The 72,089-nt window shown below is 44.0% G+C and overlaps 3 protein-coding genes and 1 non-coding gene across 6 annotated transcripts; 1 reads left to right on the top strand and 3 right to left on the bottom strand.

The window, feature by feature from the left end:
- Positions 1-12,159: 12,159 nt before the first annotated feature.
- Positions 12,160-26,665, bottom strand: LOC136518809 (probable metal-nicotianamine transporter YSL3). 3 transcript variants are annotated; one of them, XM_066512498.1, is made up of 7 exons: positions 26,293-26,665; positions 25,840-26,006; positions 23,532-23,629; positions 23,317-23,451; positions 20,820-21,006; positions 12,714-13,427; positions 12,401-12,636 (listed from the first exon to the last, which is right to left on the bottom strand). In XM_066512498.1, the coding sequence occupies exons 1-7, from the start codon at positions 26,621-26,623 to the stop codon at positions 12,538-12,540; spliced, it is 1,731 nt and encodes a 576-aa protein (XP_066368595.1). In that variant the 5' UTR covers positions 26,624-26,665; the 3' UTR covers positions 12,401-12,537. The 3 variants fall into 3 exon arrangements, with proteins under 3 accessions (XP_066368594.1, XP_066368595.1, XP_066368596.1); XM_066512499.1 differs by having other exon boundaries at positions 12,497-12,636; positions 12,710-13,427; XM_066512497.1 differs by having other exon boundaries at positions 12,160-13,427.
- A 4,374-nt stretch (positions 26,666-31,039) lies between these two features.
- LOC136518891 (uncharacterized) lies at positions 31,040-33,064 on the bottom strand. The gene is made up of 3 exons (XM_066512586.1): positions 32,774-33,064; positions 32,316-32,666; positions 31,040-32,099 (listed from the first exon to the last, which is right to left on the bottom strand). Exons 1-3 carry the CDS (start codon positions 33,062-33,064, stop codon positions 31,302-31,304), a joined length of 1,440 nt encoding a protein of 479 aa, XP_066368683.1. The 3' UTR covers positions 31,040-31,301.
- Positions 33,065-58,047: 24,983 nt separating this feature from the next.
- On the top strand, positions 58,048-58,578 carry LOC136515612 (uncharacterized). The gene has a single exon (XM_066509149.1). It carries the CDS (start codon positions 58,048-58,050, stop codon positions 58,576-58,578), a length of 531 nt encoding a protein of 176 aa, XP_066365246.1.
- An 11,039-nt stretch (positions 58,579-69,617) lies between these two features.
- LOC136519188 (small nucleolar RNA R71) lies at positions 69,618-69,726 on the bottom strand. Its single transcript, XR_010774749.1, has one exon. It is a non-coding gene; the product is annotated as a small nucleolar RNA R71 (small nucleolar RNA).
- Between the last annotated feature and the right edge of the window lie 2,363 nt (positions 69,727-72,089).

The raw sequence follows: 72,089 nt of genomic DNA on the forward strand, positions 1-72,089 counted from the left end.
CTTGCTAGAAAAGCATTCGAAGTCTTCTAGTTCTGAGAAGACTGGATTGGCTGATGTGATGCTCATAGATTCATCAGCACGGACCAGCTCAACATCATCTCCATGCCATTGGATCAAACATTGATGCATGGTTGATGGTACACAATAGTTCGCATGAATCAAGTCACGACCAAGGAGCAAACTATATGACCCTTTTTCCATCGATGACAAAGAATGTGGTGAGCAGAGTCTTACTCCTGACTCTTAGTTCGACGTTTATTGCCCCCCGGGTCTTAGATGCATTACCTCCAAAATCTTTAAGCATCATGTCAGTCTCCATCAGATCTCCTGGTCCTCTGCCAAGTTTGTGAAAAGTGGTGTAAGGCATAAGATTGATAGAAGCACCTCCATCCACTAACATCTTGTTCATCGGCTTTGCATCAACAAGACCTTTCATATATAAAGCTTTTAAGTGCCGATGCTTGATGGGTTTGTCAAATATTGCTTCTTGTACAACCGTTAACTTGGCAACTATCTCCTCATATTCCGATTCATCAAAATCCAAATAAACTTCATGATCTACCGGAGCTCTAAACTCTGATGGCAACAGAAAAGCCATTTAGATATTAGATGATGGTTGCTTTCTATCGGTTGTTTGTTTAGTACGCCACACTTGAGGTTTACTGGATGCCTGAGCCTATTCCGTCTCTTTATTCCTTAGGCGATGCACCCTCCTCTTCTGGCTTCTTGTTAAACCTCCTAGACACCATTGGCCTTCCTACCAAACATATTTTCTTTCGTTGCCTTCTTCTTCATAATCAGCCTAGTCCTGGTCAACAACTCTTTTTCCCAGCCGATTATGAACACTTCCATTTTTTAAGCATCGATCCATGTTATTATGATGATATGCATCTTGAGTATGGATAGATCGGTGGTTGGTTTGAGATTGTCTAAACTCCCAATATTGATTGCTGTATTCTGGACAGTCATGTCTGGTAGGCAACTTCAAACCTTCATTCCAGCAATGTCTAAAGAAAGGACAATTCTAATAGAATTTGTCTTGTTTCCTTTCATACCTCTCTTATTTCAGTTAATGTTGGTATGCTTGATCCTTTAACCAACGCTGATAATTCTTTTCCTTCTGCCACTGCCACTTATTCAACAGGATCTGAGATGTAACTCGTGGCATTGTCGCCCCATCTTTTGATGTCTCCCCCTGCTCGTATCGGCTCTTTTGCTTGGTGTGACATCTTCTAATTTCTCTGTACTCGTCAACCGATATTTGCATCTTGGGATCGACTGTTCCAGCTTCTCTTAATTTGGCTGATGTTAGGACCTTAGTCTTTCCTTTGAGTAGCCCAGCATCAACCATGTTTTGATCTCCTAGGAAAGGATTATCATCAACTTTCATTTTCCAAGGCGTACCAAATTTTAGCCTCCCTTACTGAATAGCCCTCTGTATATGCTGCCGGAAAATTCTGCATTCATTAGTGGAATGAGAAGTAGCATTATGGAACTTAGAAAACTTCTTATTCTTCAACTAATTAGGGGCAACATAACATGACCATCGGGCAACTTGATTTGCCCCTTCTCAAGTAAGAAATCGAAGTGCTTGTCTAATTTTATGACATCAAAGTCATAGCTCTCCTCGACTCCTCTTTCCCAAGGATTTGGCACCATTACTATTTTGTTGCCCCAATTCCATTTAGTCGTAGCAACCTCTTCTTCATCTTCATAGCCGTCATTAACTGAGTATGGATTATAAGCTTCGGCCACTATGGTACTCTTCTGGAATCGAGTATCTCTGCACATACTCTGGAATTAGCTATTGAGTGCTACCACTCGTTGAGTCAATTGACCCAAGTTGTCAAATTCTTGTCCCAGCAGCTTTTCTTTCCATATTGGTACATTCCTTGAATGGCTAAAGCAGCTAGTTGATCATCAGCTAAGTTTAAGGAGAAGCACAAGTTCCTGTTTTTTTGGAACATCTGAAGAAATTCAGTGTCCGATTCATTAGTCTTTTGTCTTATAGTTGTCAAATCGGTAATCTTCTTTTCTCCAGTCCTAGTGTAAAAATATGTATGAAACTTCTTCTCTAGGTCAGCCCAGTTGGCAATGGAATTGACTAGTAGTGATGACAACCAAGTGAAGGCTAGCCCTGATAAGGACAAGGAGAAGAAATGAACTCGATGGGCATCCTCAACTGATGCTTCGCCCAATTCTGTAAGATACCGACTGACATGTTCTATCGTGCTTGTACTGTCTTGGCTAATGAACTTGGCGAACTCTGGGAGCTTGTAATTTGTGGGAAGAGCAATCAAATCATACCATTTTGGATATGGACGTTTGTACGAAAAGGTCAGCCCCTTGGCTTCAGACCAAACTAATTTTTCATCATCTTGGTCACCCTCAGCAGCAACTCATTAGCATTTGAATTTGGATTTCTCTGTACCTACTGACCCATCTATGGATTGAAATCCCGTGTGGCTTGATATCCTGGATTTGGCATCATGTGAAGGATGTTATAATCTGTGCCATAGTGATACCCTAATGGAATCTTGATCTGCTGGGTTCTTTGCTAGCTTGCTGCTTGAAGTCTCTGATTATAGACATAAGGGTCTATATCTCTACGGATCCTTTGAATTGATGGTGTTATTTTTTGAGCCAACGATGGTATGTGGCCTAATGTGCCAAAATTGATCACCTGGTTTTGACTTTGCCCTGCCGGCTATTGCACATGCTGTACTGATGGTCTAGGATTGTACTGTATTTGATTCGTAGTAGTACCTTAAGCTTGTTCAGATGGACCCTGAACTACCTGGACATCACCATTATCAGCTGGTGCTGCTTCTTGATGGTTGGTACCGACTTGTTTAGTCCCTTGGGTCAATGAATCTAGAATGTTGTAATAAGTCGGCCCAACTTGACCAACTGGAAACCTATGAATCATTTCTTTCATGGCGTTGTGGAATGTGTCCAAGAAAGCTTCTTTTTGGCTTGATATGGCAACATGAACAGATATATCTACAACTTCCATAAAGAAACGCATGTCTTTAGCTTCAGTTGTATCTATCTGCCTGTGTAATAGAACTCTTGGTAGTGGAAATTTTTGAACAATTGTGTTGTCACATGTTTTGGTGTAGGACAATAAACACTTATTCTGAAACTCTTTTGTAGCTTTGCTGATGACACCTTTATCTCCATCAGGTAGATCTTCATAATGTATCATAAGGATGTCATTGTTGTTATGAACCACCATGACGATTGTGGGGTCCCACCAGACATGCCAGAAACGTGTGTCGACACGGAATTTTATCCCGTGCCGAGGACACCCAAGCAAACCGGAAGGGTCCGCTCGATGGAGCTAGAGATCTGCCTAGCTTCAGCGCAAGGGTGGTCAATCCTACGCACTCCTCCCGAGACGTGCTAGTTAATTTGACCCTGTAATTGATAAGGAGAGAAAGTTTATCAATAATTAAGGATAGAACATGCCGGTGTTGCCTGATAGTCCCGAATGTGCGGCTTTGAGAGCCAATATGAAAGGAGATCAAATAAACTGTCAATTCCAGCATATTTATAAGAATAAATTGGTTCAAGCTCATAGGGTTGTGTAAGAGGAATCCGTTATCTTTCAGGATGAATATCATTCTTTAAACAAATGTTGGTCACTGGCAAAAGGATATCAATAGTAATTAATTCATGCTAAGCCAATGACTGCGATTAACCAAACCCCTTTTTATATAAAAGAAATAGCTCATCATCATTCAACCATTTAATAGAGATAAATCTAATGAACATATTAGACCTCATCTATCGCTATGACCAGTGGGGCATGAGGCAGAATCATGCAGGCCGTAGAAACAACAATAGACTCGACGACCCTAACTTATTACTGATATTAGTGGGGCATGAGGCAAAATCATGTAGGCCGTAATACAATAATAAGATCATGGGGCTAACACATCTTTCAACCTATCGCTACTTCAATAATCTCGTGATATGAACTATTTGTCAAAGCACTCGATATCGGCTAAAACAGTCGATTTAGGCATAGCGCACAGTTAAGATCATGCCTTCTCAGAAATAGATCTACAAAATAACGATCCCCACTCTATGGTGCTAACAATGGGGTGTGAGGCAAAATCACACAGGCCGTGATAACGGGCCATGAAATGGTTTTTGCCAGCAAATAGATCTACTTAAGATCAAACACGTCTTAACCGCATGCTATGCACGATTAAGATTGATATAAAATAGTCGATAAAATATAACTCATCGTTTAAAGTGCAGATTAGATCAAATTTAGAATAACAAACGATGGGTTAAATAAGATATAAGGCCAATCTTGATCAATCTCAATTGGGCGAAGTGATATTGCTGTAATTGAATAAATAATGGAAGCAATAAGCAATATCTATAACTTAATGAATCTATCCGATGGAATGCCACCCTTAGATAGAGCCGATAAATTGACCTTGATCTAGTTCAAGCAGTAGAGGTCGACCGGATCGATGCAGCCGCACTTGAACTAGACAAGAGTCGATAACTAACTTATACCAGAGTTGCAGTGGAGGTCGACCGGATCGATGTAGCCGTACGAACAGACGTATAAGCCATGACGGTACTTACAGACAAGCAATGGAGGTCGACCGGATCGATGCAGTCGTACTTGCTGAAGAACTCATCGAGATCTACTCTACTCCTACTCCTAAGGGGTGGCCAGAGCCGAAAAAATAAATAACTAGCATTTGATTGATTGTGTGTCCTTTACAATAGCTGGGGGTTGGTATTTATACCCAGAGCCTAAAAACGAATCCTACTATAGCACGACTCAGTACAATCTTTGGTATAAAGAAAACATTCCTATTTTAAGACAACTTAGACTCTAATCTTCCCCTTTTATAGAGTCCGATATGTATCTTCTCGATGCCAATCATATCTCGTCATCGCCATCTGCCGACGTCATTCAGAGAGAACCGACTCCAGTGTCGCATTCGACCCGGCAGATATCAATCCTTACTCAATCGAACCCTTGATTGGCACAATCTTGGAAGCCTGCGAGTTCTCACGCTCTTCTCCTAAATTTTGGTGTAAACACATGCCCCCAATTTTAGGATAAAATGATTTTATCCCAAAAATCTAGTTCATTGGCTTACCATGCCACAACTATACTATCCTGAGATATGCGCATGACTCCTGACTTTCTGGCCCGAGTTTCATATAACATCCCAACAGTATCTTTTGCAACCCACTCAGCCTATTCACTTTCTCCTTCTTCCTCAAGCCAACTTTAATAGCCGACGCCGTCGTCGCTAGGGCCCCAAACCCTAGCAAACCATCTGTTCTAACTAGCGCTCCTGGAAGCCAGCAGCAGAAAACACAGTTGTATATGCTAAACTGATATGCTCGGCTATAGTCTTGCAAAGGAGACCAATACATATAACAGAGGTGGTGAAGAGCTTGGGCGTGTGCTCAGTGGCATTAGAAGAAGATCGACGGCATCGTGCGGCCAGGGAAGATGCATGTCGACGGAGTGGCCACGGTGAGAGGAGGAGAAAAATCTAATTTACTACATGAGGGATTTCCCAAACTAGGGGATCCTCTTACGATAGTTTTGATGTGCTTTGCCTAAGGGGTTGGTACATATTTATTGAGAGAAAAACTCCCCACATCTACATCAACTAGCAATATGGTACTAACTGATGTTGCACGTTCCACATTTACTAATGGGCCTAAATAATCATTAAAGCCCATTAGTAAATAAATGCATGGGCCGTTATGATTTATTAGGATTATTGCATATGGGCTTTGAGGGTTTGGAAAAATAAGAGATTTATTATTTTTGGAATTAATTAATTTCGTGGATAAAATAATTCCAGAAAAGTCTAGAATTATTATTTAAGCCGCGAAAAATACTCCGAAAGCTCTACAAATTCGGGAAAAATTCTTAGAGACATTATGGAACATGAGAAACCCAAATAAAGTATTTGGAGCCCATGATAAGATAATTTGGAGTATCTAAAAATTAAATTATGCTCACAGACAAGTCGGAACAAGTTCCAGAAAAAGCTGAAAAAATTCTCGAGAAGTTTTGAGAGATAGGTTAATGAATGAGAAACTCAAAGGAATGATTTAGAGCAGATGAAGAGGATCTTAGAAAATTCCGAACAAAAAGATTTGGATCCAGAAAGCAGGAATTTGATTATAGAAAAAGAGACGAGCCGGAGATAGATAAACGACTTACTAAACGCGTTTTGAAAATTTTACTCACTCATTACACCAAGTCACGCAACAAGCAAACATCATATCAAGCAAAACCCATCAAATTAATTTGGAAAAGATTCAAAATTCATTTTTTTCTATAACTAAATTTGCACTACCTTAATCTAAACTTGAGAAATTTTATATCAACATTGAAATTATTTATTTTATTTAGTGTTTTCTACGCAAACCCAAAATCAAAAATTTTGGGGTGTGACAGGCTCGACGAGTAGGTGATTCGAGCGACGAAACGAGTGCCACGTCGGCTAGATGAAGGCCATCGTGACATCAGCTTGGTCGGGAGCGAGGTGGGGAAGCAGCGCCCCAGCCAGCAGCGACAGGGTGATGACAGCAGCCTGTTGGGGTCGGCCATGGCCAACCCATGGCCAGATAGGCCAACCGGGCTCGGTTCCATGGTGCACAGAACACGGCCAGCCACGCGACGCTGAGCGGCCACGCGAGGTGACCGTGCGCACGGGCCAAGCACATGACGTGCACGAATTTTGAAGCGAAGCAAAAACTACTAACGATCACAAGTGAGGCCTAGATAATTCCCCTATCCTACAGTCAACATTACCAGCGACCTAGCAAATCCATCGCCATGGCCAGAGAGCAACCGGAGAGGGGGATAGTTGGATGCCAACCTGAGCTCGTCGCGCTGGACACCAGTTCATGAACAGAGCGTCAACAATGTGGTTTATAGCGAGTTCCAATGAAGTTTAGAAAATTTTTACGAGAGCCATGTGACACCCAACATAACAACCACCTATGCCATGCTCAAGTACTCACTCTGATGCAATCAACTATACCAAAGCATGCAGCTAGTATTGAAACATTTTAGCTAGAATTTAAATGTCAAGATAGCATTGTCTTACTACTTTTCTCATACTTAGAAAAGTTAAGGTTCAATTCGAACTAACAACCATTAACACTTTTGTTACAAATTTTAAAAGGCCTAAACCCTATTAACCGCTACCAACAAGTATTTCAGGCAATAGTCCATACCTTATACTAACCCATAGGAGAAAAATATTTAAGCATCATTTAACTATTTTGCTCAATATAATTCGCCAAAAATGGTATTTTACATAATAGTTCAAGTGTTTGCCGACTTAATGAAAAGAGCTTATCTTAACGTCAAATTTGATTTTTGAGCTCCCAAGAGCACTAGTTAACACTATTTATTTTGATTTCTTTTTTCAACCACAAAAGTGAGTCACATAGAATTGTTTATCATTTCACGTGTGTTATAAATTTTTAAAACCCAAAATCTTGTTTGGCTAATTCTTCTCGGACCTAAATCTCGGCGCTAAGTAAGCTTGTAACACCATGGGTGTTGCAGTTACTATGGAATAGCATACTCTATTTGTTCTATTTTTAGTAATGTCTCCAGGTGAATACTAGAATACATAGCTTATCTAAGTTAGAAATAGAGAATCTTAGTAGTTATCTTTACACTCTTGTTTATCCTCAACCTTTTGCTATCCCTGACTAAGTTCGACTTAGTTAAACTCACACACGTTTCCTTGAGTTTGATATTCTGGAATACTTCTGATAAAAAGCTATAGTTGTATCCGTGCGCTTATGGATTAATCTGTTTGGGCATCTAAAATATACCAACACGAGTGCCATGATATTCTAATATGGTGTGTTGTAGACCTTGTGACCGGCTACCTCCGTGAACTCGGGTTCTAGGTTGCGAGATATTGAGTCTCGCATCTGTCCCCGATTACGACTAGCATTGCTTCGACTGCGCTCATGGTCATGATGCTCCCGATCAGCTTCATTCGGTAGCCGTCTGCGATGGACTTGATCCTCATTGTTCTAGAGATATGCCCTATAATGGGCGAGGGCTTCCTTGTGGTGCTCTGCTCGGGCACGTCGAGCAGCTTTGTTCTTATTTTTCTTCTACCAAGCGTTCTTGTCTTCCGCAGTCTCCCCAGCTGGTGCAAGATCATCATCAAATATCTCGCTTGGCGTTTCATCATCTGGGTTAACAACTGGATGCTGTGGAGGAATTGGAGGAGGTCGCCGCATCAAGAAAAACTCACGAGTATGGCCATGACGCTTGGAGTCACCAGTGCTGGACTCCACAGTTGTAGCACTGGAGAGAATCTCGGTTGAACCTTCTTCTTCCATGGCCGGAAGCGGGTGATCGAACTACAAGGATAGCTGAGCAATCGCACCGACTACCCAAGATGATGGATTCTGAAGGGGCCAATGAACAATGCTGCCCTTGGACGTAGCAGTGAAAACTAATCCTTCTTGGGCTCCCCTCAGTGGAATCTGTTGGCCTTGACGAAACGTGCCACTGATCAACTCTTGGTAGGTGAGGGCAGAGTTCTTCAGACCAAACGGGACACAGGTCTGAGGCATATCCGAGTAGGACACAAACTGCCTCCGAGTCATGATGGAGTCGAAGATTGAAAAATTCTAGATTTCTTCGACGAGATCCACCAACGAGTTCTGGAATTCCACCGATGAAGCTTGATCTGCATGCACTACCAGAAATGCCTAAGTTGCCGAGTGTCAGGTGCTTTGCCGAGTATTCTTTTTCGGGCACTCGGCAAAGACGCCTATGCCGAGTGTTTTTTTTTTTGACACTCGGTAAAAAGGCTATTTGCTGAGTGTTTTTTTAACACTCGACAAAGAGTCTCTTTGCCGAGTGTTTTTTTTTTGACATTCGGTAAAGAGCTTCTTTGCCGAGTGTTTTTTTGACACTCGGCAAAGAGCTTCTTTGCCGAGTGTTATTTTTTTTACACTCGGCAAAAAAAAATTCAAAGCACATTTTGAAGCAGTAAATTAATTCAAATAAAAAAGTTTTCAACTACAAAGTTGTATAACTCATCAAGATGTACAATGTTTGTTTTGGTCTTTTCTTCATACGACAAAGTGAAAATAAATTTGTTCACAAATCTAACATATCTCTCTTGTAGTTTATGAAACTACAAGAGAGATATATAAGATTTGTGAACAATGTTAGAACGACCATGTCGGATGAACAGATGATCAAACAACCAAAATAAACTTTGTAGATCTCGAAAAGTTATGAAACATTTTAGTTGACAACTTTTTGATTTGAAAACATCTTGTCATGCAAAACTGTGTTTGAATTTCAAAATTTTAAAATTCAAATTTTGTAAACGACCTCGGATGGAAAAACTTCCTAAACTAAAAGTGTAGATCTCGAAAAGTTATGAAACTTTGTAGTTTACAACTTTTTTATTTGAAAACATCTTGTCATGCAAAACTATGTTTGAATTTCTAAATTTTAAAATTCAAATTTTGTAAACGACCTCGGATGAAAAAACTTCCTAAACTAAAAGTGTAGATCTCAAAAAGTTATGAAACTTTGTAGTTTACAACTTTTTTATTTGAATTCGTTTAGGGCCTCAAACATGCAATTTACACTCGATTTAGTATAATATATTGGGAACTAAAACGGAATCCATTCACAAGTGATAGTGTGGTGTAGTGGTAGAGGAGGTACGTGCACAGCGGGAGGTCTCGGGTTCGAATCGCGTCGGCCATGTAGCCATGAAATTCACGCGAAAAATGTCGTAGATGGGTAGGCGCTGGCCGGTGGGGGCCTCCATTGATAAAAAAAAATTCATTTTTTTTGGTAAAAATTCCTATTTTTTCGGGGTTTTTTTCGGTTTCAACTTTGCCGAGTGTCGGGCACTCGGCAAAGGCTTTGCCGAGTGCCCGATAAAAGACACTCGGCAAAGTTGGCTTTGCCGTCACTTTTTTTGGCGAGTGCTGTTCGCCGAGTGTTACACTCGGCGAACCATTTGCCGAGTGTTTTATGCCTTTTACCGAGTGTTTCGGGCACTCGGCAAACTCAAGGAGTCCGGTAGTGATGGGCCTTGATGAGGTGGCTTTAAAGCTTGCCGTTGTCATCCGCCATGCAGACCTAGGACCCAAAGAGGAAAACAGAACCTGGCGAGAAATTCATGTTGATATCGTGGTCCGCCGAGCTCTGGATTGCAAATTCGCTGAAAGACCCTATCGGGCGCGCCAGCTGTTGGTGTTTGATGATCGGCAACACATCACGGGACTACCTGGGATGATGATTGAAGGGCTTCGACAAACATAGAACTTGACAGGAAACGCGAAGACAACGATTTATACTGGTTTGAGCCCTTATTGTCGAGTAATAGCCTTTACGTCCACGGCGACGTGATGCCTTTTGCATTGGATTATTGTGTATGAGATGTTGTACAAGGGGTATCGCCTTGCCTCTCTTTATATAAGTCAGAGCGCAAGGTGCATATTCTAGTCCTAGACAGTTACAATAGAAGAGTCCTGATCTTATTACTAACTTTCCTAAAGTCTGACTAGATCGGTTCTTGATAACTTGGAGTACATGCCACCCTGATATGTGTCTTCAAGCAAGCTTTAGATTGGTCTAGGCCCACTCTTGGTAGTCGACCCGGTAGGGAACCTATAGGATCTTGGTCTATCATTTATACCCGACCTTCCTCGGAATATAAGGGGAAGGTCGGATCCCAAAGACACGGGCTGAGAAATCTGAGTTCAGTCGAACACCGAGCAACCGAGAGGGACAACAGTGTTCCTCCCACGGCAACCTAGCAAGAGAGAAGAGCCTTTCCCTTACTCACTGGGGAAGAAACCTCATCGCTGACAAGTTGTAGGATAGCATCAAGTGATCCCCTAGCAAACTCTCATTCTCCTTCGTTGTAACCCCTCGATTTGGATGCTCTTGAATACGAAGAACTACTCACTGTTGGACGTAGGGCCTCGATTACCTGAACCAGGATATGTCACTATGTCTTCTCTTGTGTTCTTTAGTACCCAAGCCACCGAAGACCCACACTTCTGACATTCGATGAACAACGATGCTTTCCATGGTAATGAACCCGTGACAACTAGTCTCATTAGAAGTAAGTGTAAGAAAGGAAGTCACTCTCAGGAGCATAGGAGCTACACCAGGATAATTAATCACTTAAATTTGCAAGGGTGACAACTTGACCTAATTTCCTCGGTGTGACTAAGGACCAACCCCAATTTGAGATAATTAACTTGATGATCAACTTTGGTAATCTCTACTCAAGCGAGTGGTAAGGTCACCGTGAGTGTAGGATCTCAATTAAGTGATGTAGCTCGTGGAGTAGCTAAGAACTGTTCATTGGGATAGCAAGTTTGAGTAACCACCCGTACATGCCACATATTGCAAACGGGGGTGATCAACTAATTACTCGGTGGTGACTCATTTATCGCGCGGATTCGGCGTGAAGAGTAACATGTTGTAGATGCGATGGCATTACATTGGTACTCGGTCAAACCGTTTGTGCATATGAGAACCACGTTGAGGAAAGGATGGAACCATGAGGCAACGCCTATCTGGGCATGGGTATGGAGGTGCGTCCTTGGTGTCTGTGTGGGTATAGTTGTACACCTCTGCAGAGTTTATTTCAAAGCCTGAAGTCCTTCGGGACAGAATCTTTTTGGTTGTTCTTACTTCTAGACTCATTGTAGCGATAATGATGATGATACTTGATTATGAGATGAAATATAATTTTGATCACCTTAATTATTTTCTTATGTTTTCCTGAGCACCAAAATACATAATTAAACCAATTAACTCTATTTAAAGAAATGCAAATTTTAGAGTGTTACAGGTCCTCCTCCTCTCATTGGCTTGTACTTGAAGGAGTGACGTCCTAATCAATGTCCATCGGCAAAGGTACATACTTTCATAATAGTACTAGGCACATTCAGCCGTCGGTGGTCTCTATCAGCAAATACCTAGAAGGATGTTGTCCTTAAGCAAACTATGCCAGTTAAAAATGATCATGTAGATAGAGTGTTGCAGAATAATTATACATAGAGCTATTATGTGCAAACTTCTTGGTTTGCGCTCAAATGATAATATCATATACTTTTACATATCTACTATGTGCAACTTTTTTTTAAATATGCAAAAATTATCATTTTACTTGAAAATTTGAGCTACATAATATAAAAAATAATTCAGCGACCTTTACAATAACTTCCACTAATCCCTACAAATACATATGTGCTTATGTTCTTCATGGCACTCCTTGTGTCCCCAACGTATTTAAGAAGGCATCTGCCATCTCCGCTGGTTTTCCACTTGCTAGGAATCTCATGCAGATTGGAGGTTCCACATTGAAGAAGCCTAATATTGATGATGGTAGATACCATATTCCATCTCCACATACTAAGCCTGCTGCAACTGCTGATGACAATAATTCTGCACTTTGTCGATTTACCTTGGTCCAGATTATTAACAATATTGAACCTAGAGCAAAATCAATGGTGAAGGTAGGTCCAACGAGGAACGGTAGTGCTATTGCTGTCATACAAGGGATGTAATGTTGCACTTTCCAACCTTTTCTCTGAGACACCAATCTAATTGTTTCGAGAGCTATTGTTATGAAGATGGTGATGAAACAAAACGTGAAACAATGTTTAGGTAGCTCACTTACTCCTCCGGTACTAAGTAGGGAAATGGCACGATACACTGCTGCGGAGGGGCATGGGTATATTGAATTCTTTGTGCCAAGGGGGGCAGATTTTTTTGCATGTGCTTTAAAGAAAAGATAGATGAGTGGGTTGATAATAGAAGCAATTAGTACACCATAAATATGCCCTGCAACTACAACTCTTGGAGAAGTTAGTGTCATATAACCTGTCTTGAGGTCTTGCATTGCTTGACAAGAAACATTAAGAGAAATCAATGCCAGACCGCAAGCAGCAAGGCTGGCAATAACTGCACCAGGTTTAGCGATCCATGCTGCTATAATGAAAAGTACAACCTTGCAATAAGTTGGTGAAACTGTCCAATCTGTGAGTCCTGTCACATATGTATTGCTGAAGAAGAACACTGGAAAAATGGTGATGAATAATGTGGCTACGTGATAGAACTTAATTTGATGGAAGACCCAAGGGTAAATAACTGAACAAATTATCCCAAATGCAATGTATCCAACCACTCCTCCAATAATAGGGATATGATTACCAAGAAAAATCTCAAGCCTTTTACGATCATCATAGTTAAGACTGGGGTGTTTCAAGATATACTTAGACATCCCTGAATCATTTTCTTGCCTTTTGTTGTAGAAGTCAATTAACAATACAGTCATGAGTGTAATGAAGTTATAAATTCCCTCGGTGACGACCATAGTTAAGCCCATGAAAACCTACCATGAAAAGAGTCAGTCTTGCTTTGCCATGAAATTATTACCAAATGAATCGTGACATTATTAATACAATTGGATACAATGTATAATGTGTGTATTCACAAATACCACATTATACAATTGTTAACATCTATCTTGCTTTTACCTAGCTTAAACTAGATAAGTCTAGGTTTGATATATATGTAACCATGTGAAATGTACGAAAAAATGTACTCCATTTCTCAGTTTCTGTTTACCTTATTATCATAGTCCTACTACAAGTTTTCTTTTGATTGCTTCAGTTTCTTGTTGAAAAAATAGTGTTGATTGAGTAAATCTAGGAAATATGCAGTCTGTCTAGAACTACGTATACATGTGTGTAAATGAAGTTATTTGGAGTAATTTCTCAATTTGACATAGTAAAAAAACTCCTAGCAAAATGTACTTTCTGACCATACTGAGCACCATCTATACTTCTTGCCAAACTGAGACCCTTAATCCAAATGTACTCACTTTCATTTTTTGTGAAGGTCCAGAGTAACTAAAAAACATATGTATCGATCCAAGCTACTGAACTCGACAACCACAAGACTTAAAGGGGGGTTTGGTGAGCATAATAAGAAATTAGTGTGAATCCCAACGTTGCATTATTCTAGTTTCTAGGAATCATTTTTCATTGAATATTGAATTGTTTGGCGTAGATGTTTTTATTTATTCTAGGATTACTTGGAATTATAGATCTATTTGTTTAGATTTAGCATGGAAACATGCATGAAAACAACCATTCTATGTCTTAAACATGTTGGGACTGCCACTTGAGGCCCACCATGAGCATCGAACAAGATAATTCCAGCAATAAATAATTAACAATGATCTCTAGTTCACTTGTGATAAATATGTTAGTTTCTATATGGACTCCTCATCAGCTAGCAATGACAGCTCAACATCGTTGAACTTGCAAATTGAGATAATGATTCCATGGCCATGGTAGCTCCTGCTAGAGATGAAGATTTATTTCTAGGGTTTTCCATTCCATGAAAGGATGGTTAGGTTCTTTGGGGAGGAACTTGTCCACCCAGGTTGAAGACCACAACTTGGCATAGTGCTCATATTTTCATAGATTTATTGCAAGATTTATCAATGCTATTCTTTTGATAGGTTGGTAAAGTGCTCATCAACGGTGATGCGCGTATGGTGATTTCATGAACATTGAGATTTTCTAGCTTAGTCGTCCAAAGGTGATCATAGAGGTAGGGTTGGCACAGGTGAGTGTACATTTGCATAGGGATATGTGTCTGTATTGTTTAATTCACCAAAAAACAAGGGTTAATACTATGATGAAACATAAAAAGGAAAACAATGCATTGATTGAGTTCATTGAAAACTGATAGATTGCTTTAAAAGATAGCAAGGACAAACTGACAGAGCTGGGACTAGTAGAAAAAAGGTTATTGATGAGGACAACTGCATCTGAATCACAACTGAGAGAATATATTGCTTTAAAAGATAGCAAGGACAAACTGACACAGCTGGGACTAGTAGAAAAAAGTTATTGATGAGGACAACTGCATCTGAATCACAACTGAGAGAATACAGGGCTTATATAAAAGTGCTTCAAATTTTTTCCACAAATTAGTCTAGTTCTGGGCTACCACATATATAAGGCCTTCAATTCAGTTGACTATATGTGGCCCTTCATATCACATTTTCCATGGCATATGATTCTTCGTAGAAAAACTATCGAATGTGATTAGCTCTCCACTGTAACTACTTGGATGACTGAACATAGAATTCCAACGAACAAATCTTTCTTAACTAGGCACAAAGGAAGGGGATCAATTACCACTACTACGAATCAATTTTAGTAGACTTTGGCTTTTATTTTCAAAAGTGGACCTTCTGATCTACAACCTCAGGAAATCTTGGGCACAATAGCCAAATTCCACCTTTAAAAAAACAATTTCTATAGGCAGTAAATTTAAGAGGCCTACCTCTGCAAATAGGCCCATTTTAGAGGTTGCCTTCTTAAGAAGCCCACCGCTAGGATAGAGGCCATGCCCATTTACTAAACCCTAAATATACAACTCTCTCCCTAGGCCTGTTTGTCAATCACTCCCGAGTATCTCTCAGTTAGTATCCTCTCCCCACTAATATATTCTCACCTCAATGTCTCTTCTATCTCCCTCATCCTATATGGTCCCACGAGGAAGCACATTGTTTCATCCCTCCTTGTCCCCAGATTTGAACAACCTTGCAATAGAAGCATTTCTAATTTTGATCCACCTAAACCAGTTTGTATGTGCTGGAACAAGGGATTGGTGGTGTACATGAATGTGTACTACTTTAGAGGTAGGATAAAGTTGGCATCTCTGCATTGACACCTTCAGGCAACCACTAGTGCACTGCAACATGGAGCTAGGCTTCATGTACATCCTATGTGAGGTGTTCAAGGACTACCTCCACAACAATGTGCCACACTACACAACCAATATGCATTGCCTACTAATCCACAGCTACAACTACTTCAGTAATGAGATCACACAGTTCCACATTACTGTTTGCATACCCATGTACATCCCCAACGTCCACTATTGAGTATGGTGGTCACCCTTGTTCCAAGGTGATAGTGACATTGTTGTTTTTTGTTCTTTCCAAAATCATAAGGTGGGGAAACTACTTCAGAGTCGGCCAGATCCACCATCTTAGGAAATGCTTCATTTTCACTAACTATTAATTAGAGGATGTGATACTTTTTGGTCATTCTATAAAATAATTTTGTAGTAGTGCACCAAGTGTTGTTCATCCTAGTGTTGGAAGCACTCAATAGGAGTTTGTGTAAACCCATATCAGGAGCAAGGATAACCATAACCACTTAATTTTTTCTATATATTGGTGATTGGTTACTTTAGGTATGGTGGCCTATGGGGACATTGAGGGTTTGGGAAAACCACATGACTGACAACATATAATAGAAAGTTCATAGTTTCTCCCATATAAGCAGATTCTAGACATAAGGTGTTACAGATGGTATCATAGCATGAACCCTTGATCCATGTGCCTATGGAGGGGTATACCAAGGGGTGGTCTTGGACATCTGCTGCGTATTGTGGTGAGCTACCAAGGGCGTCAAGCCTTAACGGGGGTGAATGTAATACCGTTATAATCCTTGTCGTTCAAAGAATAGCACCTTCAAGTTAACCCTTTTATACGAAGCGAGGACGAACGTGTAAGAGAGGTGCTACCCATATTCAGGCCCGTTCCACATGTGGAGCTACGCCATATAAACAGATTTTAGACATGGGGTGTTACAGGTTGTGTGCCATTACCCTTTGCTAGTGTAGCCTATGCAAGTTGATAGGATTTTCTATAGGCTGCAAAACTTTTTGTGTCTGGGTAAGTAGAATAACTATATAAACTTTATGTGCACATTGCTAGTTATTTTATTAGTTTGTCTAGTATTAGTTCACCTCCTCTCCCTCTCAGGCCAGACCTTCATATGTTTGCTAGGGCCATCATTCCGTTTAGCTATAGCGACTAAGCTGCCACAATCCACCACCAAATATCAACAAACACCCTTGGCCCACACTTCTTCCTAGCAAGAAGATAGTGTGCTTTAAATTTTGTATCTATTATTTGCTTTCTTTGGTCATTTTGTCATCAATCACCAAAAAGGGAAAGATTGTAAGGAAAATGGACCCATGGTCCAATGGACCCATGGTCCATTTAGTTTAGATTTTGTTGTTTGATAATCAACATGACCATTTGGACTAGCATCATTTGCTAGTGTTTTTTGATATAGTTCAAAAGGTGTAAAGTGGACTTGGACTTAGGCCACCTTGTGATTCAGATGAATAGCTCAAGAAAGACATTAGAAGAAGTGATGAAGACCTATAATTATATGCAAGAGTCCAAGACATAAGATGGAACCAAACCAGATGCAAACATCATGAAGAACCAAGTCAGATAAGGGTATTAAAGGGCGTTGAACCCTCAAGGGCACCAGGCCATAATTAAGATAGAGCAAACCCTAGCATAGGCGTCCAGAAGGCATCATAATGAGCAAGAGCAGGGCATCGAACCATACATCAAATGATCACAGCAGCAATCGCGTCGGACCGACCAGGAGCAGGCAGTGTTGTACCAAATATGTTGGGTCTAACAGCATCTAGAGAGAAGAATTGGGCATCAGACTGCTCCGATGGTGGACACCAGACCATACACCATGAAGATCTCCAACAGTCGGCAATGGCTACTAGTTCAATGGCTAGTCGTGGAACAGAGGCGTCAGACTATTCGATGACCATCACCAGATGGTCCGATGAGTGCGCATAATCTCTGTACATGTTCCAAAGGCTATGTCTCAACTTGGCGGCTATAAATATGACCCCAACTGGCCATTTGATAGTGTGAGGAGCTCATAGAAGACTTGCAAGGTATCTCTAGTAGTTCTAGCCACAAAAGTGCTTAGTCATATACTTAGTGATTAGCACAGGTGCTTTGCAAAGTGCTTAGGTTAGTTAGACCACTGCTTTAGCACTTGCTCTAGGTTTAGGCCTAATGTTTATTGCTGTTTACATACCTCTTGTTATTAGGTGCTTGCACACACCGTTGTTGTACACCGGAGGGCTTGTAGTCTTGCGAGACCACACCAACCGTGTTTGTGGTGTGGCTGTCACCGTATAATAGAGGGAACAAGGCCTGCGGCGGTTTTGCCAGAAGCTTGATAGTGAAGATGGTGGCGAGCGGTACCGAAGCGGCCATCTCGGGGGGGCCACTTGCGTGTGGGGAAGTCCCAGCTATCTACGTAGTTACCCAACCAAGAGCTTTTCCCTTGCGAGGGCATCCTTGAAAGGGGACCAATGGGGGCTAGGAGGGAAGTGAGAGTTTCTCGATACCTCGGTAAAAATACCGGAGTCATCGATGCGAGTTTGCTTCTCTATCACCCTTTTACTTTTCGTATTTATATTATGCATCTTGGTTGTGTGATTAGTTTCCTTGCTTAGTTATAGGCTAGTCGATAGGATTGGAACCTAGGGTGCATAGTTCTTTTGAGATAGAGATAGCAACACACCCAGCAAAGTCGTTGCGCATCTAGATTGATTATGTATTGCATAGGTTTTGACTAGGTTGAAATTAGAGGCCTTAGTAAGAAGTAGTTTTTAATTTGCCTAGTTCTCACCTCTTAGGCATCATGATCCCTTCAGGTGACATATGAACATGTCACATGAAGTGAAACTCACTTTGCCCACTTTTACATATTTATCACATCTAATATTATTTACTTCGGCATTTGCTCTATTGTATGCTATTTTTAGGGAAATTTTGTTGTGGGACATCGAACAAATGTTGTACTTGCTGGTGGACACCGCCAACTTGGAAATATGCCCAATACCATTATGAAATTGGGTTTCTTTGCCACCAGACACTACAACCATTAAAATATTAATTTTCACAGTTTGGGAATGAGAAAGGGCAGTGAAAAGACCATATTGCCCCTACGATCATCTTCCTCCTCCCGACTATAGCTGGTGAGGTCCATCCATGTCCTCCAATCGCTGGCGGGAAGGAATCGTTCTGGCCAACTCCAGCACCGGCACCACCTGGTTCGTCAAGTGCATGGTGATTGGAGGTTGAGGTTCATGTTCGTCTATGTCGCGAGCGTGAGCAACCATATGCACTAGTGAGAGGAGGTGAGCATGTGGCGAGGAAGTACTCAAGCGATTGAGCGAGGCGAGCATTGGGGCCGCCGAGGAAAGACACAGAGTGGGACATCGAAAGGGAGCCCTTAAGCGTGTCGATGTCAGCTAGAAGGGACCAGAGGTCGTTGATGACGCTAATGAAATCCTAGAAGTGTGCATGGCAGAGCTCCCCGATCTCAGCCTCGCAGTCCTACGCCATGCCTTAGAGCGAGTGAGTAGGGGCTTGGGGCGGTCGCAACCGAAGGCGTAGCGCATAAAGGGCTCAGGTCCTTCCCGGCCATGATGGCGGTAGAGAGCTGCACAAGCTTCGCCTCGGATAACGATGCTAGGGCGGCGGAGGTGAGGGCGCAACTGGTGGATGACGCGGTGGCGGGGAGATCTTGATGGGGTGGCGATGCTGGAGTTGGGCAGAGCGAACCTGCCTGCCAGCGATGGGGATGATATGGATGGACCTCACCAGTTGGAGTCAGGAGGAGGAAGATGACCACAGGGGCAATATGGTCTTTTCCCTATCCTTTTTCACTCCCAAACTGCAAAAATTAATACTTTAATCGCTGCAGTGTCTGGTGGCAAAGAAACATGATTTCACAATGGTACTGGGCATATTTTCGAGTTGGCGGTGTCCACCAGCAAATACCACATTTGTCCGATGTCTCACAACAAAATTTCCCTATATTTTATCCTCCGAGCATATTAACTTCTATAATTTTATATTTAAATGTTCGTAACCATTAGCATGCTCATGTCAACTGTAGTTACAACAGTACTATTGTTTATTTGGCAATCAACCTTAGTTGGCCCTTTATTGATTTTATTACCTAAATACTTGTTGATTGAAAATTAGTAGAGTATAAAATTAAAAGTCTCATGACCCTTGTCTTTGAAGTCTGCCATTTTGCGCTTGTATGTTGCCACTCATTAGCATATGATACATATGGTCCTTTAATACACTAGACAAACTAACATTACTTGTGTTAAGCAGGCCCTATAACAAAGATATTATCAATGTGCCCAAAAGAAAAGTACCTAATTTTCAATTATTTCTTTGATAGAATAGTTGACATGACCAAAAAAGTGAAAAAGATGTCTGATTTAGTAAAGATTTTGATATTATTTTTGTGTATAGTCATTTAGGTGATTTAAAGAAAATATTATGTTTGGACTAGAAGGAATGAAGTCATCAATTATTTGTATTGAAATCAAATTGCAGGTATGTTAATGCTCATAATTTGAGCAATTATGAGCATCAAACACAAAGAAAAGCTACATCTAGGAAAAGGTAATGAAATTTTAAAATTAGATTATTAGAAATTGCACCACTATGCTACAATTATTGCATAATCTGATTAAAATTTGATATATTAACCCCAGTGTTGTGGAGTTGTGGATGCATAACTCCACCTAGAATAATTAATGAAAGAAAGAATGGCCACTTATGTCATTACTGCCTAGCAAAGGCTTGAATTTACCTGCCCTTGTATAAAAACAAATGAACTATATATGGTTGTGTGGTAGTTCAGATGATGTTATATATAGAACATTAGTGTTTCTTAGAATTAGGATTTTTAACCGTGGACTATGGAGATATTGTTACAAAATAGTTACATAGAAAATTGGGACCGGTATAGTTTGATAGACAACTGAGCCTTGTGTGTTTGATGAACAAAGCATTCTTTAAAATAAACTAATATTTATATGCATTATTCAAGGGTACCTTGTATCCGTTAATTCCATTCAAAGATGATCGACTTTCAGTGTAATACCATTGCCCACGTTTACTTTGAAGGTAAGGATATATGATTCCTCCGGAAATGAAGCCCCCAAAAAGCAACCCAAAGTTTACAACACGTGGAACAATCATACCAAGACCAACCCATGACGCAGAGAAATCAAAATAGAACCTGTAAATATAAAACACATGTTAGTACTTTTTTAGAATGTTCTTGTAAATGCTTATGCTACATTGATGATGAAAGGAAACCTTTTTGTGCTCTCATATGTAGTCATTTCCATGTTTGTTTCCTCACAGCCCAGGGGTGTATATATCTTATATATCTAGCCCAACATAAGTTTACATGTATATATATGTTGTAGTTAACCAATCCACTGGAGATGGAATGTAAAGTGAGTATGTCAGACGTGTGGTGTATGTGAACATATGACTACTCTCTCCATCCCATCCCATAACAAATAAGTTTGTAAGGTTTAAAATTTGTCACGAAAAAATTAACATTCTATACAAATATGGAAGATTATTGTCTCCTAATGCGGAAGCTAATTATGGGTGTGTGTAGACGATAACTACCAAATTCAAGAGACATCTTATGGGAAAGGACAAGAGATGAGGGTACATGCGTCTTTCGCCAATGTCCTTAATCTATTTAAAATTGTTTAGAAACCTATTTTCTATGGGACGGAGGGAGTACTATTTATATGTCTATGGAAGTAATACAATGGTATATTAAAGCCTTTATCTTTCTATGTTTTAAAATAGTTTGCTTTGGAATATCATAGGATGTGTGTATCAGCATACTCAAAGTGATAATATGTAAGTGAACATTGGAAAGCGGTCATGTATTAATGGTAGAACCAACTACACATTCGTGTGGAAAGGAATTAGAAAAAAAGTGTAGCTTTTATTATAATAATGCATTTCTACGGCATGTCATTGGTAGGGATGAAAATAATCACAAACAGTTGTATTTACTGTACAAAAATAATTCCCTGTTGATCAGAAACTCACTATGTTTGCATTTAGTAAAGATATTAATAAAGTGATAAAAAGAAATTAGAAAAATCAAAAGTTAAATACGGTAATGACCAGAAATGGCCATAAAAGATATTACTATTATGGAAATGAGCCCCAGTAAATGGAATATTTCATTCTCGCTTTGATCGCCTAGTCATTGGATAGGTCAAAAGACGTATTAAATTATAATTGATTTCATACCCAATTCAACCCAAGGTACCAACTGTTGGTACCTCTAATGTTATGATCAATGGTATATCTTCAATGATACTCTCCCAAACTTTTATCTCCAGAATTGATTGTATTGATGTAAACATTTAAATCATTGGCAAATGTGAAATAATGTGATTGACTCTTGATGAATGGTTGGTGAATCCAGATCACTAGTGTAAGTTTATTTGGTTGATTTATTCTCTTTTATTTTATAATCATCACAATGTGCCCGTGTTGGACCAACTACCCATTATTAACCTATCAAGAAGCAATATACAAATGTTTCTTCTTAGTGTTAAATCGTATATGTAGAACCAGGCTTTGTGGTAAATTTGTTATTATGGACACGGACCTTTGCCTCAATCTTGAATGAACCCAAGACAATATATACAATAAGAAACAAACAAAATTCTGCCCTTGATATTTCATGGATTAAAAATCCAACTTTAACCAGTGGGCACTATTCAAACATTGTGCCCCTATTCAAACAATGCCTTTCTATATCATAAAAGGACTTTTCATATTATAAAAATTCATATTTACTCTTGTAGAAATTCTGTAGCTACTTTTTCTTGTGGGTTCAAATTTTTAATCTAAATACTTAAAAAATAAGGAAATTCAGAAGCACATTTGATGCGAATGAATTTCATTATAGCTATTTTGTTATTGTAGAGTTAGAAAATAATATACCCACAAAACTTTCATAGAAAATAATACTGGAAGAAATGCTACAAAATTGAAGTAACGCCATGTTTAAAATATTGTTGCTTGTTTGAAGAATTAATGATTTGTCCCAGTAAATTGATAATATAAGGCTGTATGTGGGAAAGAATGATCATATATTTTAGGACAGATTAAGAGAGAACAAAAAAGATGCATGTGTTCTCATTTTATTTACTAATTAGACACTATCATTGATTAACGGTGATTGGTTAATGGCAAGTAACATTATAATACCTACTAAATTTATGCAACTATTTAATGCAAAAACTATTTTGTCCTGTCCCTTATATTTTAGTACATTTTTGAATGCTTGAATGCGCTATATTACAAGACTAAGAGAGTACTCATCTATATATTCATAGAAGGAAAGCCCCGAGGCAAAGGCGCAGAGTTTTCCAAAAAATTATGGTCTATGGTTATCTTTCTATGGCGCACAGTTTCTGAATAAAATGACAATTCTTTGTGATATTATGCACGCGATCACAAATAAAAATTGTGGAGGAAATAATCTGAATAAATTCCCCACCTATGCTTATAAAGTTCTAGCCCAAATGTTGGGAAGACCTGAAATCCGCAACTATCACCTCCAGTATAGAACCATTGGAATACAGACCAAAAAATGCTTCCGAGAAATGCTTTCAGTAAAGCACGTACCTGCAACCTGAACTAATGTTAGTGCAAATATCCTAAAGAACATATAAATTATGTCACTTACATTTTCAGTTAAAGGCTAAACTTTACTTTGCTACATATGCCCCTTGAGGGGTATGGAAACAATTTATAAGGTGAGCCACAACTGAGCCTGTTGGAAATAGCAGTCTGTAATCAAGGATCATGACCTACAGTGAGAACAAAAACAGTAAGTGGAGTGTCATTATGTCCACAAGTAAAAACCTAATTTTCAAACTTCCATTATTACAAATAAATAAATATTGTTATTAAAGATGCTTAAATGCTGATAATAATATTTGGTTGATAAATTATCATGTTCTTCTATGTTTGCTAGGATTCTTATATTGGCTACATTCATAAGCCTCTACAAATATGGACCATATAAGGCCCATGATTTGATGATACTATTGACGGCTACACTTACATTTAACTGGCAGTTAGTAACTTCAGGAGGCTGATCATCAAACGCTAAACGCTAAGCAGCTAGACGTAACCTCATGTCTGGTTTGTTACCTCAGGTAGTTGATGATGATATAATTAGTTTACAGTATTCTGATGACAGTTCACTGTTTTTAGAGGATGACATTGAAAAGGAAAAGAATCCAAAATGGTTACTTATTTGTTATGAGCATATGACTGGTATGAAAATCAATTATGACAAAGTGATTTGCTTACTAATTGGCTTTGAAGAGAGGATAGGGCAAATGAGTTTGCTAAAACTTTTGCTGCAAGAGAGGGAGTTTCCCAATAAAATATTTAGGTGTCCCCTTACATTTCTCATAATTGAAAATAGAAGATTTGCAACCTGTGATTGATAGGGTGATTAGAAGAATTGCTGGTTGGAAGGGTAGGTTGCTGTCTTATGTAGGCAGGCTGACCCTCCTTAAGGCTTGTTTGGCTAGCACTGCCATTTACTTGCTGTCTATCATTAAGTTTCCTAGATGGGCAATTGAGATGATTAACTCTCAGATACCTCATTTATTTTGGAATAACAATGAAGATAAACATAGGTATCCTTTGGTCAATTAGCAGCTATTAGCTCAAAAGAAAGAGGTAGAGGGCTTTGGGACCCTGATAAGAAGTCTAAACCTTTCACTTTTGAGCTCTTTGATTTTTAGCTATGATTTAAACTCTAATTCCATTTGGACAAAAACTGTGGACCATAAATACAGGATGAATAATCCTAATATATTTTGATGCCCAGATTCTTTTACTTCACCTTTTTGGAAAGGGGTTTTGTGGGCTGCAAAGGCTGCGTTGATGGGTATTATATGGAAGGTGGGTAATGGTAGGAGGATTCGTTTCTAGGAGGATCACTGGATTGATAACTCTAGCTTAGCTATTCAATTTTGGCCTTTGTATGTGACCAATGTGCAAAAGGAAAATCCATTAGTGAGGTTTTGGGATGGGGAGGCTTTAAAACTTTCTTTCATAGGACTGTGTCAGAAAGACTGATGCATTTATGGTATGAGCTTTTCGAGGTGGTAGAGAGTATTAGTCTCCTGAATGAACAGGATCAGATTATCTGGGGCTTTAGCTCCAATGGAAAATTTTCGGTCCGATCTCTATAAGCTGTGATTAATCATAGAGGTGTTATGCCTGTTTATGTGCATGCTGTTTGGAAGCTCCAAATTCCTCCTAGAATGCAGATCTTTTTGTGGTCATTAGCTAATAACAGGTTGCTATCTAGAGATAATTTTCCAAAGCGTAGAGAGGTCATGGATCAGTCTTGTTTGTTCTGTAAGGAAAAGGAGACAATTATTCTTTGATTGCTGTGTAGCTAAGAGAGTTTGGACTACTGTTTTTGAGGTGTTACATCTAAATGAGGGCTGTGATTTTGAGCTTATTGTTTCTTGTTGGATTGTGAATAAGAAGCATGCAAACTTTAATACTATTAGTTCTTCAATGCTTTGGTGTTTCTGGAAATTATGTAACAAAATGTGTTTTTCAGGGCGAGTTTTGTACCACCGGGGAGAAAAGCTTACTTCGATGGATTGTTAGGATGCTAAGAAGACAGATGCCAATGTTAATTCAAGCTGATATCAGGAGTTGGATGTTATCGTTTGTGCAACATCTGGAGAAGTACGTAGATCAACCACCAAGAATCAAACTGGAAGGCCTCAGAGACGATTCAGGAACTCAGTGGGGGAGGAGATAGATGGACTCTCGGCTTGTAGGGAGCTCCACCGCTGTGTGTCATTCCATGGTTGAAGCTGTATGTTTGAGTTGCAATTTATGAATCTGTAATGCGATCAGCTTAAGCTATGCCGGGAATTCCTAAACGCTTGGACAATTTTAACGTTGTAATGGTACGCTTTATGTCAATGAAGCGGGGGGATAGATAGCAGCGATCTGTGAATAGTGGAGGATAAATTACCTTAACCATGGGTATCATTGCCATTATTCCCACCATACTAGTGAAGAAAATTAATAGCCCATATCTTCCCATCGGTACGTCCTCAACAATGTCTTCTTTGTCTGGATTCTCACTGAGAGATTTTGCTAACTCAGAAGTCATTGCGACAAGGTACGTTGCAAAACCACCTAATAGAAAGAGGGTAAATTAAAATTTGATCACTTAATTTGAATGCCAAAAATAATTGGTATGCAATGCATGGAAACAAGTAGACAAAAAAACAGCATACATACTACGATTCTTAACGTGACACGGTTGATTATTACATACTAATCTACGTATGGAATATTTTTTACGACACACACACACACACACACACACACACACACACACACACACACACACACACACACATATATATATATATATATAATGGAGACCTCTATAATGTTACAACGTTATATATATACTTACTTGCGACTGCCACGTTAACACATGTGATGACACTGGTCTGGAGGAAGACATTCTCCTGCCGGGTGAATGGGGCCGCAGCTATACCGCAGCGCCGCAGCAGGGACACGAGGCCCCTGAGGGTGGCGAAGCAGAGGATATTTGAAGGCATGTTGAATGCTCCTACAAGCCCGACGATCATGTAGATCCGTAGTGACACCATAGAGAATATGAACGCATACACCACCGCGACGGCCATGGATCGCAGTGTCACCAGCCCCCAGAACCCAGGATATGGCTGACCCTCGAATGCCCTCTCCACAGAGGGTGCCGACTCTCCAATTGTGGCATCCATGATGGGGCCTGACTGCTTGCTCGAGCCGTCGAGTGCAAGCTCCCCCTTGTGATATCACTAGTGTTTTTTTATTACTGATAGAGGAATATAAGTTAGTTTCTTAAGGAGGGGATGCATGAGGTTGGGAGAGTCGAGAGGTCGAGAGGTAGTATAGCCAGGCCGAGAGTAAAAATAGAATTCCTAGCAGACGCTGAGGTTGGAGGCAGAGGATACCTGGTTTTGCAAACACAGAGCAGAGTGACCACAAGAGGAAGAGGTCAAATACAGAGCAGAGTGACCAGAGGCTGATAAATTAGATGTCCCCCTTTTTTATTTTAATTAGAATAAACAGAGAGCTTTATTAAGCCTGTGTTACAGCCATCCTGATGATAAATTAAATGCTCCAAACACCTATGGATCACTGGTAGTCCAGTAATTGAGGAGTAAATTCCTGGACTGTAATCGGAAATTAGCCTAATCCCTTGAGTGTGTCACTGTTTGAAATTTTCATTTCCTACCACCAGTACACGATTGATTTTCACTTATTATTGCTATTTTTAATTGGCGGTTCATAATGTATAGGCGCCACTAGAAATTAAACTGTGAATCCAGGGTATGAACCGCCAGTGTAAATTTATTTATACCGGCTATTTTTCTTAAGTTTACTACTAGTAAAAATACATGATTTCTACTAGCGGTAGCCTAAGAAAATAGCCAATAAAATGCATTTATACCGTCGGTTTTCCTAACCTAGCGCCACTACAAATAATTTAAAATTAATTATTTGAGCTTTTCAAATGATCTTGGATGGAGAAATGGTTTGAACAAAAGTTGTTGGATTCGAAATGATCTACAACTTTATGGTTGACAGCTTTTTCATTTAAAATCATTTCGGGCATAGAAATTATATTTTATGATTAATGATTTTTAAATTCATATTTTTTTAATTTCTCAAATGATCTCGGATGGGAAAACGATCAAAAGAAAGATTGTAGATCTCGATGATATCTAAAACTTTATAGTTGAAACCTTTTCATTTGAATCTGTTTAGGGCTTTAAACTCCATTTCAAAATTTAGGAGAGTGAATACTAAGGGAATATTTCTGCTATTTAGTCACAAGTGACTTCGGGGTGCAGTGGTAAGGGTTGCAACATGCCAGGCTTGAGGTGCTGAGTTTGTTTCTTGGAGGTGGCATATCCATGCATTTCTCATGAACTCGTGAAAATGCTTAGAATCATATGAGCCTTCATGCACAATTTTTTTTTGCTATTTTTAGCCCGATTTGCAATTTTAGAAAAGCATTTATAGTGGCGGTGTAAATCGATTTACAGTAGTGGTTTTTGTAAGAAAACCACTTGTGTAAATATTTGTAGTGGCACTTCTCTAAAAAACACCTTTGAAGTTCATGATTTTTACTGGCCTTTCACTGGTGGTTGGTCAGTGAAAATAGGTTTAGAACCTCCAGCACTAATGTTCTATGTACTAGTGTAACATGCCCTTTTTGCCTAACGGTGATTGACTGACAAACAAAATGTCTATTCTGTCCTTATCTTCTTGATTATCCCTCCTCGAATCAGACTTGATTGTCTTTTGTCCGTCCGGTGTGCAAGCATGCGAATCATGTGACTGAGGTTGCGCTACACGACTACTACGTCGTGTGTCGTTGAAGCACCGTGGTGATTGTTGGGGGCAGGCGTCCCTCTTCATAACCCCTGCTTGCCCTCCGCCGTGTCTGTATTCCGTTCTATAATTATTCAGTGAGATGGTGTGTTTGCACACTTCGCGATGCACCTTGCTTTTGGGCTCTGGAGTCCCACGGCGTTCGGAAGAGCACAAAAGCGATAGCACTCGGCGTTACGCCAGTAGCGACCATCATAGGCATGGTAGTATTCGCTGTCCCGTGAACTTGTGCCCCATTTCGCTGTGCTGTGTAAGCGCTCATCGTCATATGCAGGTGGTATCCAGGTTTGGTCACGCCTGCAAGCAAAGTCATGGCGACGATGAGGACGCCCTGGGCCAAATTGGGGCAGAAGCGAAGAAGCCGATTCAAGGGTTAAAGGTGCCACCAGCCGTAAAGACCGATGACGGCCCAGTCCAAGTCGAACCTATCCCTTGTTTTGCTTCTGCTTGCTGCCTCCGCCCTTCTCAGTGTTGGCGATGAAGTCGCCCTTCTGCTTGCAGTCCTTCTTCAGTTCTTCTTGGGTGAGGAAGGCCCTGCTTTGTCATCAGGGCACGACTTGTACTTGCTGAGGTCGATGTTGACGGCGTCTTCGCCGCCGGCGTACTCGTGGGCGAGTCAAACATCTTCCTGGTGGTGATGTTATTTTTCCTGCTGACGTTGCGGATGAGATCCTTGTCGTTTACGCCTGTTATGAAGGCGTTGATGATATTGGTCTCAGGGACTTGGTGAAGCTGATTCTTGGGCTGGTTGAAGCAACTGACGTAGTCGCGCAAGTTTTCGTTCGGCTCACGCTTGCAACCCGAGAGTTTCCATGCCGAGCCGGGCTTTGCGTAAGTCCCCTCAAAGTGGTCATGAAATTCACGCTCGAGGTCGCTCCATCAGCTGATGAAGCCTTCCCCCAGGTGGTTTAGCCAGGTCCTAGCTGAGTCCACGAGGAAGAGCGGTAGGTGTTTTATCATGAAGTCTGGATCTGATGCAAACGCAGCTTTCATGGCTAGCCGGTAGTTTACGAGCCAGGTCTCTGGGTTAGTCTGTCCGTCGTACTTCTCGACATGGCTTGGAGGACGAAACTTCTTGGGCGTAGGTGCCGCCTGAATTCTGCTCCCGAAGCGACCGAACCAACCCAATCCGAGGAGTAGTCTGTCCCCGGGGGCGTCCTATCCTGCGTGTACCTCGTGTTTCTCCCGGCCGGTGAGCGGTCATGCTTGTTATCCCGGTAGGAGCTATGCCCGTTGCTGCCACCATGCTCGCGGTTGCGGGCTTTTGCTCTCGCACCTTCGTGCGTCGATGGTGGGCAAACATCTCTGCCACTGCCCACTTGATCGTGGACGGAGTGCTGGTGATACTCTCGTGGCTGGTGTCCGCCACTGCACTTTCTTGGTGGGTTTTGAGCCCTCGGTTGCTGACGTCCGGAGCTTCTGACATCCTTCTTCTAATGATGGCTGTGGTATATCCGCTGCTTCTCGTAGGGCCTCGGCCAAGTTTTGGCCGGCTCTCAATCGAGGGCGGCCTTCTCCAACGCACTCAAAATAGCTGGCCAATGGGGTATTTATAAGCCCCCAAAGAAACTAGCCATTGGGCAAAGGCAGTTGCTGTGTGCATACTCACCGAACTAATCCGGTGGATGTCCCGACCTAGTTGTTAACTAGCTGTTAGACACTTCGGCAATGCATGGTCCGATGTCCATCACTGTACTAATCTTGTGGCTGTTTTTCGCCCCTGGAACCTTACCCGTGGCGAACGCTTTTCCTGTGCTTGTTCACGATGAATACCGGACTAATCCGATGACTGTTACTGGCATGTTGACGCTTGGTCCGGTGCTGGCATCTTCTGAGCCCCGGACTAACCCGGTGATACTATGAAACCCTAGCTTGCATCCCTGTTGACGGCTTTGTTCGGTGGTGCCCTCTGATGGGCACCGGACTAATCAGGCGCTGCTGAAACAGCATCAGTACGATCTTGTTTCTTCACGGTCTTCGCGTCCAGGTCACTTCCACCTTGTATCTTGGACTTCTAGCACAACTTATAGGTCTTCAACATGTCTTCTAGTGTCTTGCTTAAAGTGTTGATCATCTGGATATCACAACTTTGTCTAAGTCCACATCCACCTGCTTGTATTCTTTTGAACTATATCTTGTATACTAGCAAACAATATTAATCCAAATTCTCATGTTATCCATCAGACATTAAAATCAAACTTAGTGGCCCAAAGGGTCGATTTTCCTTACAACCTTTTTTACTATTTGTGACTATTTCAACCACCGGCTAATTATTATCATACTTTCTAGAGGAATCGTCATAAATCAATGATTTATTACTGTGTGTTGTCGTAGGAAACACGTCGTGGAAGGGTATATTTGTTGTAGTGCACTTGCTCCTGAATAGTTGAATAGTATGAAAGCTCTTATAATTGTGCCATTTGTAATAATGACTTGAATCTAATTAACCCTAAATTTATAAGTTGACGCATCATATATAGTTGCTTCGTCATTGTTTGAAATGGGCTTAAAGGATTGAGGTTTAATTTTTACCGACATTATTAACTGCCTAAGTTGTAGTGTCTCAATCTGCTACTTATTAGTGTGTGTCGATTACGCTTGGAGAAAATGTGTCTCAATCTTACATCGTGGCAGACAGAGACAAATAACAAATTACAAAAGTAACAATTTACTTATGGTTGGTTGTGCAAGAGTGTTGCCTGAAATCATCTTAAAATCTAAACATTTGAAATGATCTAAAAAATTCGGGCACTTGAGATATAGAAGAAGTGAAACAATAATTGTTACCGTACAACATATGACTTCTTGCAAATTAAGCAAAATAGTAGAACTCCAGTGGAGAAAAAGTCCACGGGTTCTATATATCTCCTACTGTGCACTATGCAGAGCAAGATGAAACTATAGGTCCAAGACTACAGGTGTTCTCGCCAGCTGGCAGACGGGGCGCGCAACACAAGCACGCCTCCGCAACTACGCAACATGTACATGCACAACAGCACAAGTCCATAGTAACAGTAATTACTCGGCGGCGGCGGTGTCGACGGTTTCGACAGCCACAACCTTGGCGGTCCCGAACCAGGCTAGCCCTGTCGCCGCCGGAACAAGAGCCTTTCTCGCCGTGGCCGGACGGACACGGCCATCACTGTTCTTGTCCTTGACGTCAAGTGCGGCTGGGTCGCAAGTACCAACGACGGCACTCTTAGCAGCAGGAACGGTACCAACAGCGTCGTCTTTCTTGCAGCTGTGATCAAGGGCAGCGCAATGCTCCTTCTCGACTGGTTTAGAACTGCAAGGTACCAGGTCTCTCGGAGGCAAGAAGCACTCCGTGGACAGGCCCATGATGTTGAAGTCGACCTCCTCGATGCTCCACGTTTCCTCCATGCACGTGCACGTCCTCTTGCCGAGCACGTGGGCCTCGGAGCCGCCGTCGTCTTGGTCGTTGGCGCTGCTGCCGAAACGGGACAGCGAAACGACGGTGCGGCCGGCGTGCGCAACGTTGATGCCGTCGACGGCGCGGTAGTCGCCGATTGCCGACTCCATTGAGGTCTCCCAGTATGCGGTCTCGGCCGACGACCCGCCCTGCATGCGTATGCGCAGCAGGTGGCTGTCCTCGAGGCGGACCAGTAGCCCCGTCCTCTGGCTGAAGTATCCCCACACGGCGTGCCTGACGACCTCGACGTCGGCGCTGCTCCGGGAGCGTAGAGCTAAGGGGTCGGCGTCGACGCGGAGCACGAAGCAGTCGTCGCCGTCGATGCTCTTCTCGCCGACCCACGTGGCTGTCGAGAAGAGGTTTGCCGTTGATTTCGGATCAAGACCCTGCGTGCATCACATGCCATCGACGAGTTAATTACGGTGTACTCGTAGTCGTGGGAGAGAGAAAAGGCACATGGACGCACGTTCGAGTTGAACGCGAATCTTCTGTGCGCAGTGCGTATTGAAACTACGGTACATTACTCTACATTTGATAGCGAGGATTATGAATTTATGATTTCGATGCAAGATGCCACGAAAAATGATGCAATTGATAGATACCTGGACGCATCGACGGAGAGGTCTCGGGGATCCCCGTGAAGCGTGGGCCTGCTGCCAGGTCGTCTGGCGCCAGGCGACTTTGCCGTCGCTCCCGGCGCTCATCTTGGTGCCGCCGGCCACTACCATTTCCACGCACCACATCTCCGGCCTCTTCTGCCACACCACGAAGCCACCGGCAATCTCGCCGCCGCCGTGGACCAAGCCCATACCAGCCTTGGCTAATTTCTGCCCCTTGGTTGTCCTCATCAGTACCTTCCCCACCGCGTACATGCTCGTCGCCGCGCTCAGCGCCGGCTCGCCTCCAGACGCCGCGACGTACTGCTCCACGATGTACTTCGCCTTCGACACCTCCTGGAAAAATCAAAATGTTTCTTATTAGCCACCACGATCAGGATCAACATGTTGATATATTCAACGGAACCGATCGTCCAATTTGGTAGCTAATTAACATTACATACAAGGGGCTCCTCCTTGATGTCCTCTCCGGCCATGGCTTTCCTCGCCTCCACGGGCTGCGGAACCAGCGGCGCACCGATCACCCCGAGCATGAGCTGCACATCCGCCTGCGAAGGCGGCGCGCCATATTGTCGGTGGCGTTGATCCATGCGCGACTGCACCCATGCCTTTACCGTGCGTCGCCGGCGCTGGCCGTGGCCAGACGACGGCTCCTGGTGGAGCTCCGGGACAGGCACCTCGAGCACTGTGTCGAGGCCATCCTCCCGGTCGAGGTTGGCGCACATCTTCCGCATGGTGAACTACACTGAATCAACAATCTCCTAGCTAGCCGCACTGCGCACGACTTGTGACTGGTTAATGGAACAATGGAAGAGGGAGCTGTGCTGTCCAGGAGAATGAGCCCTGCTGGCGATCATATATATGGATGGATGGCCAGACCGTGGATGTGGCTCCACGTTCTCACCCCTTTCGTTCGTTTGGCCGGTTTCCACCCAATCACATTATTTTATGGTTTATTAAGATAGCCCATTTTGCCAGGGACCAACAGTATTTGTTTTATAACAAAACAAAACATCAAATGATAATGGCCTAGTGCGTGTGATGGACCCGCAATGATTCGCAAGCATTCTGAACTCCAAATAACATGCCGATGTTTCAATGTTTCTTCGTGGAGGCAACTTGTAGGGTCAAATGGTGGAACGGCGCTGGGACATTCAGCGTGACAGATGGATCGACGTGCTGCAAAACGACAACCCGACAGCGACGAAAAATGTAGCGGCGAATCTGCACTCATGTGCACCGGCAACAACAATTCAATGTACCTTCCCGAAATGATTTTGATTTCATTGTTAGCTAGCCCGACAATGAAATAAAACGGGAGATTGCGAAGGATCGGCGCTGATTTGGGAACCCAACAATGTGTTTGATTCCTTATTGTCTAGGAGTATAAGGATAATCCATATATATATGATCTGATCACAAATTGTTTTGGTCCATGCTCCATGGTGGTCGTCGATATAACCGACCTGCATTACATGCGTTTAAATCTTGGTGGATCATATACATCAGCATATTCTATTTCCATAACAGCAAAGCGCCCATTATTAATCCAGCTCGAACATAACCTGATCAGGTATTAAACAAGGTATTAGTACTCCCTCCCTCTGTCCCTGTATAAATAAATTTCTAGAGTTATTTTAAGTCAAACTTTTTAAACTTTGACTGAGTTTCTTGAAAAAAATGTTAAGACTTATGGTATCAAATTAGTATCATTAGATTTATTATACAATATATTTTCATGAGGTACTCATTTTATGACCTAGATGTAGTTACTCTATTCTATAAAGTTAGTCAAACTTAAAAAGTTTGACTGGGACGGATTCTAGAAATTGATTTATTTGGAGACGTTCGGAGTGCTGATAAGCCATCAATGTTACAATGCTGGTGCACGTCTGTGAGGCTAGGACTGATGATGTTTATTTGTATAAGATAAGAATCTCTGCAATGGATGGCGCAGCAACGATTTTAAATACCGACTCTAAAAATTGATCTTGAGGCTTAATTATATGGCTCATTAGTATGGATAGTTTGGGTGAAAGGTTAGACTATGGTTCGCATGTACTCCCTCACCCTATAATACAATGTACTCCAATAATTTTAAGACAACTTAAAGTGACACTCAAATGATATATGTACCCATCACTACTCGAAACTGGCAATTTGCCGAGTGCCTGCGGCACTTGGCAAAGTCCGAAATACACTCGGTAAAGGCTTTGCCGAGTGCTGCACTCGGCAAAGAGCAGTCGGCAAAGAATCTGTCGGCAAAGGTTTCATTGCCGAGTGCCACATATCGGGCACTCGGTAAAGTTTTTGCCGAGTGTCACGTCAGCACTCGGCAAAAAAAAACCGACGTCAACTCTGACGGCCTCTTTGCCGAGTGCCACCTCAGCGGTACTCGGCAAAGAATTTTTTCTTTTTTTTAAAAAAAAAATTCTTTGCCGAGTGCCATACTCTTGCACTCGGCAAAGAAATTTTTTCTTTTTTTAAAAAAAAAATCTTTGCCGAGTGCCATGGCTCTGGCACTCGACAAAGCTAGGAAAATTAGGTCTTTGCTTCCCAGCTTTACCGAGTGCCATGGTCACGGCACTCGGCAAAGCCCTCTTTGCCGAGTGTGGCACAAGGCAAAGAGAGAAAAAATGCTATTTTTTTGTTTTTTGCTTTCCATCAGCGCAAACAAAGATATCACATATATATCAACACAAAGCACAGAATATATCACATACACATCCATATTCTATCACATACACATCCATAACCCATCACATACACATCCACCATCCATAATACAGCACATACAAATCCATTGTCCATAATCCATCATACATTCGCATCATCCATGACAATATCCATCACAATATATATATGTCTCTAATAGTAGTCCAACATAAGGCTAAGTCTAACATAAGTCCAAGCAACATAAAAAGAAACAAATAAACGGTACCTACTGCCAGCCTCCCCACCCGGAGTGTGAACTGCCACCTTAAGGAGGGTCAGTTGTCCACCCAGCCTGTGGAGAAGGGCCACCTTGAGGAGCCGGGTTCGAACCCGTCGACTGTTGCTGCACAAAGGAGAAGCGACTTCATGAGTATCTACAGGAGGGCCGCACAAGCTAAAGGAATAAACAACCATATATACTCACCGAAGTCCTACAGGAGAAGGAGGAGCCACAACTAGAGCGAGCAGCGACTGGGGCACAACCACACATGGCAAGGTCTGAAGGCTCGCCATGGAGCTGAACATGTCCTGCAGCCTCCGCGTCTTGGCCGCCCTCTGGGCTTGTACAGCCTCCATCTTCAGCCGATGGGCCTTCGCCTGGGCCGCCTGCTGGGCCTCCAACCTCCGCAAGTCGGCCTGCAACATTCCACCCGCAATGTTTAAACAATGCAAAGGCAAGGTAGATGTGTAAAAGCAATAAATGACGAATAAAACAGTACTAACCTAGAGTTCCGCCATCTGCTGCTGTGAGCTCTGCTGCCGAGAGCGTATGGGGAGGGAGGAGCTCGTGCTCCTTGCTCGAATCTCGGCGAGGTTGGGAACAGAGGCGGAGTCGACTGTGCTGTCCGCCATCCAGTACCGGTCGTGCTGCTTCCCTCCTCCCAGCCTCATCAGGAGGTCTGTGTCTAGGGGCTAGGTTGCCAGATCGAAGTCCTCCCCATGGCGCTCGTGGGCCGCCGAGGTGTACTCGCTAAGCTTGCTGTGGACGCTCGTGCTGGTGTACACCTCAGGCCCGTCCGCCGGGTTGTAGGTGACTTCCGAGGCTGTCGCCTTGCCCTTGTGTGCCAGGGCGTACGCCATGAACTCGTTGCATTCCTGGCCTTGGTGCGCCTAGGACTACGAGGAAAACACAAAGATGATTACAAGTAATGAGAATTGAGCGTTAGAATAAATAAATAAAGATGAAAACACAAAGAAGATTACCCATGTCTGGGCGTACGTGTTAAGGCTCCGGTTGCCTTGGTGGTGTGGAGCCCCACCCATCTGCAGGCGGCAGTCCCGACGGATGTTGTGCTTCTCCGCCCACTCCTCCGAGAGCCACCTGTCCACAATGGCCTCCCAGCAGAGGCGGTGCCTGGCGCACCAATCAGAACATTGCTCCATGCCATCAAGTTATTGATATGTCAGAAGATGAAATGAAGCCTACCTATTCTTCATGGAAGGAGTCAGTATTAAAGTTTCATACTTACCAAGAGGTACTGCTCCTTGGTGAGCGTCTTGGTCCTGGCATCGGCCTTCCTCACCACCTGACCAAGGATGTCAGCGCTGTAGTTGATGATGTACTGGAGTCACGTCTCATGGTATAGGTCCGAGAGTCAGAACCTAAAGACCTTGTCCTGCACTCGCACCGCCCGGTCCTCAAACCCTTCGTCGCACCTGAAGAAGTCCTGCATACAGACATCATGTATCCTTTCATTATTTCAAGAACGACCAATGAATGCGTAGTATTGACCAATTTAGTGCGATGAAGACTCACCCAGAACTCAGCCTTGATCCGCGCCGCAACGGTGCCAAACTCACTGTCCTTGGCGGCGTAGAAGTGGTCCCACATCCAGGGCGGCGAAGTCACCGAGGCGTAGGTGACCATGCCAGGGTAGTGCTGCTGAATCAGAAGGCCCAGGGTGCCATTGATGTGCTGGCCTGTTCCGGACACAACTTCCCAGTTGCTGCAAAGAGTCATTAAGAAGAATTGTTAGTCTTCAGTTCGATTTTCAACATGTCATATGAAATAGTAGTGAAATAATACTTGTCGCCGCTCGGTCGAATCACCGGGCGCCGGTGAAGTGGGATCGGCCACGCCAGGAGCTGCGAGGGCCTATGCAAGTAGACTCCCAACGAGGTAGAGCCAGAGGCAGTGCTAGTGGAACCCCCTGCTGTCACTATCGCCACCTCCCCATGGTCCGACGAGTTAGAGGAAGTGCCACCCCTCCTATGTGCAGGCCCACCGCCTGGTCATCCTCGTCCACCGACGGGGTAGCAGCCGGCTGCACCCTCGTCCTCCTCGTCGGCGGCTACGGCAAGGGGTCCTCCTCAGCATGGGGTGGTGAGCGCTCCCTCATGTAGAGGGAGTTGACCCCCCGACGGGCCTGCCTTCCGCCCGGCATTTTGTCGAGTGCCTGCAATTTCAAAGAGTAAACCAATTAGCACAGTTAAATTACAAGTACTTATAAAGAGATGTAAAATAAACGAAACATAATTGCAATAATAATAATAATAATAATAATATAGTATTACATGAATTAGAAATATTCTTCATGATTGGCAGCGGCTGGATCATAGGTGTCGTCATCACTATCAATATTGTCGAGTAAATCGGGCTCATCTCCATCATTGTCATCATTGTCATCGCCTAACTGTAATCGCTCAAGCATTTGTAAGTCCTTAGCATTTTGCACCTCTTCTCCGTCGTCCTCATCTCCATCATCCTGATCAATGTCATTGTCTACTTCCATGCCCATCAGCGAAAACATGTCTATGTCAAACCTCCCTTCTAGCCCCTCTGGTTGATAGAACTCCCATGTGTTTGGGTCAATGTTGTAATCCTCATCGTTTGGGACAGGCAGTTTACCGTGCGGCGATACTAACTGCACAAGGTACCAACCGATAAGATTGGGGTCTTTTTGGCATGCCCATGGGAGATAATAAACTTGTGTGGCCTGTTGATCCACAATATAGACATCCTCTCCTTGATAGACAGAATCCTATCGAATTTCGACTTGTCCAATCTCAGGGGCTATTCTCGTGACATTAGGATCGAACCAATGGCATTTGAATACGACTTGATTAGGAGCTTTGCGACACTCAAAATTGAGCTCGTATATTTCTTCTACTATGCTGTAGTACTCGTGCTCATCGGTGCTGGGCGTACAAACTCCGGTATTCGTGGTTTTCCGATTGGGCCGACTCCGCTCGTAGTTTCTTGTGTGAAAGCGATAGCCATTCACATCATAAACGGTGAATGAGTTCACCTTGTAGGCGAAGCCTTTGGTGAGCCCTTTCAACTCAGCATCCATTTCTGCATCCTTGCGGGCCTGCAAGGTGAGGCCGGAAAGATCGTTACATTACTCGCTCGTAGAAGCAAAGTGGGATGTCAAAGATTGAACGAGGTAAATTGGACGGTGCCTTCGTATCGAACCAGGATATGAAATCGGGCACACCATCTTTGAGAAGACTATCTTCTTCTTGAGGGGAAGGATCCCTATTCCCTCTCCAGTATTTATTCAGAAATTTCCTGAAAAAACAAGAGATAAGTGGGTTCAATAGATGGAGGATAGTGACAAGGGCGTATGTAACAAGCTCATTGAGAACTTACTGCCCATAAGGCTTGACTTCATCAAGGTTCAACAACACATACAGCATGATAGTGCACCACTCATCATGCCGCAAGGTCTTGGTGCCCGATGCGCTTGCCTTTCTGAGTTGCCCTTTGAAAAGGCTGAGGTTCGATGAACTCTCATCCGCGTTGTAACGAGGGGGACGATTGTGCACGCTGGGAAGGCCATCCTTATAGTATGCCGTTGTGAAGTTTGACACCTCCTCCAGAATGAATGCCTTTGCCACAGAAGCCTCAATTTTGGCTTTATTTCTACACTTTTTCTGAAGAATCTTTAGAAATCTCTCAATTGTATAGCACCAATGGGCCTGCATGGGCCCCCCATTCGTGCCTCATATGGTAGGTGCAAAATCAGATGCTGCATCTCCAGGAAGAAGCCGGGTGGGAAGATCTTCTCCAACTTGCAGAGCAACACAGGTGCTACTTTCTCCAAGTCATCAATCATGTCCCGAGATAACTCCTTGGCACAAAGCTGGCGGAAGAAATAGCTCAACTCTGCCAGCACGCGCCACACATGCTTAGGGACGTATCCCCGGGTCATCGCAGGAAGGAGCCGCTCAATCCATATGTGGTAGTTATGACTCTTCATCCCTAAGACTCGCATAGTGGATAAGTTCACTCCCCTACTCAAATTCGCCGCATGCCCATCAGGGAACATTAACGTCTGGATCCACTGCAGTACTTCCTTCCTTTGGTCCTTTTTCAAGACGAAATCGACCGGAGTCCTTCTCCATTTCTTGCCGGGCGCGGGAGGCTTCATCACTTGCTTTGGCCTATCGCACATCATTGCTAGGTCTAGTCTAGCCTTAATGTTGTCCTTTGACTTATCAGGAATGTCCATGAGTGTTGCAAAACGTGCCTCGGCGATATTCTTTTCTGTGTGCATTACGTCAATGTTGTGTGGAACAAGAAGGTCATTGAAATAGGGGAGCCTAGTCAAGCCCGATTTATGAGTCCACTGGTGTTCCTCACCATATCCAATAAAACCACCTTTCTCTTTATCATCTTTGAGAGCCTCTATCTCAGCATGGACCTCGACACCGGTCATCATTTGAGGTGCAGGGTCGGTGACTTGAACCCCTTTCCTGAAGTTCTTGATGTCTCATCTGAATGGATGGTCAAGAGGGAGGAATTGACGATGTTGGTCAAACGAAGAAAACTTGCCACCCCTCTTCAGCCAAGTGAACCTCATAGCTATCTTGCATATTGGGCATGGGAACTTCCCGTGAACACACCATGCGTAGAATATGCCATATGCCAGGAAGTCATGCAGGGAGTAGTGGTACCACACATGCATTGTGAAGTTCTTCTTTGTAGCTCGGTCGTATGTCAGTACCCCCTTTTCCCAAGCAAGGATCAATTCATCAATGAGAGGCTCCATGAACAAACCCATCTTGTTCCCTAGGTGTCCAGGAATTATCAGAGACAAGAATACGTTCTTGGGTTGAAACATGACGCTGGGGGAGATTGAGGGGGACAATGAACATGGGCCAACAAATGTACGGGGCCGCCAACAATCCATAGGGGTTGAACCCATTTGTTGCCAGCGCTACACGTACATTCCGAGCCTCCTCAGCTTTACCATGATGTATGCCATCGAAATGGGTCCATGCATCGCCATCCGATGGGTGTACCATCTTGTCAGCATTGTATCTTTTGCCATGTTTGTGCCATGTCATCTGTTTCGCGGACTCCTCTGTCATGTACAGCCGTTGGATCCTCGGTATGACAAGAAGGTACCATAGGACCTTCCTGGGGATACCAAACTGTTCCTTCTTGCCATCACTAGTGTCAACCTCCAGATACCTAGAGGATTTGCACTTTGGACAGCGCGTTGCTTTCTCGTGATCTTTCCTAAATAGGACGCAACCATTTGGACAAGCATGGATGTGCTAATACGGCATCTTAAGGGCATGAAGAAGTTTCTATGACTCGTACAAGTTCTTCGGCAGAATGTGACCCTCCGGAAGCAGGGATCCAACAACTGCCAACATACCATCAAAGTTGTCTCAACTCATGCTACACTACGACTTGAACGCCATTAGGCGTCCAATGGCATCCAGTTGTGAAACCATTGTCTTTTCGTGAAGGGGCTTCTGTGCCGAAGACAGCATATCGTAGTTTCGAGCTTGTTGTCACGTACGATGCTCGCAAACCAGGACATGTGGAGATCACATGTGGAGATGTTCTGGTTTGTGAGCATCGTAGATGTCCTAGTTTGTGAGCATCGTTCGTGACAACGTGCTCGAAACTTTTTTAAATTTTTCCACGGGATACGCATACGATATGGCGACAACTCGACAAGTTTCATGATTTTTGGAATTCGTTCGCATTTTATACAATTAAAAAACCACTCCCACGCAAGTTGGCGGCGTTGCCCCGTGAGCACGTTGATCGAAATTTCGAGATAGTTCCAGGATTTAGCCTAAATTTACACTAAGAAACAAGGATAACATTTTTTGAACGAATGTAATCCATTATTCGATGCACCTGCAGTTTAAACTTACATTTTCTGGAAAAATTCAACAAAACAAAATAAACTATAGAAATATGCCAAAAGGCAATGAAAATGTCCCAAATTTAAACATGTTGTTTGTGGTAGTGTACTAAAGCTTCAAAAAATTGGTGGCAAAAAACAAAAAAAAAATATTTTGCCGAGTGCCAAGTTTTGGCACTCGGCAAAATAAATTCTTTGCCGAGTGCCAAACGGGGGGCACTCGGCAAAGAAGACGCCGCTGGATGCCGTTAAGCCCTACCAATCTTTGCTGAGTGTCTGCCTTTGCCGAGTGCCAGCCACTCGGCAAAGACAGCCTTTGCCGAGTGCAGGTCTTTGCCGAGTGCCAGGCACTCGGCAAAGGCATCTTTGCCGAGTGTCATATTTTACCGAGTGTGGCGCTTGGTAAAGCAGGTCTTTGCCGAGTGCCCGAAATTTGACACTCAGTAAAGATTTTTGCACTCGGCAAATCACGTGTTTCCCGTAGTGCATAGATTAAACCCAATTAAAGAGTTTCTCCCAAGATTATGGTTTTCTTTTAACAAATTCTTTCCAATATCTAACTATGAGCACCACATAGAGACGGGTCATGTCTACATACCATGAGACAGAATTGTAGCTCTCGACGTGATATACAACATTGTAGTTGACAAGTTTTTTTTTTTGAAACTGTTTAGAGGCCCAAAATATTGTTTTATGTTTATGGATTTTGAAATTTAAAATTTAATTTTTTTGAAAAACCTCGGATGTTGACATGATTTATACGGAAATTGTTCTTAGCAACACAATCTACATCTTTATAGTTGAATTTTTTTTATTTGAACTCTTTTAGAATCACAAATATGTGTTTTAAGTTTATAGATTTGAATTTTAAAATTTATAATTTCTAAATGAACTTGAATGTTCACATAGTTAATGCCAAAGTTGTAAGGGCTGACCTTATCTACGTGTTCATTGTTCATAAGTTTTTTTTTTATCGAATCAGCAGGGGAATCCTTACCTATTTTTTTTCTTTTTTCAATTAAATGAAAGAATGTTATGTATAGTGAGCAAACGAGAGCGAAAAGAAAAATACAAGGCAACTAGGCCCAAAATAAAAAACTCTCAAATTACATATATAGCTGTCTCTCCAAGAACCAATGGATGCTTGCCTAGCCGGCTTGGCCTTGGTACATACCAGGCCAAGTTCATTCTTGAAGTGTCTCTTCCATTCATTGATATCAACTCTTCCTTTGTCAAAGATGACACCGTTTCTTGTACACTAGATTACCCGACACCCTGTTATAAGAATTCCCCTAAATACGGCACTATCAAAATCAGCTTTGGCTTGTAGAATCATGTCAAGGGGGCTGAGGCTCAAATTCCAATTTATTGGTATGGTCAACCAGCAATCACAGCTGAAAGAACACTCAAAGAAAAGACGAAAGCTAGTTTCTTCACACCCTGAGTTGCAGAGCACACAACTATAGTCATCCAGTTCCATATTCTTTCTTCTCAAAAGGTTCCTTGTATTCAATCTATCCCTTAGAAGCAGCACCAGAAGAAAAACTATGTTTTCCAAGATTACTTGAGGCCCAGAGCCATTTGAATAGAGGAGAAGCTGCAGTGACACCAATTAGGATATTGTAGGCCTTCTTGCTACTGTACTTTGATGAACCCCATGAGTAGCTCCAGATGTCTTTCACATTATCATCCCAATTTCTATCCTGTAAGAGGGAGTCAACAACCTGTAACTAATCTGCAGCTTCAGTGGACAATGGCAGGCTAAGGGTTCTTTCAACATCTTGATCTAGGAAGAATCTGATTGAGCGCTTGGGCTTCCTAGTGAAGGAATACAGCTGAGGAAATTTCTCCTTGAGTGGTCGGTCTGTCCAGGAGTCTGACCAAAACAAGACAGTGTTACCTTTACTGGGAAAGCAGATGCCATTTCTTGAAAATTTTCAAAGAGCTTGAGTATATGTTTCCACCAGAAGGACCCAACAGGACTTGTAGCCTATGGTGGAGTTTGTGAATTAGAGTAGAATTTGTTCCAAGTTAAGCTCACCCATGGAACATCTGTACAATGATAAAACTTATCTAGGAATTTCATTAGGAGGGCTTCATTCTGACTTTTGATATCAATTATGGCCAACCCTCCCTGGATCTTTGGTTTACAGGTTGTCTCCCATGCAGCAAGACAAGATCCCTTCCTGTTAATGTCACCTTTGCTCCATAAACAATGTTTTCTGAAAACGTCAATCTGTTGATCACATGAGGTGGGAGTTTGAGACTGCACATGTAGAATGTTGGAAGTGCAGAGAACACTGAGTTGACTAAAGTTAGTCTTCCATGGTAAGAAAGGAATTTACTAGTGGCTGATAGTCTTCTTTCAATTTTTGATAGCAGTGGTGTGAAATCAAGCACTGAAGGCTTGGTAGTACCCAATGGAAGGCCTAAGTAGGTGAACGGCATACTGCCAACCTTGCAACCAAAGGTATTGGCCAGGTGGGAGGCCCTACTGTTATCCATATTAATTGGCACCAAAAATGATTTACTAAAATTCACATGAAGCCCAGTAGAGTCTAAGAAGGGTCTAAGCAAACCCTTGAGATTAAAGAGCACTCTTGCATCTCCTGGAAGTATGAGCAATGTGTCATTAGCATATTGGACAATTGGGAAATCCCCTTTGAAGTTGTCGCTGATAGGATGCTTAAGAACACCATTCTGCCAGGCTTTGTTGACCACTGTTTGCAAAAGATCAGCAGCAAGTACAAACAGGAGAGGAGAAAGTGGGTCACCTTGTCTCTGAAGGACCGGAAACGGCGACCAGAGGGGGGGTGAATGGGCGCCTCAAATTTCTTTCGAACCACTGTCACAATATCAATCCCTAAAAAGCATACACGATAGACTTGATGACCACGACCCTAGAGAAGGGTGGATACTCCCTCAGAACACAGCGGGTCACCACAAAGCAAACGGAACACAGATCGGAGCCCAAACGAGCAAACTCCCAAAAGAAAACAGCACTGCCCCTGCAAATATCGAACACGTCCGGTATTATATCGGACACGTCCGGTATTTTCAGCAGCAAGCTGACCAAGGGAGAAAAATCCAAAACCTCGTCAAACTATGTCCAAAAAACATGAAATTTTTAACCATAGCTCTTAGACACCAAGGGAAGGTCTCCACCAAATTTCAGCTCAAAACTCCAAAGTTAGAAATATCAGACACGTCCTAGATCATATCGGACGCGTCCGGTATGAGCGAGCAGTTTCTCGGGAAAAATTAAATCAAGCCATAACTTGATCAAATCAACACCAAATGACTTGAAACTTTGCACAAGGGTTCACAATGGAGTAGAAAGGCAACCTCTAAAGGATCATGGCCTGAGACAAACTCTAACTCCGTGAATCGAAGGAATTGAAGAATCCCCAAAAAATAGGTCAAGAACTAAAATTGCCCGGATCTGCGATCTCGTGAGGAATTAGTGGATTTCCTTCGGTGGAAAGCTTCCACTCATGTAATTGATCGATCCAAGGCAACAAGAACAAACCAAAACAATCCCAAAACGAAGAATTGAGAGGGGAAACAAGAGGGGACAAAAGGAGCTCGTGAAGAACACCAAAATCACATCAAGAACACAACTAAATCATGAATCCCGGAGGGCATACGGTGGTTACGGCCACCGATTCCTTCAAAACCAAGTCACAATTTGAGTTGTGGACCTCTCTCATACATGGATGCAAACTAGAGGAAGAAAACCCTAAAGGAGAAAATAAAAACTAGAGGAGGTAAGGGAGATGGGGGCTCCCTCATCCTATTTAACAGGGCTATTACACATTCCCAGTTTTGCCCCTGGATACAAATGAGTTGAACCGCTAAGCCCAAGGGCGTTGTTGTCCAACCTGGTGTAATCTTGATCCGACGACCACCGTGCCTTCTCACCGGTAGCTTCGCTTCGACGCGAACTCCCCGATGCCGCCACGTGCCATCCGTCCCTCCACGGAACCTCCACCCGGGTTTTGAGGCCCAAATCCGTAAACTGTCCATCCGATGGTTTTGAGACCCAAACCATCAAACTGTCCGCGGGTAGCGTGCTCCATACGCGTCCCCTGCCATCCGACGCATGTCACCGCCGTCCTCGACCAGCCGGCCCGCCAAGTCCTCCTAAGCCTCACTCGACTCGCGCGTCCGCCGTCTTGACCCGGTCAACACCGTCACTCCATGTCTTCTTGCACTTGTCGATGTCCCAAGTGTCAGCCACCGCGGCTAGTCACCCGGCCTCTGGGTCCCTCGGTCCAAGCCTCACATCCGTCCTTCACCGCTCTCGGTCTGTCGGCACAGCACGTCCTCCTTGACCTTCACCTCACCGTCGACCACCGTATTCGAGCTCCACACCTGCACAACACAAGCCAAAAGACATGTCGCACACATAGCTTTCGCCATGGTAGGGTTAGTCACCACTCAACCCACTTTATGGATCACATTGACAATCACTCATCACAAAACGAACACACAAGGGTACTTGTCAACCTTGTGTTTGCAATCTCCCCCTTGATGAGTGCATTGTCAACACCAATACACGAACAACTTGAGCAAAAGAAAAAGAAGAAGAGAAAAGAAAGAACTCACCCAAATGACCGAAAACCAAGAACCAGGTCATTTGAAAATGAGCAAAACTTGGTCCCCAAAGACATGGGCAACGGCTCGATGCAACCAAGTAAAACAAAGCTAGCCCTCAAGAAGAGGCAACGGGCTCAACACCACTAGCAAAGCTTGAAAAGCCGAAAACCTGCTAGACCCTCCAGAAGAGGCAAAGGCTCAACACAGAAGAGGCAAAGGCTCAAACCAGAAGAAGCAAAGGCTCAACACATCTAGCAAAATACCTTAAATACAACTCCCCCTGAACAAGTGCAATCTCTCTCAAATGAATGCATATCTCTCAACTTTAGGTAAAATTGGAAGTTTCTCCCCCTTTTTTGAATATTTCTCCCCTTGTGTCCCCTTGTGACATTGTGAGTGTGGAAACTTCTCCCCCTTGTTGACACATGCACTTATCAAGCTAGAGCCCAAGAATTGCAACTCCCCCTCAAAACAAGCTATGAATGCAGAAATGCACGAATGCAGAAGCTTCAAGATTATAGCAAGTAGATTGAAAGAATGCTCTAGTGGATCCTTTCATGTATATATAGCAACACATACAAGTGCTAGCAAATGCTCAAGGTGACCAAATGAGACGAATATGACATTTAAGCAAGTCTGATCAAGTTTGAGCAATTTTAAAAGAGGGTTCACCACCAAAGGAGCACATAGCAAAAATAGACAGGAGATCGACCTTGTGCTACACATGTATGCAAAGTGAACTACCCCAAACAAAGTTCACACATCATGTCAAGAGACAAACTGGTGGTTTGATCAAATTTTAGACACCAATTGAAATTTATCAGAGTTATGCAGCTTATTACCAAAGTTTGTTAGACAAGTGTGTGCGGGAGGTTATCTATGCCATCAAAACCTGACTTAGCGACCATGTCAAGCCTATGCCAAAGGCAATCAGAAGCTTAAGACAATGATCTCGGTATCCATTACAGAGCTCAAGTTCACCAATAAGTGTAATTTGGAGCTGTCTCGATACTCTGACATAGGATAGTACAGACCCATCCTGATCTTTTCAAATCACTGAGTTTGATTTTCAAGTTTTAGCACAAATTCAAGTTTCTCAAGCAAGTGTGTAACTCAAAGTATGAGCCGTAGCAACTAAGCATATACATGAAGCAAGAAAAAGATCTCGACACATTCTACACATGCTAGTGCCACAAGTAGTGGTGAACACATTTCATGTTTCAACAAGTTTTAATCAAGTTCACAGTTTTGAAAACAAGCTTAGCTCATAACATGCATCAATTGATCAAAAGGAGCCTAAGCCAAAAGCACATCATGTATATCCATAACATCCCCAACAAGAGCATAGTGTCAATCTAGCTACTATAAGGATGAAGCTCAGGATGCAATATGATACATGATGATATGATATGCAAGTATGATATAAACACAAAGGCTAAACTTCAAAGAGAAGCAAAACTAGAATACAACAACCAAAGTTTCCCTCCTCTAAAAAGGGAAACAAACTCCAAGCTCCCCTCGCAAGCGAGCAAACTAGGCTTGGTCAAGTGGTTTGGTGAAGATATCTGCGAGCTGGTTTTGGGTATCAATGTGGTGCAGATCGATATCACCTTTCTCATAGTGGTCATGCAAGAAGTGAAAGCGAACTTCTATGTGCTTTGTCTTTGAGTGAAGGACTGGGTTTTTTGCTACACTTATGGCACTGGTGTTGTCACAAAACAAAGGCACTCGCCTAAACTCTAACCCAAAGTCTCTCAGAGTAGCTATCATCCAAAGCAATTGGGAACAACAAGCAGCAGCAGCAACATACTCAGCTTTTGTGGTGGATTGGGCAACGCTAGACTGCTTGCGAGAAGACCAAGACACAAGAGAAGATCCAAGAAACTGACAAGTCCCCGAAGTGGACTTCCTCTCAACACGACAACCAGCATAATCCGCATCAGAATACCCGCAAAGAGAAAGAGAGGAGGAGGCTAAAAACCAAAGACCAAACTCGGGTGTGAAACGAAGGTACCTGAGGATCCGCTTGATGGCTTGACGATGAGACGTGCGCGGCGAAGACTGAAAGCGTGCGCACAAGCAGACTGCAAACTGGAATTCCGGTCTCATCGCCGTTAGATACAGTAGGGACCCGATCATGCTTCGGTATTCCTTTTGGTCCACGCCTTCTCCCTCCTTGTCCTCATCCAGGGCCGTCATGGTTGACATAGGCGTCGAAAGAGGCTTGGCCTCACCCATATCAAATTTCTTGAGCACGTCCTTGGTGTACTTGCCTTGGTGCACGAACGTCCCCTCATGAGTTTGCTTGATTTGCAGCCCGAGGAAGAAAGTCAATTCGCCCATCATGCTCATCTCAAATTCCCTGCTCATAGTATCTGAAAACTTGGCAACAAGAGCATGAGAAGAGCCACCAAAGATTATATCATCCACGTATATCTGAACCAAAAAGGATGTCTGTGCCTTGCTTGAGGAGGAACAAAGTCTTATCTACGGAACCCATCCTAAAACCCTTATCAAGCAAGAAAGCTTTCAAACGCTCATACCAGGCTCTCGGGGTTTGTTTCAAACCATACAAGGCTTTGTGGAGTTTAAAAACATGGTTGGGGTACTTTGGATTTTCAAAGCCAGGGGGTTGCCTCACATAAACCTCTTCCTCTATGTACCCATTCAAGAAGGCACTCTTCACATCCATCTGATACAGCTTGAACCCTTTCAAAGCTGCAAATGCTAAAAGAATCCTAATGGCTTCTAGACGGGCAATAGGAGCAAAGGTTTCTTCATAGTCTATTCCCTCTTTTTGGCAAAAACCCTGAGCCACTAATCTCGCCTTGTTTCTCACCACCACCCCATCCTCACTCTACTTGTTCTTATAAACCCACTTTGTACCTATGGGGTGGCACTCTGGTGGAGGTGGAACTAAAACCCACACTTGGTTCCGCTCAAAGTTCTCTAACTCCTAGTGCATAGCATTAACCCAATCGGCATTAGATAGTGCATGTCCAATATCTCGAGGCTCAAAAGAAGCTATGAAAGCAGAATGAGCAAAATGGGAAATATGATAAGACTTGTAACGCATTACCCTTTCGTCGATGTCGCCGATCATGGTCTGAGGAGGATGGCGTCGCTAGATATGTCGAGGTGCACCCAAAGACGAAGTCGCCTCCCCCTCATCCACAGTTGGGGCCTCCTTAGTCGATTGAGGAAGCGGCTCGCACGGACCCCATGAAGTAGAGGTGGAGGGCTCGAGGCCGTGAGCCGAAGTGGTCGAAGCTGGCTCGATCGGGGTAGCCGGTTAAGATGGCTTGGGATCATCCCAATCGACGTCATCGTAATCCTCAATGAAAATGCTATCACCCATCTCTTCATCACCTGCACGTTCAAAGACAGAAATAGAAGAGGGCATGGTTTCGTCGAAGGTGACTTCACAAGTCTCCACGACTCGGTTAGTCTCAAGATTAAGCACACGGTACGCATGTGAATGAGAAGCATAACTGAGAAATATACCATCCGAAGATCTAGATTCAAACTTGTCAAGATTACCTTGCTTAAGAATGAAGCACCTGCAACCAAAGACTCGGAAATGACTCACCTTGGGTGGACGCCCAAACCGCAACTCGTAGGATGTCTTCTTTAAGAAAGCACGAAGAAAAATGCGGTTTGAAACATGGCAGGCGGTGTTGATGGCTTCGGCCTAGTAACGCCTAGGAGTCCTATGCTCATCGAGCATCATCCTGGCCATTTCAACCAAAGTCCGATTTTTGCGCTCAACAACACCATTCTGCTGAGGGACATAGGGCGAAGAAAACTGATGTTCAAGACCCAAGGAAGCACAAAAGGTGTCAAACTGAGAGTTTTTGAACTCAGTGCCATTGTCACTGTGGATAGCTCGTATGGCATTTTTTGGTAACTCAGTTTGCAACCTCAAGATCAAGTCACGAGCATGAGAAAACGCTTTGTCCTTGCCCTCCATGAAAAACACCCAAGAATAGCGAGAAAAATCATCCACGATCACAAGAATGTACCACTTCCCTCCCTCTAACCGAACCCAAGCCAGACCAACAGTGTCCATATGGAGTAGCTCACTGGGTCTCGTGGTCATGACCTGAGTCACTGGAGGATGGGAAGCAACCACCATCTTCCTGTGGCGACAGGGATGGCATACCAGATCCTTCTCAAACTTAAGTTTGGGCAATCCTCGGATAATGTCAAGAGAACTCAACCTCACTAGGAGATCGAAGCTCAAGTGACCAAGTCTCCTATGCCACTTCCACAACTCAGAAGAAGATCCGACAACCAAACAGCGAGAAGAACCGAAAGACTGAGAGAAATTAGCTATGAAAACTCGGCCGAAAGGAACGATCTGACAAACTAGATGTCCCTAAGAATCGAGCACACGAGAAAGTCCAGTCTTAAAGTGCACCTCAAACCCATCTTGAAGGAGTTGCGAAACAGAGAGCAAATTGAAATGCAGGCTTGAAACCAAAGCAATGTCCTTCAAGATCAAAGACTCATTGACCCGAATGGCCCCATGAGACAGCACCTTACCTTTGCTATTGCCCCCAAATGTGATGTACTCCTTGTATTGCATGGGGTTGAGGCTAGAGAACCATTTGGAACTTCCGGTCATGTGGCACGAACAGCTGGAATCAACAAGCCACATGTTCTCCAGGCCTCTACTCTGCATCAATAGAAAGACAGGGGGTGAGCAAATGGCACAACACTGGGGTTAGTGAAATGAGGAGAATACTAGTGTTGAGTCATTTGCCCTAGAAAAGTGTTAGGAAAAACACCATACATGCCATGTCCCATTGGAGAGAAGCGATCACCACGTGGGGGAAAACATGGTCCGCTAGGAGTGTGGGACTGAAAGCCACCATTGTGAGGTCCAGAGTCATATAGATCATGACTTGGGCCACGCCGGGCACGACCACCTCGTGGTCTCGCCACCTGAGGCCTAGCACCTTGAGGCATTTCACCTCTAGGCATAACACTGTGCCTCTGAACAGGCGGTACATGTATGCCATGGGGAGGACGGTACATGTTCTGGTTGTTCAACTCGTACTCGCGCCGCTCATCTCTCTTCCTCCTAAAGCAAAACTCAGCCAAATGACCATCTCTATGGCAATAGTCATAGTGGTACCTCACCTCTCTCTTGGGTGGTGGTTGACTCACTCTCTTGTGGATGTGGTTCACTCTCTAAGGCTTTTTGGCTTTAGGAAGGGGTGCACTAGAGATGTTGGGTAGAGTATCGAGTGAGTTTCGAAAGTGGTTCGGTTTGGGAACCCAAACTTGCTTGGATGGTGGAGCTTTTGGTGGTTCTTCAAACACACCATCTTTGATCATAGGCTTGGTAGGCTCTGGTGGAGGGATCTTGATCAATTGGGGAGTGTTGGTGGGTTTCTCACTTAGGTTCAAACCACTATGTTCACCAACCTTGCCATAGACATACTCACCCTTCCCACCTATAGCAAAGCCTACTCCCGATGAGTTAGTTCCCCGCCTGAACTAGCTCACCATCATGCCCAACTGGGGCTCACTGCACGACACCCAGCTCAAGATGGACCGAAGTTGTGTGTTTTCTTCCTTGGTTCCCATCTTGTCGTGCCTGCAGGACTCAAGCTCCAACACCAAAGCTTCACATCGAACACATGTAGTGGTGGTGCTATCTGAGTTGGCCTTCTCAAGCTCAGCAAGTTTGGCAACCTTCTCTGCCAACTCAGATTGCAAGCCTGAGCAGGACTTGCACGCACCGAGCAACCCAGAACAAGACTTCAGCTCATCACATTCATCAAGCAAAACAGCATACTTGGATTGCAAGTCAGAGAGGTTAGACATGTGTATAGCGCACTCATCGCACTCCTCCTCCTCTGACACCACTACTCCACTCTTGGCAAGCTCCAACTCCTTCAAAGCAACCTCTAGCTAGTCCTTAAACTCTTTTCTCTCATGGGCAGCACGCTTGAGCAACTTATCTTGACTCATCAATGTATCATTCATAGTATCAAGCTCAAGCATAAGTGAGTCAAGTGTGGGCGGTACCTTGTTTTCATCGTTGTCGACGTGACGTCCTTTTTGAGCTTTGCTCCACCGTCAACCGCCATAGTGCAAAACCCACCACGGTTTGCACCGGCGACAAAGCAGAGACTGTTTAGCTTGTCCTCGCGCTTCTTCTCGGACTCATCGTCGGTTGAGGGAGAAGAAGAGTCATCATCGTTGGAGTCGTCGTCGAGGTTGCTGAGGGAGGCGAGGAAGGCGTGTTCTTGAGCTTTGGCCTTCCTGCGGTACGCCTTCTTGATCGCCTCCTTGTCGAAGCCACCCTTGGCCTTGTGCTTGCCGAAGGTGTAGTCGTGCTTATCCTTGCGCTTGCCAGAGTCGTACTTGTTGGTGAAGGGCTTCTTCTTGGGGCAGTGCGCGACAAAGTGGTCCAGATCTCCACATCCATAGCATCCCTCCTTCGGACCACCACTGCGTCGGTGGTTCAAACGGTTGTTGTGAAACCGAGAGAACCGACTGATGACGAGTGCCAACTCATCATCCCCAAGAGACTCTAGCTACTCCTCTGTGACTGACATCAAACACAACAAAGAGAAGGAAACTTGTGAAGGGTTAGTCAATGAACTTGAACCACTACCTAAGACCAAAGCCATGGTTGGTGCAGAAGGATTCTTGAGCTTGGCTTGGGTTTGGTAGTCGATCTCTGTGGACTTGAACTTGCTAGAAAGCTCGTCGACGGTGAGGGTGTCGTAGTTGGCCGACTCGATGATCACTGACACCTTCACATCCCATACCTTTCGATCAAGGGCATAGAGAAGCTTGAGCGCCCTCTCATGATCACTATAATGTAGGTTGGCCTTGTTCGCTTTTATTTTGTTGATGATAGTCTGAAAGCGGGAAAATATGGCATCGATGGACTCGCCATCAAGCTGAAAGAAGTTCTCGTACTCACGCTTGTACGTCTCGTAGAGTCTGGTCTTGACCTGTGCGGTCCCCTCGTGATAGCTCTGAAGCCTCACCCAGATCTCTTGAGCTATAGTACAATCGGAGACACGCTCGAACTAAGAAAGCGAAAGACTCGAGAAAAGCACACTGCGAGCTTTGCTATTTGTGTTGTGCCGATCCTTGTGATCCTAGGTGGTACGGGTCGCAACAGGGAGCACAACGTAAGTAGCATCCTCGCAAATTTCCTAGACGAGCCAATCAATCCCCAGGAGATGCGTAGACATGCGGATCTTCCAATAAGGATAGTTGGACCCATCAAAGTGCGGTGGTTTGCTGGAACCACACTCCATGTCGCCTTCGTGGATCACGGACCGATTAAGGTGGAATGATCCTTAACCGTCTTTGATACCAATTGAAGGACCGGAAATGGCGACCAGAGGGGGGGTGAATGGGAGCCTCAAATTTCTTTCGAACCACTGTCCCAATATCAATCCCCAAAAAGCATACACGATAGACTTGATGACCACGACCCTAGAGAAGGGTGGATGCTCCCTCAGAATACAGCAGGTCACCACAAAGCAAATGGAACACAGATCGGAGCCCAAACGAGCAAACTCCCAAAAGAAAATAGCACTGCCCCTGCAAATATCGGACACGTCCGGTATTTTCGGACACGTCCGGTATTTTCATCAGCAAGCTGACCAAGGGAGAAAAATCCAAAACCTCGTCAAACGGTGTCCAAAAAACATGAAATTTTTAACCATAGCTCTTAGACACCAAGGGAAGGTCTCCACCAAATTTCAGCTCAAAACTCCAAAGTTAGAAATATCAGACACGTCCTAGATCATATCGGACGCGTCCGGTATGAGCGAGCAGTTTCTCGAGAAAAATCAAATCAAGCCATAACTTGATCAAATCAACTCCAAATGACTTGAAACTTTGCACAAGGGTTCACAATGGAGTAGAAAGGCAACCTCTAAAGGATCATGGCCTGAGACAAACTCTAACTCCGTGAATTGAAGGAATTGAAGAATCCCCCAAAAAAATAGGTCAAGAACTAAAATTGCCCGAATCTGCGATCTCGTGAGGAATTAGTGGATTTCCTTCGGTGGAAAGCTTCCACTCATGTAATTGATCGATCCAAGGCAACAAGAACGAACCAAAACAATCCCAAAACGAAGAATCGAGAGGGGAAACAAGAGGGGACAAAAGGAGCTCGTGAAGAACACCAAAATCACATCAAGAACACAACTAAATCATGAATCCCGGAGGGCAACGGTGGTTACGGCCACCGATTCCTTCAAAACTAAGTCACAATTTGAGTTGTGGACCTCTCTCATACATGGATGCAAACTAGAGGAAGAAAACCCTAAAGGAGAAAATGAAAACTGGAGGAGGTAAGGGAGATGGGGGCTCCCTCATCCTATTTAACAGGGCTATTACACATTCCCAGTTTTGCCCCTGGATACAAATGAGTTGAACCGCTAAGCCCAAGGGCATTGTTGTCCAACCTGGTGTAATCTTGATCCGACGACCACCGCGCCTTCTCACCGGTAGCTTCGCTTCGACGCGAACTCCCCGATGCCGCCACGTGCCGTCCGTCCCTCCTCGGAACCTCTGCCCGGGTTTTGAGGCCCAAACCCGTAAACCGTCCATCCGATGGTTTTGAGACCCAAACCATCAAACCGTCCGCGGGTAGCGTACTCCATATGCGTCCCCCGCCATCCGACGCGTGTCACCGCCATCCTCGACCGGCCGTCCCGCCAAGTCCTCCTGAGCCTCACTCGACTCGCGCGTCCGCCGTCTCGACCCAGTCAACACCGTCACTCCATGTCTTCTTGCACTTGTCGATGTCCCAAGTGTCAGCCACCGCGGCTAGTCACCCGGCCTCTAGGTCCCTCGGTCCAAGCCTCACGTCCGTCCTTCACCGCTCCCAGTCTGTCGGCACGGCGCGTCCTCCTTGACCTTCACCTCGCCGTCGACCACCGCATCCGAGCTCCACACCTGCACAACACAAGCCAAAAGACATGCCGCACACATAGCTTTCGCCATGGTAGGGTTAGTCACCACTCAACCCACTTCGTGGATCACATTGATAATCACTCATCACAAAACGAACACACAAGGGTACTTGTCAACCTTGTGTTCGCAGTCTCACACCTCTCAAACAATTAAAAGTCTTACCAGAAATGCCATTGAGCAGAACTGAGGAGGTCCCAGTGCTTAGGAGATTTTGTATCCAGCAATGTGTCATCAGCATATTGTTCATAAGTTTTTGATTTGAAGGTTTTTAGTATGTCAAGTATTATTTTAAATTCACTAATTTGGAGACTCGAAATTTTCAATTTTTCAAACAATCTTTGATGGAGACACATCTCATACCAAAGCTGAAGTGCTTGACAAGATTTAAAACTTTATAGTTGAAACATTTTCCATTTAAGTTCATTTAGTAGCCAAAATATTCAATATAAGATTATGAAATGTTGATATAAAAAGAGAGCATCCTATATATAGTCCCAAATGTTTATTTGGTGCAGTGGTGTAGAGATGTTGTGGCTAAGTAATAGGTCATGGGTTTAAATCCTCAAAGAAGTTAGATTTTTGGTTTTTTTGTTTTTTAAAACCATTTTTGGGGTTTTCTGAAAACCATTTACGTTTGATTAATAACGATCATTTGCGAGAGGCCAACGTGATTCTCTGCCGCTGAAAATCATCTCCGAAAATTGTTTTCGTAGTAGTGAACCCCTCATCGAATAGCTCTCCTTGCTAATTCATCACAATCTATGTGCATATGGAAAAAGCAAGGCATCTACATGCAAAAATATGTGGACAATACCATAGGGTGGTCATTTTTTCATTGACACTCTGTCGCCCTGACTAGCACGAGGTTCACTGAAATTGAATTTCAAACCACTACTTTTATATATAAGAATACTGGAACTAGAGCAGGCAATAGAGATTCTTTTTTTAGGTTTTAACTATGAGTTAAGGTGCCACGACGGCGGTCACGGTCGTCATCCGGCGTTGTTTTGGAGGTTTGTTGGAATTGTACATTCAGTAACTTTGTTTACTTATGAGAATACCGTAAGGTAAAGTAGGTAATAGAGATACATTCCGTCACTATGTTTACTTATGAAAATACCATAAGGCCGGTAAAGTACGTAATAGAGATTCTGTTTTCATGATTCTACGTGTGATTTAAATAAAAAAAATGACTAAATCAGCGATTGGCTGCGACAATGGTGGCGGCGACAATGTACACACTTGTATGTCTTATTATTATGGAGTGCATCTGTGCATGACTATATGAGAAACATGACATTTGCTACATATATAGACTTATACTGAGTAGTCATGAGAGCCATGACAAGAAAAAAAAAGGATAGCAAAATATATGATCGGTCCAACTGAAGGTATATACATTGTATCGTTCATGAGTTGTATATATACATGATGACACGTACGGCGTATCTTAAAAATGATCTCGAAGCAAGACGACACTAGATATGGTAGTTAGTACGCACAAACGGTTGTACGTCCGAAGTCCGAACCAGACTATACATTTGCAAGAATAGAGTATATAATAATGAAATACAGTTTAGATCTATGCTACGTGTCATGGCACTACGGCAGCGTACAATGCAATATATATTCGCCACGACGCAAGCAGGAGACACGGCGGCCACGTTGAAATGTTCTCATTTAGTTTTGTAGCTAGCGTACGTGTGATCCTGCTCTATTATTTATCTGCTTCAAGACGTACGATACTACCATTTGAATATTTTGGCCTCATCATGTTATGGCTAACGGAGTAAACGGTGACTGGACTAATACGGAGTAATGATTACTGCCGGCGCCGGCCGGCCGGGGAAGCGGCCGCCGCGCGCACATGCACGCACGCGTGCAGTCGAAGTGGACGGCGACGTGTCAATCGGCGCTTCCGTAACCGTGCATGTGCCATATGCGTGGCTGTCAAATCAATGCTATCGCATTTTATCGGTGCGTGCATTGTGCATGCATCTTCGATCCACACGTCGGCGCCAAAGTAGCTAAGAAATTGGAAAGCGGGAAATTCAGGTTTGCCATATTCCAATGTTTACAAGCAAGTACCTCTTATTTTGAAGTCAAAGTCATCACTCATCATCATCGTCATGTTATTGAAAGGAGGGGAAATGTCAATGCACAACGCATGCCGCTTACCAGCCAGCGCCGGAAATGGACGTAGCGAAGGGAAGGCAACTCCATGGCGATAGGATTCTGAGTTCAACTACACAAGGATAATTTAATGTGACAGACCCTTTGATTTATAGAGGTGGTTATAAAGGGAGAATCTGTCTCTAAAAATATACCACGTGTTTTAGAGGCGATGATCTTACTATTTACACTGGATAACTGTACTTTGCCGAGTGCCTGAGACTTTGCCGAGTGCTTTTTATCGGAGCACTCGGCAAAGCAATATTTTGCCGAGTGCCGCACTCGGCAAAATAAAGCACTCGACAAAGATGGCCTTGCCGAGTGTCAGGCACTCGGCAAAACCTGGCTCTCGGCAAAGCTGGGCTGGCAAAAGTCCCACTCGGCAAAAGGTGCTCGGCCCGTGACGGCGGCCACCTGCCGTCAGATTTTGCCGAGTGCCTAACGGATGGCACTCGGCAATTTTTTTTTATTTTTAAAAACTTATTTTGCCGAGTGCCAGCCCTAGGCACTCGGCAATTTTTTTTTTAATTTTTTAAAACTTATTTTGCCGTGTGCCAGCGCCAGGCACTCGGCAAATTTTTTTTATTTTTGAAAATCAACTTTGCCGAGTGCCCCCCATGGCACTCGGCAAAATACTTTTTTTTGATTTTGGGCTTAAATTTTTTTCTGTGGCCTTGTGATAGTATTTCAAACTCTATTTTAAAATTTGGGGCAATTTTGACTTTTTTTGATATATTTCATTAGTTTATTTCGTTTCGTTGAATTTTTTGGGATATTTCAAATTTGAACTGTAGGTACATGGAATAATGGACTTTGGTCATCCAAAAATTGATACTCATGATATTTAGGGTATTTTTAGGCCGTATCTAGGAACTCACATAAAATCTCGAGCATTTCGTTGACGTAACATGTCGAGGTACTTGCCGGAAATGTGATTTTAAATTATATAAAATGCAAACGAAGTCCAAAAATCACGAAACTTGTCGAGGCGACGTGTTATCGCATGTGGAGGCTGTGGTAAAAATTATGAACGTTTCGAGCAATAAGTTTTTAAAAATTAAAAAAAAAATTTGCCGAGTGCCCAAGGCTTACACTCGGCAAAATATGTTTTTAGAAAATAATTTTTTTTGCCGAGTGCCCCTTTCTGGAGCACTCGGCAAATGCCCAATAGAAAATGGGCCGCCGGCCCAAAATCCCCCCACCCCAGAATCCTATCCGCCCGCCCGCTCTGCTCGGTCCCAGTGCGCGCATCCCCGGCCCGCCAACGCCGCCACCCCTGCTCCGCCGCGCCGGTGCGCCCACGCCAGCGAGCCCCCGCCACCGCGCGCCCCCGCCCCTGCATCGCCCGCCCTAGAGCACCCCCCAGCCCGGCCGCGCCGCCCGCCCGCTCTGCTCGGTCCCGGCGTGCGCATCCCCGGCCCACCAGCGCTGCCATCCCCGCTCCGCCGTGCCAGCGCGCCCACGCCGGCGAGCCCCCGCCCCTGCATCGCCCGCCCCCGAGCACCCCCAGCCCGGCTATGCGGCTCCCAGGCGCGCGCCGCCGCCGTCAACGCGGCACGCCGTCGCCGTCCGCGCGTGCTACCACCGCCGGCGCATGCGACCGTCCTCCCCTACACGTGCCGGCCTCGTGCGCCCCCGTGCTCCCCTGGTCTTGCCGTCGGCTTGGAAGAAGGAGGAGGAAGCAGCATTAAGAAGAAGAAGGGAGGAGAAGAAGGAAGAAAAAAGAGGAGAAAGAAAGAGAAGGAAAAGGAAGAAGAAGGAGAAGGAAAAAAGAGAAGAAAAAAGATGAAGGAGGAGGAGGAGAGGAAGGAGGAGGAGAAGGGGAGAGGGGGAGAGGGGGAGGAAGCCGAGGTGGAGGGGAGGAGGAGGTGCCTTGGCCGTCTTCTCCGCGTGCCCGTCCCGCCGATGCCCCTACCGTCACCGAACCGCCTACGAGCGTGGGCAAGGTATATCCACCCTTTCTCTGCTCGGCCTTCATGCCGCTGTGCTTATCGGCCTTCGTGCCGTTTATGATTGTCGGCCTTCGTGCCGTTCTGATGTCGGCCTTCGTGCCGCTGTGCTTATCGGCCTTCGTGCCGTTTGTGATTGTCGACCTTTGTGCCATTGTTTTTTGCAGGTTTTTGAAACCTGCCCATGCAGGGGATGTGCTGCCGAAATTTTGAACTTATAGTGTCATGTTTCTTCTTTTGCAGAGCAGGACCTGTCGGAGGTGACCCAGAGGTCCTCGATCGTCTTCGTCGGCATCGCGGGTCTACCTGCACTGCGTCGCCTCACCACTGCGTCGACTCGCCACTGCCTCGCTAGCCAGACTTCACCGACACCCTAGGTATAAATCACCTCTTTTTCCGTTTGTCTGTCATCGTAGATCGGTGTAGCCTAGTTAGGCATCTCCCATCCGAAAGAGATATCTTTGGAGGTATGCAGATCTTTGCATATCTACGAGCGTTTTTGTTTTAGATTGTCTATGTTTTTTGGACAGCCTGCGGATGCGTAGATGGGTTAGTTTCCATGGTCCGCTCCGGTCCGAGACGGTGTTTCGGCATCACCCCCCTGTTGTTCTCCGGATACACACTTTCTCTTGCAGGACGTGTATCGGGAGAACAGCAGGGAGGTGCTGTCGAAATTCCGTCTCGGATAGGAGCGGAGCATGGAAACTAACCTCATCTTTGGATCTGTGGGTGGGATTAGGACCTGTCCTCACCTATTAGAGAGTAGGGACACCGCGTAGATGCAATTGATAGTGACTCATATGTGCTGATACATCTGTTAAAGGATGGAGGACCATGAGTGGATGTACACGCTCTGGAGAGACGAGCACGATTACGACTTGCTGTTTATAGTCAAGATCGAAGAATTCTTACATCATGCATTTTGCGAGAGTGCTGGAGGCCATTCTCTAGTGGTTTGTCCATGCAGCGGTTGTGACAACAGAAGAAGGAAGGATAGGTTAACCATGGGTGAACATATTGTGAAGTTTGAATTTACTCCGGGCTACCACTGATGGATCCACCATGGTGAAGCCAATCGTATTAGGGAGGAGGTGGTGAGACCATGGCTTGAGGCTTTCAATGACGATGCCGGGGTAGCAGACATGCTGGATGACACGCACCAAGCTCAGTTCGCTGAAGGACGTGACAAGGAGGAGATGGAGGCTACCGCAGATGCCTTCTACCTGATGTTGGACTCGACACAGAGACCCCTTCATGATCATACTAATGTTTCTCAGCTGGATACCATTGGTTGCGTAATGGGGTTAAAGGCTGAGTTAAACCTAAGTCGAGAAGGCTTCGACGAGATGGTGGCCGTGTGGAGCGATATGCTACCGAAGACACACATTATGCCGAAGAACTTGTATGAGTCAGAGAAGCTCCTTCTTGCACTTAAGATGCCGTATGACAAGATACATGTGTGTCTGAAGGGGTGCGTCCTATTTAGGAAAGAACACATAGATGCAAAGTACTGCCCGAAGTGTAAATCCTCCAGGTACATGGAGGTAGACTCAGGCGATGGCCAGAAGAGGCAGCTTAAGATCCCCATGAGAGTCCTATGACACCTTTCATTCCTGCCGAGGCTCCAATGGCTATTCATGATCGAGGAATCCACGAAACAGATGACATGGCACAAAAACGACACACGATACAATCCTGAGAAGATGGTACATCCATCCGATGCTGATGCATGGAAGTACTTCAATTCGCGGCATCCTCTCAAAGCAGAGGAGGATCGTAATGTATGTGTCGCGCTGGCATCCTCTCAATTCGCGCTGGCATGATGGTACATCCATATGGCATGATGGATGCACCATACACATGTTGGCCCATGTTTGTCATCCCCCTGAATCTCCCCCCCCCAGCGTCTCCTTTCAACGGCATACCGTGTTCCTATCATTGATAATCCCTAGACACCCGTGGAGTAATATGGGTGTCTTCATGGAGCCTGTGATAGATGAGTTGATCGATGCTTGGGTCAAAGGGGTGTGGACATACGACTGAGCTACGAAGACTAGCTTCAAAATGCACGTCTGGTACCACTACTCCCTGCACGACTTCCTAGCGTACGGGTTAATGTGCGCCTGGTGTGTTCAGGGGAAGTTCCCATGCCCAATATGCAAGGAAGCTGTGAGGTTCATATGGTTGAAGAAGGGTGGCAAGTATTCATCGTTCGACAAACATCGTCAATTCCTTCCTCTTGACCATCCATTCAGAGAAGACGTCAAGAGCTTTATGAAAGGTGTCAAAGTGATGGACCCTAGACCGCACTTGAGGACTGGGGTGGAGGTTCGTGCTCAGATAGATGCTCTCATGCCCAACAAAGATGGTGGTTTCATAGGATATGGTGAGCAACATATGTGGACTCATAAGTCCGGCTTGACGAGGCTCCCCTATTTCAATGACCTCCTACTGCCCCATAACATTGATGTCATGCACACTGAAAAGAATATCATCGAGGCACTTTGGGCAACGCTCATGGACACTGACAAGTCTAAGGACAACCCTAAGGCTAGAGTGGACCTGGCGACATTGTGCGATAGGCCAAACCTAGAGATGCGGCCTCCTACAATAGGAAAGCAGTGGAGAAGGCCTAGGGCCCCCTATGTCTTGAAAATCGATCAAAGGAGGGAAGTACTTCGATGGATCAAGAATTTAATGTACCCTGATGGGTATGCAACGAATCTGAGCAGGGGAGTGAACTTAGAGACTCTGCGAGTCAACGGGATGAAGAGCCATGACTACCACATATGGATTGAGCGCATACTTCCGTCGATGGTTCGAGGCTATGTCCCTGAGCATGTCTAGCTAGTGCTGGCAAAGTTGAGCTACTTCTTTCACCAGCTTTGTGCCAAGGAGCTATCTTCGACCATCATTACAGAATTGGAAACTATGGCACCTGAGTTGGTCTGTGAGCTTGAGAAGATCTTTCCACTCGGCTTCTTCTTGCCGATGCAGCATCTGATTGTGCACCTCTCGACCGAGGCACGGTTGGGGGGGCCCGTGTAGGCCCGTTGGTGCTATCCAATCGAGCGATGTCTAAAGACTGTTCATAAGAAATGTACAAATAAAGCCAGAATTGAGGCTTCCATTGTAGAGGTAAGCATTCGGGAGGAGGTTGCAAACTTCATGACATCCTACTACAAGCCAAACCTTCCTAGCAAGCATAATCCACCCCCTCGTTACAATGCTGGCGAAGTTGAATCGACCCTCAGCCTTTTCAAATGCCAACTAGGCAGCGCAAGTGGATCGACCCCCAAGAGATTGGATCCAGAAGAGTGGCGCAAAATCATGCTATATGTGTTCACCAACCTTGTCGAGGTTGCGCCATTCATTAAGTAAGTTCTCAACGAACTTGTTTCAATACGACGTCACTATTCTGTATCGAAACCCATTGATTCTCTTTGGTACAGGGAATTTGTTCATCAAGAGTGGCATCAATCAAGGGATCCTACCCTGCACGAACATGATACCCTTCTTTTAGAGGGTGCGGGAGCTGGGAGGCGTAATTTCATTTCTTGGTTTAAACAAAAGGTCGTACGTTCGTCGATATTCCTTAGTAGCTCGTACGCTCCAATAGTATAACGATGTATCATGCTTGAGCTTGCAGGCGCAAACCAATGCGTCCATGAGTGACGAGTTGAGACAGGTTGCAAATGGCTTCAAGTTAAGGGTGAAGTCATATACCGGTTATGACGTGAACGGATATCGCTTCCACACGTCAAGACATGAGCAGACTCGGCCCGGTTAGAAAAACCACCAACAGCCAAGTTTTTACGCCGGGCACTAATGGCGTCAAATACTACGGAATAATTGAGGAGATCTATGAACTTGAATATGAGGGCCGGGTACCTCTTACTCCTATCATATTCAAGTGCCACTGGTTTGATCCTGCACGAATGAGACGGACCCCTCATCTTGGGCTAGTCGAGATTAGGCATGATTCCGTCTATAAAGGAAAAGATGTCTATATTGTGGCTCAACAGGCTGTGCAGGTGTATTATACGCCATATGCATGCCAAGACAAATACCATCTTAAGGGTTGGTCTATTGTGCACTAGGTATCTTCGCACGGTAAACTACCTGTTCCTAACGATGAAGATTACACCTTCGACACAAACACATATGATGGAGAGTTCTATCAAGCAGATGGGCTACAAGGGAGCTTTGAGATAGTCTTACCCAGTGTGATGACCGCCATGGAAGTAGACAATGAAACGGTTGATGACGAGGACCCTAGAGATGTAGTGCTAAATCCAAAGGACATTCAAATGCTTGAGCGATTCTATTTAGGCAAAGACAATGAAGAAGACATAGAACCTTCGAATAGTGTTGACCATTTGGACAATTTTGACAGTGATGATGAGACTTATGACCCCAATCATGAAGATTATTCATAAACCTTGTAATACTATGTTTTTTATTAAATTTTGTTATGTTTATTCATTTTGAACTATTTGACATGTATGTACTAACGCTTGTTGTTCATTCTTTGTACACTGCAGGTGACAGAACAAAGATGATGGGAAATCGTTCACCGAGGCAGGTGCTCTTGGTGTACCAGAGGCTATGCCCTCCTAATGGAGGCGAGGGGACATCTTCGCCCCTAGCGGCGAGAGTAGGCTCGGGTTGCCCCAGCACGAGGAGGGGGAGGGGGAGGGGGAGGGGCCAGGGTCACCCTAGGAGGGACCCGCCTCCTCCTCAGCTCTCGACCAGCCAGAGGACCCCATCTCCTACCCTGGAGGACCACGTGGCGGCCACGGGCATGACCATAGACACTCCATTGGGGGACAAGGGGACTCAGCAGATGGAGGACAGTTCTGCTCAGTCGGCTCCCTACCTGTGAGGTCCCACAAGCCTTCCTCCGGTTCCGCTTCCTGATCGACGCCCACTGGTTCGTCCTATGGGAAGAACGTAAGTAACTATAGATGTTGTCACTAGTACTTCATATGATACGTTGAAAATCAAAAGAGAAACTGATAATTTTTCGTAATCACTTATGCAGGGGCTAGCTAGTTCTGTCGGGTGCTCTTGACCCCCCCCCACGCACCCCCGCTACCGTCCTAGGATGTCTGTGCAGGAAACACTTCCCCGGCCTTGTGGACTTGAGAGAGGGGAGGTGGGAGCCGGCCTGGTCGTGGGATAGGTACAAGCTCGGCTCAGATGACGAGCAGGACAACAAGCAGGAGCGGGTTTTGGTGGACTTTTGGGTAAGTGTCTCACAACATAGCTCAATACATCTCCTCCATTGCTTAAGTCTTTTATTGAAATAATGAACGAATACATCATGTTTGTATGCAGAGGTACTTCAAGGCCGAAGAAGGTAGAGAGACCCTGGCAGATCAGACAGCACGCAGAGCCTGTAAGAAGTACGTCGGCGACATGATTCACGAGGCGCGACTCTAGGCCCACGTCGACTACTACAGGTCCATCAAGAAAGAGCTCCTCAACAAAACTGGCACAAGAAAGGTGGCGCTGACCAAGGAGTAGTACCTTCAGGTAGGTGAATAATATTGATTCATTTTGAGATTTAGTAGGTCTAGAATTGATCTTCTTATATGTCAAACACTTGATGATGTGTAGGTGCTGGCCTCGTGGTGCATGTCGCATAGATTGGCATGGTTGAGGATCGTGGACAGGTACCTTGACCCGACGTACATCGCAAAGCACAAGCAAGGCAAGCGGAAGCAGGCACTGAGGACCGCTCCAACTCACCACCAAGGCAGCCGCAACCTCCCCGCATTCAAGCGGGCACTTGTACGAGATGTCATTTATCTATTCTAATGCTCAATTTTGCATGATTTCTAATCATCTTGCCGTCTTTCTCGCAGGAGGTGGCACACCCGGATGTGCCGATGTCGGAGTTTGGGGCATGGGCTGTGTCCCACATGGGCCCAGTGAAATCTGGTGTTGTCTTCAACCCAGATGCCCCTGCCCAGGCTTACTCTGACCCAAGCGTCCACGCTAAGGTCAGAGACTAGACGGAGGCGGTTAGGACGCTCCGTGGCTCATATCACAATCTGAGCACTGAGCCCCTTGAGACAGAGGTGATTGTGAGGCTGCGGCAAGGCAGGAAGCACGGGCGGTTGTGGATTGTAGACGGCGCTGACTCCTTGAGCTCTGCACCCTCTCTCTCTGACGTGAGGGCACGAAGCACGGCTAGAAGCCTTCCCATACGTGCATGGCCTACTCCAACACTGTCGCGGGTCGACAAACTTCAGGTAATTCTGGTTTCACTTGTTGTACATTGAACGTTACACACATTGATCAGATTTGCAATACTGAAACATGTGATTGAGACACTACAAGCCGAGCTAGCAGAGACAAGGGATTTGCAAGCGCACCTGACCGTAGAGCTAGAGGCCACGAAGAAGCAGATGGCGGACAGTATCAGATTGAGACACTCCAAGTGCAGTTGCCAGCTCCAGCTCTGGTTCGACACTTCACTCCTGTGAGTATGAAAGTTTAATGCGTTCATGCCGTTGGGATTGTCGGCCTTCGTGCCATTGTGATTTTCGGCATTCGTGCCGTTGGGATTGTCGGCCTTCATGCCGTTGTGATTGTCGGCCTTCGTGCCATTGTTTCTTGCAGGTTGGAAACCTCCCCATGCAGGCGAGGTGCCGCTAAAATTTTCAATTTTGAGTCTAACACATGCAATCTCTTCTCTTTTGTGCAGCCTCTATCGGCGGGTTCAAACAATCCCGCTAGCGTGTCACCGGCGGCTGATCACGTCAATCCTTCACCGCTGTCCAGGGGGCCACACCTGCAGTCTCCGTTGCCGCAGTAGGGATGTTGAACTTTGTGATATTGAACTTGTAATAATAAACTTGTGATGTTGAACCTTAGTGCATCTGTGATGGATTTTCGATGGATTTATTAAATATGTGTGTGATTGTGATATATAATGCATGTTGGTGATATAGATGTGATGATTGATGTATATATATATATATATATATATATATATATATATATATATATATATTGTCTGTTACAATGGAATGTAAAAAAAATTACAATTCTTAGGGTCTTTGCCGAGTGCCATGGGCAAGGCACTCGGCAAAGTTTTTTCAAAAAAAAAAATTCTTTGCCGAGTGCCTCGCCGCGACACTCGGCAAAGTATTTTTTTAAAAAAATCCAGAAATTCTTTGCCGAGTGCCTAAACAGGGACACTTGGCAAAGAAATTATTTAAAAAAAATAAAAAAAACTTTGCCGAGTGACTGGGCTGGGGCACTCGGCAAAGTATTTTTTTTAAAAAAAATAAAAAAAAACTTTGCCGAGTGCCTGGGCAGGGGCACTTGGCAAAATACTTTTTAAAAAAACTTTGCCGAGTGCCTTGGCTGGGGCACTCGGCAAAGTAATTTTAAAAAAAAATAAAAAATTTTTTTGTCAAGTGCCTGGGCTGGGGCACTCGGCAAAGTAATTTTTAAAAAAATAAAACATTTTTTTGCCGAGTGCTGGGTCGGGCACTCGGCAAACTAACCGTTAATGGCCAGCGCGCAATGGCCAAAAATATTTTGCCGAGTGCCGCCCCAAGCACTCGGCAAAATTATTTTTTATTTTGCCGAGTGCCCCGATAAAAAGCACTCGACAAAGACCCTTTGCCGAGAAAAATTTTGCCGAGCGGACTTTGCCGAGTGCAAAGAGCTCTTTGCCGAGTGTAAAAACACTCGGCAAAGCCGCGGCCTCCAGTAGTGTTATACAAACACTCAATAAATTAATATCTCTAAAAACATATTAACAAAGGCACGCCTCTTGACTGCCCCACCTATGCAAATGAGGCCAGTCCATGGTTCATCTTCTAACTGTAACTTATAATTATCCTCATGGTCACATGAGCCCCTGCTGTAGTACCCCACATAGCCGCCACCTCTATTCGCCTCCACCCTCTCTCTTTGCCTGATGTGGCTCCTCTCCCATCCACTCGATGTTGGCATGCCTTGCTCTCCTCTTGTCATGCTCCTTTCTCTCCCCCATCTCACGCTTCATTGCACCTCAATCCACAGCCGCCTTGGCCATGGCCACTGAAGATGCAGAGGTCGCCTTTGCTATGGTCACTGGAGAATTGGAAACACAGTGTCCTCCATATCCACGACGATGGAGAGCCATGGCACCTACCACCATAGTCACAGCTCGTTCCTCTTTACTCAGTTGTACTTTTTCCAATATCTCAGCCACATGAATTGGTGAGTCAAGGTAACCCTGACCCTAGTGAAGGACACAGAGGCCATGGGCTTTCTCAACCCCATGGTGCGCTCTGGCTCCTCAACCCAACCATATCGAGGACATCAACTAGTGCAAGAGTCTACAGTTCCCCTCCCTCCACTCCATTATTGTGCCTCCTCGCGTCTGATTGTTTTGTTCTGTTCTCTAAGGTAGACGTGAAGGAGCCAACAGCTAGCGACGGGGTCAAGATCCAACGACTTGAATAAGATAATATCAAGTGGTTGAGTGGTCAATCCCCCTCCCTCCTCTCCATTCCTATGCCCTCCTTTTGTCTCATTTGTTGATCTATTCTTATTTGAGGCAAGTTGTGAAGGAGGCGGCAACTAGAGACATAGTAGAGATCCAATGGCTCGAATCAGAGGCAAAGACAATGCATGACACTTCGAGATCCAGTAGCAACCCAACGAGATCTAGCAATGACATGCGGGCTATCAGGATCGCCTCCCTCTTATTTAGATTACCTAACTAAGTAGTCTTCCATTGACTAGCATTAGTTAGGTAATACACTTGATTGATTATCACAGTACACCACTATTGATGGTAGTTAACAACCATTATAAACCATTAATATAACATGCATAAGGGCATAAATATGATCACCAACAAAGGTCTAGGGGTTTAAACTAATAAATTCTATGAGTTTTGGTGAATCTGTATTTTCTGCAGGGTTTAACCAGAAAACCATCAAGGTGGACCTACATGTCAAATTTAATTGCGCTTATCCGCCGTGAAACGGACACTATAAGGTTCTACAGGACACCAGAGGACAAGCAGTTCTAGGGCATAGCTAGTTAGGTTAGGTCTAGAGGGAGGTAAGCAGGCTTCGCTTGGATTCCCGATTGTATCAAGAGCATGGTTTTGTATAATCCTTGTACCCTCTCTCTTTTGTATCTCCATTATTTTTATATGCTTGCTACAATTGTTAAGACAATATTAGTATTCATCTTATTCATGTTCTTTGTTATAATGTTCATCGTCTACTTTGATTATGTACTTAGTATAGCTAGTTTATCATTATGTTTATGCATAAGTTCACAAAGCACTCGCTCCAAAGTACACGGGGTGAGTAGTCGAAATTGTGTAAGCGTGGTGCTTATACGTTGTTTACCTACGGTTACACCCTATATTCCGGGCCATGTGGTAGATCACGGATGTGACACTCCTGTTGACTCCTCTGTAGTCCACTCCCCGAATATAGGTATACAAATAGGATCTAGTTGCGAAGGAAGACAAGCTCTGTTCTTAATCTTTCTTAGTAATATCCCTTATGTATAGATATAAAGATGATCTTACCCATGATTACTAGGTGTTATTGCACTAATCAATGTATGCTTTGACTTATAATTAAGAGTGACTTAGGAATTATTCCTCTAATATTCTACCTGACTATGCTAATGCCATAGAAAGGAGTACTCTGAGTGATTTATTATTAATAATGATCAATACTTATCATGTATATATCTTATCCTATGACTTATCCCTATTATGAGTAGAATATTGGTTATGGTTTATTTTTCTATCAATAGTATAAGTTATCAATACTTGTCCATACTAGACCTTCCCTATGGTAAAAATATAAATAATGATACCTGGAATACTCTCGGGTGAAGTGCTACAGTGGTATAATTATTTGTGCGCTTGCAGATTCCTTTTCATTCATATATCTTTATATTCTTTCTAGTCACATAAAATGATAAAGAACTACTTAGTATCATTCTAGTAGTGATGCTAGGTAGTACCAACAAGCATCTCTAGCACCATCACTAGGGATGACAACCTAGTAAACTAATGTTAGGAGATGTAGGTAATTAATAGGTGGCTACTAAAACAAGTGACAAGTTAATAAATACCAACAAGCATTTCTGGTGCCATTGCTGAGGAAGGTAGCTAGACAAAGGAAGTATTGATAAACTTATGCTTATTGATGAGATCGAGATAAACCACTAACCTCTGCTCAAACAGGCTTACCCTTGTTTTGTCTACTTGTGTATCTTATGCAGGGTAATGTATGATCAGTTTTAACCTTCCGACAAACTACATTGAAGTTCCTAAAGCATTAATCAGGAGAACTAGAGCCAAACTCAAGAAAGTTTCAGCTTTAGAGTCAGAAGACAACCGAATAAGGCAAAGTTTAACACCTTAATTTAAAGCCATGACTGACAGGACTCTTCGTGAATTCCCTGCTTCAACTACTGCCAACATCCGTACTAGACCTAATGTCAATGTTGGAGACAATGGATTCGAGCTCAAGCCAGCTCTCATCAACATAGTGCAAGCTAGCCAGTTTTGTGGAAAGGCACATGAAGATGCGAGTGCACATCTCCAACACTTCCTGGAGACCGGTAGCATTTTCATATCAAAGGAGTAACCAAGGACGCCATACTACTTCACCTCTTTCCATTCTCACTTTTGGGGAAGGCGAAGCAGTGGTTCTACACCAACAAAGATAGAAATACTACATGGGATGACTGCTCCACTGCCTTCCTAGCCAAGTTTTTTCCCACGGGCAAGACCAATGCTCTACGTGGAAGAATTTCAAGTTTTCGGCAACAACATAACTAATCTATCCCTGAGGCATGGGAACGCTTTCAAGACTATATTACAGAATGTCCTCATCATGGGATGGAAAATTGGCTACTCATACAGACCTTCTACCATGGGTTAACCAACAGTACCTATGATACTATGGATGCTGCTGCCAAAGGTGCATTTCTATCACTCACGCTTCTAGCTGCAACAGCTCTTGTAGAGAAGATGGCCTCCAATCATGGTTGGAATGAAGAACGTGCTCAGAACCGCAAGTGGGGTGGAGGTATGCATCAACTCAAGGAGGTAGATATGCTGTCTACTAAGATGAACCTGCTAATCAAGAAGCTCGAAGACCGAGCTAATGAGAAAAAAAGTCATGCACATTCATGATTCCCTTCTTAACATGTGAAGAGTGTGGAAACACTAGGCATTCAGGGAACAACTGCCCTGAAACCCATGAGGATGTGAACTTCGTCAACAACTACTACTATCATCCTTAACAAAATCAACGATGGAACTAGCAACAGAAGTCAAACTACCAAAGTAACTACCAAGGTAACCCTCAAGGTAACAATTATAATAACTTCAATCAAGCTCCCTTGAGAGAATTAATTGCTACCCAATCTAGACTCATGGAAGGATTATCTAAGAAGGTAGCTACCAATGATAAAATTCTAGAAAATATAAGTAATAGAATGGGTAGCTTTGCTTCTACCATTAAGAACTAGCATAGCCATGGCGGCTGTTGTTCCTCTGTCCGACGAAGGTAAGATTCGGGGGCAACCGAGAGATCTAGAAACTACAAATCTTGTCGATATTCACAATGCAGCTTACTACTACGCGAAGCCATCAACGGGAAGGTGGATAGATTGTTCACTACCCGACAAGAAGAGTAGTCCAGGGAGACCTATCATCCCCATCGCCATTGGACCTCACTTTTTCCAAGAAGCTATCTATGACTTCAGAGCAAGCAACATCATGCCTAAGGTATTTTATGAGAAAATCCTAGGAGATCCTTTGTTGTACACAAATATGTATTTGCAGCTTGCAGATCAGTCACTCTGCTACCCCAAGGGAGTTCTTGAAGACGCCATTATTCGATTGGGACAATCATATGTTCACATAGTCTTTGTGGTTTTGGAAACAGTTGGAGATGAAAGGGCACCTATCATCTTAGGCCAACCTTTCCTAAGCACCGCAAACGCCATCATCTACGCGGACAGTGCAAAGATCTGCTTCACAATCAAAGACAAGAAAGAGAAGTTTTCTTTCAAGAATTGTAACCTACAATCTCCTGGACATCCGCAGACGTCGTACCCATCCGAAGAGACAACAGTGACTAAGAAGAAGAACAACAAAAGAAGAAAGAAGAACAAGGTCAAACAGCCACAAGAAGAATTAGTCAACATAATCACCACACTCAGATCAGAGTATGACCACCTCCTTGCTTCACCATTCCTTGCCAAGAAGGATGATCCTAGTGTACCAACAATCAAGTGTACCATTAGACAAAGAATCTTCCACAAGACCTTCTGCGACATTGGATCAGGTGTCAACATATGTCCAAAGTAACATATAAATATTTATTTGGTAACGAACCGTTGTACCCTACATATATGCAGTTGGAGGTGGTGGACCAATCAATCCGATTCTCAGAAGGAATAGCAAAGGACGTTATGGTAAGAATACATGACCACTTTGCCCCTACCGACTTCATGGTTTTGGACATGGGAGAAGAAGACAATACACCCATCATCCTAGAGAGACCGTTCCTCAACACCACCAATGCGATCATCTATGTCGGATCTGAACAAGTCCACTTCCAATTCCCTAAAGAAAAGGTATGTTGTTATTTCAATAGTTATACTACTTATGAGCAGCGAAGATGAACCGCTCTAGGAGACATTGATCATTCTGACGTCAAGGGAACCAACCCCTGTGGAATGAATGGGAGGAAGATGAACAACCTGAAGAATTTGTGAAAAAGGAACCGACACCACCTAAGTCAAGCCCACCGGCCAAGCAGGTGTCGAAGGAGAAGGTGACATCATCAGAATCGAAAGAGGTGCAACCATTAGGGTCTCCATCACCGAGATCGGATGATGCACCCGAAGAATAAATAAGACCGGAGTAAAGTCCTGTCTGAAGGACTTAAAAATCTGAACCCTCACCTTGAGGTAATATCGGTAGTTATTCATATTTATTTTCAGTGTTGCATGAATTGTTCTTACTTTAGCATACGTACTTTTCTACTTTAGCATTGCATTAGTTAAAGATATATGCATACATCTAGTTATATTTCATTTTCTGCATATAAAGAAAAATAAAAAGTTTATTACTACAGATCATCATCGCATAAGAAAAGAAAATAAAAATATTATTGCATCCTTAAGCCCCATGTGAATAATTTTCATGGTGTAACAAGCCCAAGGAATATTCACCATGGTGGGATAAAAAT

The sequence above is a fragment of the Miscanthus floridulus genome, chromosome 17 (genome assembly GCF_019320115.1).
Source record: "Miscanthus floridulus cultivar M001 chromosome 17, ASM1932011v1, whole genome shotgun sequence".
NCBI lineage: Eukaryota > Viridiplantae > Streptophyta > Magnoliopsida > Poales > Poaceae > Miscanthus > Miscanthus floridulus.

Bases quoted from the DNA above. Each gene is read 5' to 3' on its own strand.
- LOC136518809 (XM_066512497.1), bottom strand. From the start codon at position 26,623: ATGGATGCCACAATTGGAGAGTCGGCACCCTCTGTGGAGAGGGCATTC. The intron at 26,007-26,292 runs GTAAGTATATAT...TCTTTCTATTAG, and splicing joins TGTTAACGTGGCAGTCGCAA to GTGGTTTTGCAACGTACCTT. The intron at 23,630-25,839 runs GTAATTTATCCT...TTCTCACTGTAG, and splicing joins CAATGATACCCATGGTTAAG to GTCATGATCCTTGATTACAG.
- LOC136518891 (XM_066512586.1), bottom strand. From the start codon at position 33,064: ATGCGGAAGATGTGCGCCAACCTCGACCGGGAGGATGGCCTCGACACA. The intron at 32,667-32,773 runs GTATGTAATGTT...TGATTTTTCCAG, and splicing joins ACATCAAGGAGGAGCCCCTT to GAGGTGTCGAAGGCGAAGTA. The intron at 32,100-32,315 runs GTATCTATCAAT...TGATGCACGCAG, and splicing joins CTCTCCGTCGATGCGTCCAG to GGTCTTGATCCGAAATCAAC.
- LOC136515612 (XM_066509149.1), top strand. From the start codon at position 58,048: ATGCCCAATAGAAAATGGGCCGCCGGCCCAAAATCCCCCCACCCCAGA.